Consider the following 72,089-nt stretch of genomic DNA (forward strand, 5'->3'; position numbering starts at 1 on the left):
GACGTCAAAAATGGTCTTTGGTCGAGCATTTTGGTTCAGACTCTAATATCTCAACAAATATTGTATGGATTGCCATGAAACATTCATGGTCACAGGATGAATTCTATGACTTTGGTGGTCCTCTGACTTCTCCTCTAAAACCACCATATGGCTTTTTTTTTTAGTCTTATGCATAGAATGTGTAAAATGATGAATATAGCAACCATGACTTCACCCACTGCTTTGTGAATTTCCATTTTGAAACCTTGGCATTTTGGCCATTTTTTTTTTTGGAGCAAGAAGTGACCATATTTGGATGAGAGTGTGAAGTTATGCCAGTTGCTAGCCTTGTTAGCATAGTGCATTTACATCCATTGGTCAACTAAAGCCAACACTAATTTTCACTAGCAAAATAAAAGTTTAAAACGAAAATATTTACCATAAATTAAAATAAAGGGTCTTTCAGCACAGCCAAATGTGGCTCAAGACCTTTTAGGCAACCAAAATGGTACAATTAACTTTCATGAAATGGAAGCACACCGAAATGACGAGAGCTATGGCTATGCATATACTCTGTGAAACTGGGGTCAGCCAACATTGTCACCATAGTGGCAACTTGCCAACGAATGGACAGCACCTGTCACTCAAAGCAGCCACACCCTTAATTATGCATAATTCAAGCATTTAATTTTTTTTCTTCTTTTTTTTACAGGTGAATTATATAAAACTTTACCCCCTGTATGGTTCACACGAACAAGGAAATAGCTGAAAAGCCAAGCTGTAAACAAGTTTAGTTCTGCATAAAATTTGGGCATTTTGGAGCCAGCCCCAAGTGGCCATTCAAGGAACTGCAGTTATTGGCACTTTGGTGTTAGTCCTGGAAGTTACCCCTTCGTCTTATGTCAGACGTTTCACTAATATCTGTGTGGTGCCACCAGTAGGTCAAAGTTTTCAAGTATACAGTGAAATATCTTGACATCTCAATGGATTGGCACAAAATTTTGTCATTGCTATCGCTGAATCACATGAAATATCGTAATGGTGTTCCCCTGACTGTTCCTCTAGTTCCAACAGGAGGTTGACTTTAGTGATTATCCAGTTGTTTTGGTTTATTGGCAAATATGTAAAATTCTACTAAAATGGCACTCCCAGGGTCCCTGGTGGAGGGGGCACCCCACATCCTACTGCTGTGTCCTTGAAGCAGTGATCGTGGCGTTGATTCCAACATCAAAAAAGGCAGAAAGCCAAGAAAAAATAATGATAAAAAAAATCATAATAATTAAAAAAAAAAAAAAACGAAACAAGAAATGCCATTACTATCAGGTGGTAATCATGTCTGTTGCTTTTAATCAAAGGTTAGCATACAAAAATGTTTGGCTAAGATGGTGAATAAGAACATTATTCCTGTAAAGAATCAACTGTTAGCATTGCCTCTGTGAGCATGTTAACATGATGACATCTGCACTTACCTAAGAGCATCACTGTGACCTCACAGAGACGCTACCACGACTGTAGACTTCTAAACTTGTTTATAAAATTTAATATATCCTTTAAAACTTGACTGTCATGTCATTTTCTGTATCTTTCCCTTCATACAGTGTTATTTTGAACTCCACAGCTAGAACCTAGAGACCCTAACAAGTGCACTCTGCACACAGACAAGCTGTAACTCCCCTAGGCTCAGCCGCCATCAGTGTGTCTAAAATATGCTGCGCTGCATAAAAAAAAAGTCGGGAAAAGAAACAAAACAAAAACCAAATCTTACAGTGAAATAAAAAGCTATCGCACTCAGTACTTTTGCTGTGCCTGAGGATACAAATAACTTCAAAGATCTGTCAGAGAAAAAGCAAAGAAAAAAAAAGAAGCACATTTTCCCCTAAAAGTACTACCCTACCTCCTTTTCTGCAGCTTTTATTTCCAGGGATGGGGGCAGAGCTGAATGCGGGACAGCAATCATATTTGGTGATTTCTCCACGGTCATGATTATAGAAATGATCAAAGTTAGTCTGGACAGCTTCCAGCACCACCACGATAACAACTTGACTGTAAAAGACAAAAAAAGAAAAAAGGCAAAAGTTTACCTGGGGCTATCTCCTGCTGTACTATCAATACAAAGGCATTTGGCTCTGCATTTCCCAGGCTGTGCTGGCCTTCCAGCATCCGCAATAATTAGGATGTCGTATGCATATTATAACACAAATCCATCAAAGACCCGTGTGCATTTGCATTATGTGCTGTGCATTGTGTTTTTAAATTATGGGCCAGAGAGTGAATTATAGGCCCCGTGAAATGAGTGATAAATGTACAAGGAGTCCATTTGCAAGAACCCCATACTTTCCCATAATCACAACTTTATTGAATCCACTGTGAGCCATCAACACAGTTGTTTGCGGAGCCTTAAAAGCATATAAATATGCAAACACAGCATATCCAGAAAAAAAGCCTTTACATGCCATTAAATATTTAGATGCTCTGCATAGAATAGTTACAGGCAATATAAACAATGGACACACACGCGCATACATGCACACTCTGCAATGAATATTTGTTCAACTAATGTCATTTTTAAATCCCTTTCCATGCATTAAATAAAAGTCTTTTGTACTGTATATAAGCTCCGTATCCACATGCCTGCCTTCTTTCTCTGCATCTATGCCTGTTCTCATGTGCAGGAGTTGACATCATCATCACCATTATTAAAGCAGCGAGGTTACACGGGCCTCTGAAAGATGCAAACTTCAAACCAGCTTCAAATCAAAAGAAAACTACACTGTTGTCATCATTATCGCAATGTGACAATGTACAGCATTAGCTCTCCATAATGATCTTCTCCTTTTAATATCAGATCTGATTGCTGGTGATTGTCTCATCCTGAAAAGATATCCCATGCTTCAGAATTATTATTAATGCTATGTTACACAGTTGTGTCTTAAGAGAATTTAATATTTTTTGCCTGATTGCAATGACAGCAGATTAAACATTATCATGTAATAAAACAGATTTGAGCTTAAGGTGTTCTCAACGTTAAAGTTCCTCTCCTGGCTGTCATTAGACCACTTACAGCTAAACTGACTTCATCAAAACTACATATTTTGAAGGTTTCTTTCCATTTAAAAATAACTCCTTCATGGCTTAAAATGACTTCTATGTAACTTTACACCTTTTGGTCATTTACTATGCAGAAATGTATGAATAAGCCCCACCCATTTCTCCACCCACCCCTCAGTGGCTCACTTGCATCTGAGAATACCTGCTCACCTTTGACTTATCCTCTACAACATTTTAAACCATAGACTGTAAGAGAATGAATGTAGCTAGACTGATGTCACCCATTGGATTATGGTATACCATTTTGAAGTTTGGAGTTTGGCATTGTGACTGTCGCCATCTTGGATTTTTGGAGTCCATATTTTCGCAAGAGGGTGGAATATGTAGGAGTAAAGGCTGCATCTGACTCATAGACTGTAGTGAACCCTCAGAGACAGTGTTAATTAGTGGCCCTGCCTCTAAAATAGGCCTAATGGATGAGTTATATAAAATCCACCCTCCACACAGTTATGAATGAGAAAATTATCTATAGAGCCCAAAATCATAATTAGTACCAGGCTGTAAACATGTTTATTTCTGCTATAAAGTTGGGCATTTTAACATGGGGGTCTAAGGGGACTGACTCGCTCTTTGAGCCAGCCTCAAGTGGACATTAGAGGAATTGCAGTGTTTGTCACTTCACATTGGCTTATTTTTTAAGCCCAGCGTGTTGCTGTTTGTTAGAAATGTAATTAAAATGAGCCTTTGACTTGACTAGATTATGGAATAGCTGATAATGTTTTGCTCAAAATACCTAATGCTGGCCGATCTGTACCGGAAGAGAAATTTCGTTTCCTGAGCGAGTGAAGGAATGGTCTACCTTACCCTGCCTTACTCTGCCTCTGATTGGCTTGCCCTGGCATTTTTACCCCACCCTAACCAGTCCCACTCCGAGTACTTGTCAATCAGAGGCAGAGTAGGGTGGGTCATCTTGTCAATATCCTAGGATTCTCAAATTAATGTACTGCAAACCCAATTTGTTTTATTGTGCATGTGCAAAAGAATTGAACTTAAATGGTTAGGCTCAAGACAGCCAATTGGGGATGGGATAGGACAGGTCAGGGTTCTGGTATGGATTGGGTAGTGACAAAACCAATACATGGCTACATCTGGCTTCTACCCATACGTTTATGGGTTTTGTTTCTTAAATATGTGACATATAAAACTCTGGTTGTCTGAATCTTTTTTGAGTCAGTCATTGGCACACTCAAAGTCCGGGGTGGAAATGCTTGGCCATAGCAGTGACTGCTTATTTGACTCATGCTATGTCTTAGCATATAAAATACCATATGGACATGTTGAAAAGGTTAAAAGCTTTCATTGGAGAGGCTCTTTAAGACAGATGTATCCTGGTCTACTCAGTGCTTGGCAACAAAAACAGACAAGTGAAGAAAAATATTTTCAGCTCTGTAGGGAATGAATCTTTTGGAAAGCTCTTTAATGAATTAATTGGCAATTAGCTTGTAAGGAGCCATGGTTGGGAGAAAGCAGAGACGAGATAGTGTTAATGAGCAACGATTACTTATTTAAAGATGGCTCTAAAATGCCCTTACAACTTGTTTTTGTACCAAAATGATGCACTTAAATACTGCACAACATTAGGCCTCTGCACATATTTTATATTAAATCTGTTTCATTGTGAGCTAAGTACTATGGGAAAACAAACATATGTATTTTCTTTTTGCGTAGTATTTTGGCTGTATTACTCCCATCACTGAAATGTGTTTTTTAACGTGCGTCTCCCCTCCTCCTTTGATTGACCTACTTTTCAGGATGCTAATAAGTCAGCAGGGAGACATTTGGTGTAGCCCTGTCGGATTTGTTCACCGTGGGCCTACATCACGCTCCTGTCAGCCTCTTTATTTTTGATGAAGTCTCTTTTTTTCTTAGGCTGGATCGGGGAGATGAGGTTGTGTCACATCGTAGCTGCTATCTAGTCTTTGTTTTCGGAAGACCAGAAATCCAGAAAAAGAAATATTATTACGGATGTATCTTATTAAAAGGAGTGCAACGACTGCCAGCTAATGTATACTACGTAATACACTGACTATACATAAGTATCTAATACAGCCCCACGTCAAAAATCCCAAACTATCCCTTTTATCATTTCCAATTGGGTAGGTTTTTTATCATTGAAAATAGATTGCACCAGGGAAGCCATACACCTAAGTGACTTCCATGCATCTAAAAATAGCCCCCACCTATCACACACTGTGCTTATGTGGTGAGGCTTCGTAGGCAAGTGAGAATGAACAAGTCAAACTTTGAGATGTGTGGTCATCTTATTGTACAGCCAGCCATTGTGAAGGTAGCTTGCACTAATCTGAGTCAGGTCTGAAACCTGCTCTGAGGTCTGCTCTCTAACCGGCACCAGGCCAAGAGTAGGATAATGAACTCCAGCTGCCAGGCCACATTTCACATTACAGCAAAATGATACACTCTTACACAGTAAAACCTCCAATTTCAGATGTCAAATACCTTGCTCCTCCTGAATTGACAGTGTGATAATGTATTAATGTATTCGAAAGTGAAGTAATGCATGCTCATTCTCAAGACTTTAAATATGGCACTGTTAGAGGAGATTATGTTCTGCATCTTTGATGAGCTGATTTGCAAAGCATGACTGAATTATTATGGAAGTAGATGCAATGTGTAACACAAATTCTGTGTGAAAACCACATGGCAAGTACAGGCGGCATATAATCAGAACGTGCTTCACACAGTGGCAGGTGGTACATTGTCAGCTGTGAATGTGTGAACAAAAGCACAATTATAACTTTCCCACATCACCTGCTTCAAATTAGCTCGGCTGATCCTGAGACGCAGCCTCAGCACTGGACACGAAGAGAAAACAGCAGCTTTGAAAGCCTTTCTGTCACACACAAAGGAAATCATTTAAAGCCAGGCATTTCTTCTTTTTCTGTGCTGCAGTTGGTGATAAATGCTATGGCAAAAAACCTGTGAAGTGAAGAAAGAATCCCCAGGAATGTGCATTTGTTTTATAGGCTGAATATTTAGATATTTTAGGAAATATGCTGATTTGCTTTATTGCCGAGAGCTGGATGAGAATATTGATACCTCTTTCACATTTCTACAATACAAGCCAACATTTATACGTGGGGTCCATGTGGGTAGTAAATGGGCTAAAAAATGGCCCCTATATGGGATTGGCCACAGGTTTCATAAGGGCCCCATGGCAATTGCCCAAATGGGTGGTTTTACCCAATTGGGCCCCACATAGGTTATGCTAGGGATACCTGGGTACCAAGTGGGTATGGGCCCAGAAGGGTCGACTGGGGTCCTTTTGGTTAACCCACCCATGTGGGCAATTGGCATAGGGCAATTATGGAACTCATGGCCAATCCCAGTCCCATACAGGGCCCATTTTCATTTTCATTTACTACCCACGAGTCCCATGTACAGATGATAGCTAGGTGTTAAGCTACACCTAACAGCTGATTAGCTCAGGAAGGCAAAAACAAGGCAAAATAACCAGCCTTGCTTTTTCCAAAGGTAACAAAACTCATCTATAGACACCTGTAAAGCTCAGTAATTACAGAAGAGTTTCTCAGAGGGTTATGCAGACTGTTTCCAGTCTTTATGCTAAGGCATACTAACATTTTCCCGGAGCGCATTTATGTTCCCAAGGTCCTTTATTCCCCAGTTCAATTTCTTCAAAATTTCAAAATATGTATTTCCCTAAAGTAGCTTTGGTTCCTCTCTACAACTCAATAATTAGATATATCAGACAAAAAGGCATACATATATTAACATGTAAGATTAAAATTGACAAGTAAGATTGCATGTGAAGGTTTCGGACAACCTTTTCCAAACAATAAAGGTCAAGTGTGTAAGATATAGGGACATCTATTGGCAGAAATGGAATATAATATTAATACATAAACGTCGTATGCCCAGCTTTAGGGAAAACATGGAGCCCTGGGAATATAGGAATACCATATTGTGGTTATAGTTTAATATTTAGTGTGCAAAGATGAGAGAAGTATCAGTCTTATTTCCCAAAATATCAGCCTATTCTTTTAAGATGTGTGTAACACGCTTAACCTAATATCTCACCATTTAGAGTTTGGATTCACAGCACACACTTTTTTAAAATTCTTCTTCAGCTTCTCCATAGTGATGATACAACTCAAACCTTAATCATACCTCACAGGTCAGCACTTGACTCTGCTTCGTGATTAGGCTTTGTTGACGCAATAATGAGAGCCCTCTGCATTTAGGGTGACCCATAGTGGGTCAATGATTAGTAGAGTGGGTGAGTTCACAACTTTTGACCCTGTCATTCTGGAAAATAATGTATTTCCTCGTCTTGTAAGGAATTGATGGGTTGCCCTCTTCTGTCACCATGGTGATTGAGTCACCTCACATCCCATGGTGGTTCACGCACTAAGAGTTGTTTTCTTCATACTCTGCAAGGAGCCGTGAGCAATCAGAACGAATGACCTGGAGTGTTGGCTTTTCCTCTCCTAGAAAATCGGAGTAAGAACCAAGCTGGGAGTCAGAGATTCTTGTAATGTCAAAATGGAGCTGTGAGCCATTTGACAAAGCTGATGTCCTTTTCTGGAGGTGTTTTAGACTTGAATAATCTAAAGGTTTAGACTGAACATGAGCAAATTTTAGAGGTGAAGGTGGTGCATTAAAAGGCAATGGGGTCTTCTTTTTTTAAAGATATTTTTTGGGGCTTTTGTTGCCTTTATTGGATATGACAGATGTAGCGTGAAAGGGAGAAAGAGAGAGGAAATGACATGCAGCAAAAGGCTGGAGCCAGTCTCAAACCCGTGGCCGCTGTGGCGAGGACACAGCCTCTGTACGTGGGGCGCCCCAGGCAATGGGTTCTTGTAGATGGAAATTCATACTTAGCAGCATGGATTAAAGCTGCAATGACTATATATAATGTAAATGGGGTCACTCATGGTGATGAACCCACAGAGAATTATCATCTAACTTCAAAGTTATTAGCTCAGTAGAGCAGCTAATTGACTTCTTTTCAAGCTTCAAACAACAGACAAAGTTAGCAAAAAGCTGCAGAACATATTTCCCTCTGATGCTGGTGGAGACCAAAACAGAAGTAAAAAGAGTGAATATAAGAGTGATTTTTTTCACAGATGGCCAAAAACAATTCATGAATGCTAATTTTGCTGCATATTTGTTGATTTTCTTTCTTTCTCTCTCTTTTTTTTTTGGCTAATACATCAGCCATATCAACTTTACACTGTGATAATACGTTTTAGGTGATCCACTGAACAACTTGAAAATACAACTGAGGTCATGTGGCTCCACGTCACAGATGTAAAAAGACAAGAGTGAGTTACAAAACAAGTATGAAATCAGTTAGTATGTTATCACATAAGCACATAATTGGTGCACAGTTGGCTTGCTAGGGACAGCTAACATGTGCAGTTGGTACATTGAGTACTTGAGACGAACAAAACAAAACATAAAAGCTTTAATTTGCTCTGCATTTTTGGACTGACTTTACCCGCTGACACCTTCTCGTGACTTTATCTAACATTTTAATCACAGATTGAAGTTCAAGCACTCAATCATTAAACAATTAAATATCACATGTAAAAGATGATATACATGTCAAAACATCCAATTATCAGGTCTTTTCAATGGTATCAAACAGCATTCCCAGTGTAAGTGTGAACATATTGTGGAAATACAGCCCTGCTGATTTTTATTGACTTGGAGTCTAATGGAAAATAGATTGGCCCGGTGTTAACCAAGAGCCTCCTCTGATTTCCAAATGTTTAAATAAACATGAAGCATATGCCACAGTTGCACAAAGTTTGGCAAGACACACAGTGCCAAAAGCAATAGAAACATTTTATTGTTTCTACTCCCACATTAAAATTTCTGAACACGTTAGAGGCAATGCAAAAGAAGGTCCAACTTTTCAGAAGTATTGAAAAGGACATATGGGAAATAGAGTTGGCGGCAGGCTATTATATCTCACTGAACGAATCACCATCTCTGTCGTTGAGCCAAACATGAATCTCAAGCATCTCTACATGTCAGCATTAAATTTTAAACACACACTTCTGTGAGGATTTTACTGGTAAACACTGCACATCAAGGAGCAATGGGGATGCTTGAATCCCTGCAGTAACAGTTATGGCAGCATCCCACTATTACACTCTTTTAGAGAAAGCATTGTTGTTGTTGTAATATCTGCATTCTGTAGTAGTCAGCGCACTCTTAGAAATAAGGGTTCCAAAAGGGGTTCTTCCTCAAGGCCTGAGGAGGTTCTACCCAGAACCGTGTGCCTCCGAGGAACCACTTTTTAAAGACAGGGTTCTTCAAGGGTTCTTTATAAAACTAAGAATTCCATTTAAAAAATCATCCAAATTCCCCTTTTTGGGAAGAAGAGTTTTTTCATGATTGTTGAAAGTATGGGTGTTTAAAGATACTCATCTCAAAATGCAAATGTTGACCCATTTTTTTTTAAATGCCAGTGTATCTTGAATTCCAAGATAGATCCATCGTTGATATCTTTGCCATTATTTCGTGCCATAAAATACCAAACAGCCTTTTTTTATATGGATATGTGGTTCTGGAATTTCAGCCCATTCCGAACTCTTCAAATAGCTCTGCTTTGTCAGTGCTTTTTTGCATAAGTGCCTGATGCAAAAAGGTGCTTTTTGTGTGTGCATGGAACACTGCTGGATGGCATTAGGTGAGAAGGCGGCTGGCCAGACACTGGAACAGTGATGTTATATGTTGCAAATGGCTGGATGGCACCTGTCGCATCCACCCGGTATGCCTACGGCATCACTCGACATTATGGCCCGACAGACATGCGCTTAAAACACACCAGGACGGTGTCAGGTTGAAACACTGCAGGTGGTCATAGGTGGAACCTCCATAAAAGGTTCTACCAGGAACTATAAAGGATTTTCCTATGGGGCCCTATATCAAGAGCTCTATATGGTTCCAGTTAGTGCCTTCATTTCTAACAGTGCAGCAAAATCCCTGTTGGGATCTTCAAAAGCTGGTCATCCTGTAGTCACTTAAACCAGAGTGCATCGTTGTAGTGACAGTTAAGGGACAATAAAATGATCCAAAACTAAACCTCAGTCATGATGCATGTACTCTAAAGCTCCACAAACAGAACAGGTTCCCTCAGCTATCAAGACATCAAATCTGCTCTTAGTGGGTCTTGATAGAACAATATCAGCACAAGCTGATGCAACTCACCAGAGAATTATGAAACTACGCTTCGCTTCATCAGCTCAATGAAAATTTCATCAGCGGGAGTCTTTTCCAGGCCAGGATGGGACACGTCTGAACAGCACCGGTGCAGCTCTCTGGTTGCACATTGTGATGTGGAAGCAGATTACACAACCCTCAGCAACGCAGAACACTCAAATTACATAAAAGACAGTTGTATTAGAGCTACTGGCAGGCGACTGACTGCATGTAAGGGTCAGTATCACAAATAATCCGTCTGCAAACGATCCAAAAAAAGGAACAGCGTAAAATACCAGTGAAATGAATATGAAAGTCATTAAATCCCTTTTCAATAAATGATAGCTTGCACAGCAGATTTAATGTTAGATTCTCCCCTGAAAAGTTAACAGCATTAAGGATATGATTTTGAAATATTGCCTGTATCTATCAAAATATCATTGAGTCAGCATGAAAAGTTCATTTTGAGCTTGAGACCTTGTGACTCAAGGTGTTTTGCCTGCTGTGGGCTGTAGGTTATCAGTGCAGCTCGGAGAACAGGCTCCTGATAAATTATCAAATATATCTGCACGCTGCAAAGTACAGCCTGGAACTATTCCATCTCTTACACCCCAGCAGTCCTCAAAGTAGGGTCAGACACCCCTGGGGTCCTTGATTTCCCATTTCCCAACATTTTTTTAATTTTTTATCTAGCACAGCATTATATTTTATTAAGAAGGGCAGAATTTTAGTTTCCACTACCCAAACTGTTACCCCATCACTTGAAAGAACTCTTTTGTGCTCAATTAAAGCTAAAGCAGATTTCTTTTTTTTTTTTACAATTCTCATGTCAGCTTCACTGGTGCTGACTCGGCTGCGACTTCTTCATTGGCCCCATTTCTGAGCAATGAGATCTACATGCAGCTGCCATCTTTTTGTCGTACAAACACCATACATTTTTAAGCAATCAAATACGATATCTGTCTTTCCCCCTCTCTCTAAAGGTGGACCGGGCTGTTGAAATATAAATGCGCCCTTCGCTTGCCCTCTCTTTGGCTCTCATTTTAAGCATCCGGCCACAACAGTGAGGATTCTAAGACAGTCTCCTGCAGAAAGTCAAGAGCGTAGTCAATGGGGATGTTAGACACACACTCACTTCCATTATGAATGGGGATTTTGGATTCGCATGTCGCTCCCAGGCATATCTGACCCTTTCTTTGTAAAAGAGCTTTGTCTTTTTGAGACATTATGTCCCACCTGTGAGGTGATGAGTCTGTTTTTAGGCTTGAGAGACTCCAGCAGATGTTAACAGAGAGAGAGAGTGACTAAGTTTGCTGGTATGGCAATGAGTACTGGTTTAACTTTAAACAGACTCCTGTAGACCAAGGTAGAGTTAAAATTTTCCTCTTTGTTGGTTGAGGGAAAAAATCAATAATTTCTGAGACAAGCATACCATGTGGATATCTATAACGGGCAAAAATACCACCCACTGCCTTATAATGTACTGTAGCACACACTTTTAGAGTAGAACACACATTCCTATACAACACACATTAACCCTTTGAATATTGGTTTATTTCTTTGGAAAACATGGGTAAAAAACAGTAATGACCAACTGAGCCCACGAATTGCAAGAATTGAATAAAAGATGACAATATAATAACCCAAATTTTTTAAAAAAAGATAGGAGAATTATGGAAAATAATACCCCAAGATAGGAAAAAATGTCCACACAGCTACAAATGTATATTTATAATTTTTATATATGTTTTGTTGTTACAAAAAAGTATAATGAAAAAAATATTCAGACATATATAATAATAGTATATATTTTTAAAAATAATAATACTTATTTTTCTTTCCTTTTCTTACATCATTTTCTTTGTTGTTTTGTTTTTTGTATGTTTAACTGTGTATGTTTAACTATGTGTATGTTTAACTAAGTTTTTTGCAAATTTCTGGGTCATGTCTTGTTAATTTACCCATTACCTTCTCCTCATGTTTGTGAAAGACATAAAACCTATTTGCTCAGGTTTCAAAGGGTTGGCGGCAAACTTGAATAGAGTGGAGCAATCTGGTGGTAATGAATGCTTTGAGAGGTCACTGTAAATCAATATAAAATGTTATTCTCAGTGGTCATCTTTTACCTATGATGAGACATTTGTCGAGGGCTCACTGGATGATAAATCATAAACTACAGCTGTGAGAGTCACCAGGTGACCAAGCTGAAGAGAAAGCGTTTATAGCTGTTACAATGGCCACACTTGAAGACGTGGTGAAAAGCCTGCTGTCACACAGAGGGACACAACCTGATAATCTTTCAGTATGGGGACAGCGGCGCACACTTTCAGACAATCTTTCCTGGAAGCCATTTCTACTGATTATACAGATGAAAAGTGACAGGAATGGGTGTATAAGAATGGAAAAAAAGGAGAGACAAAAGGTCAAATCCAGCTTCACCTCAGAGGAGCGGAAAGGTGTGCACGAGGAGGTTGTGATTTCAGATGCTTTTCAACCATCTGAAAAGCATCTTGGTTGGAGAGCTCCAGGAATGCTCAGTCCCACTTTTGCCATCCAACCTGGCCACCGATGTAGTTTGATATTCATATTTGGTTGAATGTAGGTTGTGACATTGGTTTTAAGTCGTGTTGTTAAGTAACCAAAGTCCAGCATCTTCCAAACATTGCATGCAAACATTGAATACTGAATACCAGCATTTAGTCATGAGGTATGAAAACCAAGAGGAGAGAGAGGGGATGAGATGCAGTAAAGGGCCACAGATTGGTATCAAACTTGCAGTTGCCGCAACAAGGACACAGGCCTCTGTACATTGGGCACCCACTCTACCAGATGTGCAACTAGGCATGCCCAAGTGCCCCCAAGTTTATGCAGGAGTTCATGTTTGTTTCCATCTGAATGTGATGGGTTTTTTTTTTACAGCTTACCATGCACCTCCTTCCCTGAATCCTAACCATCCATGCCAGCATGTGCATTTGTTGGTGTACCGGCATTGGTTGCCATGTGTTTTTGTTGCCCAAACATAACCACGTGCAGTGTCGCCCCACCATGACATCATGGTAGCGACATCCCAGAACTTAAAGAGCTCATGCAAAAGGATGGAGCGTGATATGTAGACATGGAAGTTCACTGCAAAACGGCATTATGAGACAACTTGGGATGAGAGCACGTTGAACTAAATGTTGGTGTTTGACAAGTTTGGAATGAGAACAGGAATTTTGGGGAGCTGGTCATATAAATCACTTTGGAAGTAAATGGAAATAGACCTATTCTGGTGTTTAGGTTTGATAAAAACTGGGGCCTGTTTCATGGGTTATTAACCCTGATGACATCATCAGTTTGTTGTCCTTTTTAGTAAATTGAACTTTGCGTGTAAAATGCCGCTTTAATTTCCCATGGCATCAGAGTTTGCCGTATATTTCTACAAGAACAAATCATGGACTGAAATATAGTGATGATGGTCTGATGACCTTGGTGTGCTCTTTTTGCTGATAGAGCAGTGTGTCTGGAGTTGAAGTGGCTCTGCAGATTACCAGATGTCTGGTTATTTTATGGTGTTAATATACAGTCATATAGCACATTACATATGTTTAATTTTTATTTTTTTACGTCATATGAAAATGTTTGGCATATGTGTACTATAGTGTATATAATAATATTGCCCATCCAACAGATTTTGCATGAGAGTGAATTATTAAATCACCTGGTTACATATATAGCTCACTTTCTGCACATGCATAGTAACTCCAGTATGAGTGACAGTGTAGGTAGCATTTCCCGCTGAAAGTAGATGATTAGATCGGGATTATTGTGTTAAAGTGTGAGCTGCAGCTCTGTAAAACTGGGGATTGCAGAGTATCAGTGAGGAGAGCACCTTGCCCTGATCATCTGACGGCAGACGGCTCCTCCCCGCTCCCTCCTGTCTGCTACGCAAAGCAGCGGGCTTGGGCACAACTCTCCCCGCGTTTCCACACACAGGCTCGTCTGCCTGAGCCGGAGCCGGAGTCGAGTTATCCGCTCTGCATAAACAAGCTTCCCTCCTGGTGTCTGCTTTCAAATGAATCAGTGATGAGAGTGACGGAGTGGAGAGACGGACGCTTTTCTTCTATGTGGCCCGGCAGTGCGCAAAAGTGCGCTCCGCGGCTCAGCAGCAGCAGCAGCAGCAGCAGCAGCATCCTCCGCTCCTGAGATCAACCCAAACCCGAGAGGCGCGCTGAGATCCTCCCCAAAACCCCCTGTGCGAGGTAACCAGATTTTCTTTCTACTTTGTCTGTGTGAAATGCACCTCTCCTGAGCCACACGCATGCTTTCATGCAACACTTGAACCTCCTGCGTCTGACAAAAAGGATGTTTTAATGCTTCTGAATTCACGGGCGATTAATTTATCAATTATTAAGCTAGAATAAATCCAGGATCGCCTTGCAGCGAGTGGAATCTCTGACATTTCGAAACATGATCATTCATCCATGTGCAATGAGTTGCCTTTTCCCCGCAGATCACATTTAAATCCTCTGTAATAGAGTATTGATCAAACTAATTAAAATGCTACATCCAATAAATTAGCTTTATAAGCTCCCCAGAGAACAATATGCACGAGATCCTGGGGGTTATGCCATATAACATCACATTAACACTTTTATTGCATTAAAAGTTTTGGCTGCAAATGCATGAAGTTAGTGTGTTTAAATTAGATTAAATGGCAAATGGCAAACAGGCATTCATAGAAGTGCTTAAGACCGGTGGATTAAAACAGAACTGTATCTTGATATGAAAAGAAGCTTAAGTCAGATGGCAGACAAATGCATCTGATGGTAATTTGCACTTCTTTGGTGAAATGGAACAATGCACATCTCCTGTTTCTGCTATCAGACCTGTCTGGTGAAATTCCAGCAGCCCCGTTCTCGCGTCACAGGATGCAAATTGCCACAGGCTGTGCAATTCACCTTTAATTATGAGCATGTGGGTGTTGGCTTATGTGAGCTGGTGCTCCTGGCTGCAGCATCTCTCAAAGGCATAAAGCGGTGTTCGCAAACACTTAAACCCTGGGAGAGACAGGAGGTCACACCCCCTCCAAATATATGAAAAATGAAAACATGTAAAGTTTAGAAAGTTCACACTACAAATACAGAGAAATAATAAGTGTTTTGGAATGAGTAGGGTTGCCAATCAGTAGTTGCCAAGTAGGGTTTCACTTACAAGGAATTTGCTTTGGGTTTAGGTGCAAACATTAAACATACATGTTTATTGTATTTATTTATTTATTGTATTAAGATGAATAAAAAATAATACGTACTGCAACACTCAAGAGGTTGAATATAGAATAGAACAATTTACAATTAAAAAATATAGTAGAGATACTCTAAAAAGTATGATAATGTGTTATATGTGTACAATGTATTGTTTCATAATTTTAAAAAAGTGTATAGTTTTGTGCAGAGATTTGCAAACATGTTCGACAGGGAGTGTGCAAAAGTTCAAATTAGAGTAAGTTTAAGTTTAAATTTAAGTAAAAGGTGTGCATTTAAGTAAAAGGTGTGCATTAATGTAATGCATATAAGTGGTACTTTTACAAAACCCTCTTAAATACAAACTGGTCAGGTGTGTGTGTGCATTAGGGTACAAATAGGATATTGATGGGCGTGAGTTTTCTCTGCCTCAAAACCTCCAAACTCTGGCTGCACTTACCCCACACTCATGTCTGAAGATAAAAATTCCACCCCTGGGTGTTTGACTGGAATAAGTTCTCTGATGAAATTCAAATGAAACACACTGTTTCTCAGAAGCAGCTGCATCCCCAGGTTTGAAAGTGGGCTTTAATTGGTGGGTATTTAAAAAAAGTGCCATTCTTTTTAAATCTTTAGGCAGCCCACAGCAGCCATGCTCTTGAAAGTGAGGTTGGGGATGTTAGTGTTCACACAATTACTTTTTGGGTGTAGACTGCTCATTACACTGAGAGGTGTTGTATAGTGTACATTAAAGAATAAGTAGCCATTTTTAATCAGAACACAGCAGAATTTAGGCAGTTCTGTTAATATACTGGAGCTGGTATCCGATTTATTTTCATTTTGGATACACACAATATCAGGCATCTCGAAAAATAAAGATCTCTGTTAAACGTATGAATTGAATGTAAGAAAAAATCTTGCTCCAAGACCCTTTGGAACCTGGGCAAATACATGGAAAGAAGGCAATGAGCAACTAATGAATAAATGACCTAGAAATTAGCAAAGCATTTGTAAAAAAAAAAAAGAATTAAAAAACCATGGAAATTACCTGAAAATTAGCAACAAAAAAACCCAAACCAAAACAAACAAAAAACAATGAAATGATCTAGAAAATAATGCTTACAAATCATAATAACTCTATCAAAATAAATTAAAAAATTTAATTGTAATCATGTTAAATATAGTTCTGTGGGAATTTTCCCCTAGCTTTTAAAACATTTTTAAATATGCTTATATTTTTTGCAATTTGTAGAGCATTTCTTTGCCAAGTTGCTCGTTTCATTTTTTCCTTTTTTTCTTGTGTTTTTGAGAGAAGTCAAACCAATTTGCTTTAGGTTCACAGGTTAAAAAATTGTGAAGAGTGTCTGGATGCAGCACAAGAAAAGTGATGTTGATCCAGCTTTAAAGGGGTTAAATATAAATTAAAAGTAGTTAAAAAAAATAAATAAAAAAAATAAGAGGCGGATCCTGCTGTGAGAAATTAAACTGGTCAGACTTGTGGGATTAACACTGACAACAAAGGGCAAAAGGTCAATATGAAAGAGGGGTCGCCCTCATTATTTTCATACCCGACTAATCAACATGAATAGTGCGGCTGTTTCTCTGCAGCTAAACTGGGACAGATATTGTATTTGCGTTCGCTTGTCCTGGAACCGAAAGTGTGAGTAATAGTGAAGTTGGAGAAAAGGCAGCGAGCTGGATATTTAGAGGGATTTTCCCGAAAGTGTTTATGAGTCTGGTAGTAAAGATGATGGCGGTACAGGGAGGTGTTATGATTTCTAAATCCCCAAAGAAAACTCAAGGTGTCTCGGTGATTTATGACTGGACAAATACACAGGGTTAGTGGATGTTGTTGCGTAGTGTCAGGAGAGTTTTAATGCGGGAAGGATAGAATGAGGAAAAAGAGGTGGTGGGGGAGGGGTTAAAGTGTTTCTTGTGCACAATTTCCTGTTATTATGTTATGTTTGATGGAGTTTATTCTGTTGGCTCCACTTGAGCACAGAGGGAGGATGGAGGAGATGAACAGCGAAATAGAAGTGCATTTTCTTTTCTGAGAAAATAACAAGAATGGACTTGATATTTGATGAGGGCATGTTTGGAGGATGATTATAAGGGTGGCTGAATTTAGTTTAATTTAGTTTTTCTCCTCTCTCCCTTAAAGGTTTTTTGCTGTAAAAAGTGTTTGATGCATCTCAAGGCCTCAATTTATGTATTAAAGTCAAGCTGTAATTATAATTCTTTTTTGCCAGGAAATTAAATCCTTTTTGTTTCTTTTTTAAACATTTATGTTTATTTGTAGGGATGCCCTTATCGATCGACCACCGAACACTGTTGGACAATATTTGGTGAAAATTTTAAAATGCGCAATTGCGAACATTAATGCTCTCTAGTTGCCAGCTGTGTGTGTGTGTGTGTGCATGTGTGTGGGGTTGTGGGCTTTTTGACATGTTTTCACTGGACGAGAGAGAGCGATGGAGCGGAGGAGAGTTTAAGTTTAGCAGTAAAGATATTCAAGTGAATGTAAAGTATAGTTTACAGTTTGTATGCTAATAAATGCTGCAGCTTTGAGACCCTTGAGATCAGCAGAAGTTTCCTGTATCTTGGTGTTAGTTAGTGAATACTGATCATGGATTGTTTAAATAATGGACGTCGCTACAGTGATGTCAAGCATTGGTTTGCAGACTGCCATTTTGAAACCTCTAGTTTGGCATTTCAGCCGTCACTATTTATGTTTTTTGGAGCCAGAAGTGACCGTACTTAGAAAAGGGTTTGGAACTGTGGAGGAGTCGGGGGTTAATCGGACTCAGTTGTCATGAATGATGAAAAAAGCCATAGAGATCAAAACTTTTTTTCCCAAGCTGCTAACATTTGGCATTTAACATCAAGGTTTGGAGCCAGCCTCAAGTGGCCATTTGATGAACAGCAGAATTTGGCACTTCTGCATTGGTTCATTTTCAGCCTCAGAGGTTGCTGCTTTGTACCGACTCTGGCCCTGGAGTAACCAAAGTGTCCGCTCCTTGCTTTTCAGGAACCCAAACAGGAAAAGCTAACACTAGATCCTCTGTTTTACTACTCCTCATAGCACATTCATAGCATCTTCCTGCTTCCCTGCACGCCATGCACTGACGGCCTGTGCATGGTGCAAAAGGAGGGAGAGATTCCCACGGCAAATATTACATTGCGTATTTGAATAGATGCTGTTGTTGCTTTCCTCCCTAGGAGCTCTTTGTACTGCGCTGATGATTGATTGGACTATGTTAATTGCCGTAGACGGCAGATGCTATTGTGGATGTGCTATCAGGCAGTTCCTTCTGCCCTTGCCCACATACAAAGACAACAGCCAATCAAAAAAGATGATCAGCTAACCAGTTATTTAGAGATACTACAGCGACTTCAGATTCTGCGCGAGCAAAACATGGTTTTCCTTCTCTTGCGAGCAGTGATATTCTGGCTGCAAGTTTGGTTATGTGCATTCGGATCTCATTTGCGCATGTGTGAGCACATTGATGATAATATGCCAAGACTACATTTTTGTGATTATTCACACTGTGGAGTCACACAGCATTTATGATATGCTGCCATCTAATGACATTCCTAATACACAACAAAGCAGTCAAACTGACTACCAGCTGCTTTAATAATACCAAAGAAAATACGATTGCTATTGGCCATGTATCGGTGGATATGACACTCAGACAATCAGCAATCAGTATTGGTGACAAAACAGGATCGCTGCGTCTCTACTTATTTTCAAGTTTCAACTCACCATGATTCTTTGTGTTAAGATTTCCATCTCAACACAAAGATTCTAGGAAAACTGCAGATTCTGAGCGAAGCAGGTCGCCTTGCCTTTCAATACCTACTAAGGTCTAACTAAAACAAAATTCATATTAATCTCTCCTGGTTGTCAGAACATTAATCTACTGAAAACTCTTTGTTATTTATATGTTTAGCTTACATTCAGTTCTGGGATACATACCTACTCTGCCAGAGATACCAACAGAGCTCACAGCACAGTTCCTAAATCTAGAACACAATCAAAGCAACACACAGTATAGTATTGAGTTATGGTTATATTGAACTCAATTTGAGCTTTCAAAACTGTTAAAGCACACAATAAAGCAAGCTTTAATAAATAAGTAAAGCAACACTTAATCGCCCTACACTTGCAACCACATTTTGCATATTTTTGTATAATTTGTATTTTTTATTTTTTCTATACAGAAATTATTTTTCAAGATTTTAATTTGTATATTTACTCAGTGTGTGTGAATTTAGTGTATATGTTTAATTATAAGTTTATTTGAGTAGAAATATGCAAAGTAATGTGTTGGAGAGAAAAATATTTCTGTACTTGTCTGAATTTCATTTAATTTGCTTGCTTTGTCCTTAAGTGTCTTATCTGTTGTCTCGTGATGATCCTAGACTTCTAGAAGCCCATCGCCTGTCATGATCCTGGGTTTTTCAATATTGTGTTGTCTTTTGGACTTTGTTTTAGGTTTTCTGTTTGTTTTTTTTTTTTGCTTGTTTTGTGTATTGATCATGGTCAGTCTGTTTCCTGGCTTATTTTGAAGGTTATCTCCTCACACTTAATGGCTTGTGTTACTTCCTGCCTTTGTCTGTTTCCCGCCTGTTTTCTGTCACACCTTTCTTACATCAGCCTCATTAGTCCCTCCCAGCCAATCAGCTTCCTGCTTGTCCCTCTGCCTCATAATCTTATTCTCCTCACCTGAGCTTCTCTTTCCTTTCTCTCCACCACTTCGTCTGCTCGTCAGTCCGGTTTGTATTTAAGTCCTGGTTTTCAGTTCACTCTTTGTTGGATTCTTGACTTGATTGTGTGATGTTAAGTTACTGTTTCCTTGAGAAAAAGTGATCTGTTAAGTTCTTGTTGCTGCTGTCTCCTGCATGTGGGGTAAGAACAACAATAACAACCAACACCAACAACAAACAATGACTGCTCGACTTGAAGCAATCTCAGTAGACTGAGGGCCCTCTGACTGATGATGTGAATCTCCAACTTTCAAGGGGCAGCCCTAACAGTTCTTATAACAGCACAATACATTTTGAGTCGGAGGCAGTAATTACCTCCCGAACTAAGGAGAGACTCAGCAGACAGACATTCCTCTATTATCTGCTTAGGAGTAACGGAAATTGTCATTACAATAAGAATAGCTGGTCCACCTTAACAGTCTACCTTAAGTGATCCTTGTCACATTCCAGTGGGAGGCTAACTTTGCTATGATAACCAATGATACTGTACGTGTGCTTGTTAAAAAATGTGGGGAAAATTTGCTTGTATCGACCTGGCACACCACAAAATCGACATATCAAGAGCATCTCATGGTAACGCTGGTTCTACGTCAGCCCACCCAGAACTCTGGAGCTTAGGGACTGTTCTTTATTTATCAGAAGAAGTTGGTGGCTAGGATGTGACTTATAAAATGTTTTTCTTAATGTTGACCCCCTCCGAAGCACTGCCCTCCCTCCATCACGTGAGTCCCTTACCATATGTTTTTTATAACACAAATACAACCGTTTAAAGCTGTATGTCCCTCCCCTAAGGCAAAAATAAATAAATATATACATAAAAAATAATCCCTTTCCAGCGCTTAAAAAATAATTTGACATGCCTTTGCACCCCCTTCCCAACACATACAAATAATGAACTAATGTTATATATATATAATAATGTTACTCAGATGCTTTTTCCACAATTATGTCCGAAAAAGATTTTATCCTCTTAAAAAAAAAAAAAAGTTAAAATGTGCACAACAGCTGCAGTATCATGAATTTATTTTTCTGATGTAAAAAGTGACGACTATTAACTTTTTACAAACTAAACATTCTCTTATTAGAACCAATAGGTCAGTTAAAAAAACGTTTCTGGAAAATAAAGCAAAAAGAATAAAACAGCAATTAAAGGAAGTCAGAGGTCTATTCAGAAAATAATACACTGATGAAATTATAAATATGCAAGGCTAATCTAAATTTATGGATAAATTGTTCAGCCAAAATAAACTAAGCAGGTCTGCTGATAATGGGACAGTGCAGGAGTGGCTTCCTTGTGTTACCATAGCGACTGGGTTCAGAAGGACCAGGTATCTTCATAGAGAAGAGTTAATGATAGATCTGTTCGTCTCAGAGCGGTGGGACGTGATCATCACACTCGTGGCCTGAGCAGAATATGTGTACAACTTCAAAACTGAGCCGTTTGACCTCACCGATTCTCACTTCTGCTTTCACCTTGATTTCAGATATTTACACCACTATGATTAGGTTCCCCGAGCACAATCACTCATCCAGCATTATGATGGTAATGTCATACAGAGGCTGATTTTTGTGTGTGTGCCTGTAGAGTTGGCTGGATCTCCTGTCTGCCTCCCCCGTGGACTGATTACTGATCAGACTAGCATTTCATATCAGCCTTGTGGGGGGAAATTGGAGGATTAGCAACAACTTCATGCTTATTCCCCTACGTATCTTCCAGGCTTCCAAATCCGGTGGAAGCCATTGTTATTTTAAGTAGCTTGGCAATTGAGCATGGAAGCAAGCTCTAATTCTCCCAAGTCTTGCGAGATGCGGAGCGGCAGAAACCTCGCGTTTTGAAGCTACCTCCCCTGCTATTCATGCTTTTTCATGATGTGAAAGTGAGCAACTGAGAGAGGGGCCGTGAAGCTGGCTGCCAGGACCTCTTCACTCCCATCCTTGCTTCATACATAATAGATAAGTCACTGTAACTTACAGTACAGGGGCATAACTAGGCTAATGCCCAGATTTGCATATTTGTGCCGAATTCCATAATTCATGAGTGTGCAGCAGGCAGCGATCCATGGTGCAAAGAGCCACCTCGGTCCATATGCTGTGTGCCATATCTCGGGGGCTGATGCACACCTTGTGCACCAACAGCAGCGTATTAAAAAGCAGCATCGGAGCTGTCAATGCCAGGCGTTCAGGAACTGCGTCTTCATCATCAAAAGAGTCTGAACTCTGGGAATGCCTTATTAAAGGCAGACAGAATCACACAACAGGCTCTTTCCTGTTTAATTTACTGCCATTCTGAAATAATCTGAGTATGGGGGGAAGAGGGGGTGGCCACACCTTCTAGTGCTGTGGTTCCCGACTGGTGGGTCGCAGTTTGTGAAAAATGCACACTATTTTGAAGTACAGTGCATTTTCAGCACAGAGCTTTTATCTTGAAATGCATTTTCCTGCAGTCGAGTGAGAGAGCGTTATTTATTTATTTATTTTGTCTTGTTTTTTTTCAAGAACAGTAACTATTTTATGTCCCTGTTCTTGGTATTGTTTGGCCGGTTGACATGCTGTGCCTTATACTGGTCTTGAAGCAATGATAAGCACTTTTTTGGTCTGTTTTAAACTTGAAAATCCAACAATAATATCTGTTTTTACAGTTTCTGGCTGTGATAAATGGTGTCATTTTGTTGATCTTTATTTTGGCAGGCCTGGGGTTTGCAAGACATGTTTTCTTTATATATTGCCAAAAAATGTTTGGAGAAAAAGAAAATCGCCCCAAAACTAAAAAAAAAAAAACAAAACAAATATTTTTTTTTTAAAAATCACCAAATATTAAATAACACAAAAAAAGAGAAAAACACCCACAAATTTAAAAGAAAAAATTGCTTGGTTTTAACTAATTCCACTTTATTCTTGCAATATGTTTTATTTTATTGGGTTTTAAGCCCAAGTGTTATTTACGTTTTGTCTATTAAAATCAAATTATATGGTGATTTCTCATATGTGTGGACCTTGAACTTATGACTAAGGAGAAATCTGGACTCAGTGGCTGGACCGATAGGGAACCAGTGTTCCAATGAACTATTTCATGGGTCACCTTTTCATCAAGAGGGCTCAAAAGCCTGACGCAACTATCATCGCCAAGTGTTATGAAATAGATTCATCATCAGTTATTTATTCATTACCTTTGTTCTCTGGCTGCCTCACATGAGTAGGCACATGTCAGCCACATCCCTCATTACTGGTGATAGTGTCATACATCCTTATGTTATTTTAGATCGCACCCATGTCTTGTCATATTTGTCAGATTAATGGTATCTGTCGCTTGGGAGAGATCACGACCCCGTCATGTGGTGTGGGATTTGTTTTGATTCGGATGCTTCTGCTCCGCCATATGTATCAATTTATTTTGTGTGGGTGTGTGCACTTTTTTCTTTTTTTTTTTTTTGAGGCTGAGGAAGGGATATTGATATCTGGTTTTTGAAATATGTTCCGTAATCTGTCTGGTGGCCTGAGAGCAAAATATTTAAGTAACATTTTAATGAAATGATTTCAGTGGATCAAGGCCTTTTCCCATTAGCGTGGAGATTTGAAGATAATCAGGGATGAAGAGGGATGGCTTTATGAATATTTTGCATATTGAAACAAGTCGGACCAACTGCTGGATCCTCATTAAAAAATGATCAAGTGTTTGTCAGTCATTTGGAAAAGACCTACAGGTAATGCTAATTCAGCTTTACTTTCCGAGGCAGCTGTTTCTCTCTTTTGTCCGTTTTCCCTTTTTCTTTACACATCACTGGAAGCAATTAAAGGCGCAGATGAATACTCATGAGGACAAAATGTCAAGCATTGGTCGCTCGTCCTGGCTCGCGCTCTCGCCATCACCAGAAGCAACATTTGACATTTTTTCTAAAGGCGAAGATGTGGGTTTGTCTAAATTTGAAATCTGATCTTTAGAGCAATTGATTTAGGTGTATTATGACAAGGCCACACACCTGACAAAGGCAGCGCAGACAATGTGTGCTTTGATTTTGAGTTAAGCATACGGGAGATGAAAATGACGACCTCGCAGCATCCTTCAGATCAAATCTGTTACTTGTTAAGCTTTTAGCAAAAATTGTGAAATAGATTACCAACATGTGTTATTACAAATAGATGTACAGTTGAAAGTATTTAACAAAGTCTCACACACGGAGAAGTGCTAGGCACAGAGTAGTCTCCAGAGAAAGCTATCTGACCGGTGTTAATGATGTCTCAGTCATGCTTACTGTCGAAGGGTTTAGCAGCCGTCTCCCGAGGCTGTGCACGGAGCTGTCCATGGTGCTGAATGAGACTGTTCATCTCGGTTTCTGGGAGGGAGAGTGCCCAGACGAGCGTCTCTTTTTCCCATCACACAGGGGAATACCGCTTATCTAAAACTTAAAATTGAACTTTGAAATATGCCATTCCTCTGTCTTAGATTTCCTTCTTTCTTGCCTTGAAGTTACAGAGCCGGCACAAAGAACTGCTACTGAATTATATATGTGTTAAAAGTCTGATCTTAAAATAGTCAACACAAAAACAGCACCCAAAAGCAAGGATTTATGCCATATAATTATGTGTATTTATGAAATACATCATAATATACTGCGACTGTAGCATCGTTAGGGACCACATTTCCTATAAATGCTGTTGCCTCCTGTTACAAAGAGGATATTGCTGCTTCTCACCCCTTCCCCACACTCAGGTGTCACCTTACTGAAGAGAATAAAACATGAATCTTTCCTCCCTCTGCCATTTCCAGGAACTCTGTGACCCCTTTTCCTGTTTTAGTATCTATTTTACTTTTCATGAAGTGATTCAGCAGATATTCAGAGTTACACAAAGAGTGAGCAGAAATGCAGTACAGTGTAATGCAGCTTTGACTAAAACCCTGCCATAAATACTGTCAGTATTAAAAAAATAAATTAATCAGCAGCTATTTTCATTTTTTTTTTTCAAGCAAAATTGCAAAACAAACATTGGTTCCATTTCCTGAATTGTGGGGATTTCTTCTTGTCATATACAATGGTAAACTGAATATTTTAGAGTTTTGGACTTTGGGTTCAAAACAAGCAATTTAAAGGCCTCATGCTGGGCTTTCGCAAATTGGGACAGAAATTCTTCACTTTTTAGTTGTGGCCCCAGAGTATTATACAATGCAAAACTAATTTCTTGTTTTCTCTTCATACCATATACCAGCTGTGACAGTGTGGCTGGTATTGTTTCCACCTCGTAGGTTTTGGGGGGTGTGCGTGTTATCATGGCAAAATGTGGTCATGGTTACGCCTATTGTAGCGGGAATTACCACAGAAGCTGTTTTGAGTATTTTGTCAGGTGTTTATATGTTTACAGCCATGAATTTCAGATCAAAATGAAGGCCAGGTTTGTAGATGGGTGTGGTCTGAGCAAGGGGGTAGGATGAAAGGAAGGAGTCACCCCCCACCCCACTTTACGCCCCTGGCCAACATTTGTTTGTCGAGGCTGGTGTAATTCCCATCACAAGATTATCTCTTGTTGTGTATTAGGGATGGACAATATTTCAATATGTTATCAATACCACGATATGGGAGGAGATGTTGTCTTAGGTTTTGGATTTAAGTGTCGTCTTTTCCTAGTTTTAAATGCTGCATTACAGTAAAGTGATGTAATTACCTGACCTCATCAGACTTTTGTAGCTGTTCTATCATTTGCCTTTACCCACTTTGTCATTATATCCAATCCACGATGATTATTTATAAAAAAAAAATTCATTTTCTAAATATATTGTGAAAGCACCTATTGTAGACCCTACAATATAGCCACAATATTGATGTTGAGGTATTTGATTAAAATAAAGAAAAAATCCTGATAGGTGTATTTGATTTTCTACATATTGCCTGACTCTTGTAGACTACAAGTTAAAACTCAACACTGTGTCAGAGGGCTGGTAATTGAGTACTGAGTACTTGAGTGATTATTTTCAATGTTGCAAGTAACTGATGCTGTACTGGAATACAATATAGTGAAAAGCGTTTTGTCCACATTGTGTGAAGAGCACAAAATTAAAACAACAACTAATAGTATACAATGGAGTGTAACAGGAGTACTTATTCAGATAACAGTAATTCGGGTCATTTTAGTTGTATGTGATTTTAGTGATTTTTTTGGTTTCCAGCCTTTCAAATGTAATGATTTGTATTTGTCTTTGTCATAATAGTAAATCTATCAGGTTTTGGTGTGAAGTGCATTGCAGAGGCCTGTTTTCTAGAATATGACCCTATCATTTGACCCTAATTCCAATATCACAGAGTTTTAATGACTGATTAATGATAATTTTTTTGGGCTTGTTTTTATTTGTGTGCCGTCTTTGTTATGGATTGGATAGTCTGCTCTGTATTAGTTACTGAAGTGTTTGTGACAGTGTGCAGTGTAATTATCTGGGGATATAAAGATAGAATCAGCATGGATGTGGTAATGAAACCATAATTTGAAACTCACTCAGATATCGCAGACATTCTGATTAGCTCCCTTTTGATTCATTCATGCTCTTTTTTTCAAATTGTTTATTTCTTTTTCATTTTGGTTGATAGCATATTTGTTTACTCACTCTAATCTTGTAATTACATCATTTGTTTTTGCCACGCATCTACAGTACATGTGTAGCAGATGTTCAGCATGTTTAGCATTGGGTGTGTATTGTTTGACCAGTTAATAATTACGAGCAGCGATAAATTGGGAGTAAGAGGATAATGATGAATACTTTCATGTTTGCTTTTAGTTTTGTTTTGTTTTTTTTTTATCATTGAGGCAAACAAGCCAAAAAAGCTACATTATCTAGTAATTGAGATTTAAGCCAATGGCAGTAAATAATACAGAGTCTGAAATGATTTGGGAATCATTTGTATTTAAAAAGCTAAAAGCCTTTTCTCTCTGTTGTTACCCATATGTTGAAGTAAAAGAGGATTATTCAATTTTAATGCATTTTATTCAAAGCTGTGCTCCAAGTATCACTGCAAATTAACCCACTTACTAGTATTCCTGTCAGTGTCAGGTAAATATTTGATGCTCCTAAAACATATGTTCAATTTATGTGTGTATGCATATTCCTACTACTGGGGCTTTCTCTACATATTTGCTTATATCTGAGTATCACAGGGAGCAGTTTTTACACTCTATCTTTATATTTGATGAGATCTTTTTGTTCATTCAAAGAGGGAGTGTTTTTAAAAAATGTCCCAGTTAAAAAGATAACTCACAGAAAGCTCGGCAAACTAAGAATCGGACAGATTTTTGCCCTCACCTTCAGAATGAGTTTTCATCACACGGTTTCCTCTTTACATCATATCCCCTTAATAAACTGCAATAGGATTACAAGGCAGATCAAGTGGGCTGTGATCTGCTCCAGAGGTCTGGAGCACAGTGGGGATTAGGTATGGCATTTGATGTCAGCTCCCAAGGTTTCAAAGAATAATACACCGTCCTCATTTCATCACTATATGTAAAAGTACAGAGAAGGTGGTTTTGACCACTGTATCCACGATAGCCTTAAGAGAGAGAGCTCAGATTTCCCGGGTTAAAGCTTTAAGAGGGAATTGACAGGTGAGAGAAAAACGTTGTATATAAAAGCTCACATGGAATATATTGAGAGCTGAAACCATTAGTTGATTAATGGATGAGATAACTGACAGATAATTAACATTTTTAATCGTTAATTAGTGGTTGTAAGCAAAAATACCAAAAGTTCACTGCTTCCAGCTACTCAGATGTGAATGTTTCTTGCTTCCTTAGTCTTCTGTGACAATAAATGTAATATTATTGGGCTTTAGACAGTTACAATGGGTATTTCTCACCATTCTCCGGCATTTTATATGATAAATAGTAAATAAATAATCATCAGCCAGCATTTGGGTCAGGTGAGACATGTTCTTCCCTGCCCCCCTTGAACTACCATATTATAATTTCAAGTATAATATGGTGCACTATATAGGCAAGACATGTGCATATAGTCTGCTCGACCAGTGCCTGTTCCCATTACCGAGCTTCAGAGTTCATCAGATTATTTAAGTTGGGGTGCTGTGTATGTGTCAAATGCATGTAATCATTGTTGTTATTCAATCTTTGCTCTCTAAACTACTGGTGTTCTGTGAGGTGTGTTAGATTATTTTCCACAAATGGGTGAAGTCACTAGAGACTACTGTGAATTGTACTCAGCTCAGAGAAGTTTGTGCAGCCATATCTTTGCACTGGTGATATCCAGAGCAACAGATGCAGTTGCATCGGCCTGTGATTTAATGCAAGGAGCACTCCACATGGGAAAACTCATTGCCCTGCAAATTAAACCATTACCTCCCCAGTTGGAGTTAAATACGGAGAAATGACTCATTTAATGTCTGATTACTCCCTAATACAGCTATCAAAACAATGGCAACCACTCATTCCCACAAGTAAATTCTGCCTCTTTGCAAGATAGGGGCAGCAATTGGTCGTCAGGGTCACAGTAAAGTTTTATTAAAAGATGCGCGCTAAGAACGCAAAAAAAGTCATCTGTTGCGATTTATTATGAGATGGCTCTCTAGTCTGAGGATTCGTCTTCATTATCCAGCCAAGCACCAGGCAGATAACACTGCCTCATTTGCTTCCGGAGCCTCAATTTTCCCTGAGCGATAATGCGGCTTCTCTTTTGTGTGGCTGTGGTAAAGACAAGCAAGCCATTTTCAATATGCACGCAGGATTACAAAGGTTAATCATCAATTTAAAGCTAATCTTTGTTAAATACCAATAGAAGCATGCTGTGTGCTCGAGACAGATATAATCAGGCAAACCCCAAAACAATCCTCTATCTGAATGAAGTGAAAGATGGTTAATCTAGGCTTTACAGCAGGGGTTGATTAGCGAGGAAAGGAGGATGGCATCACACATCTCGACTAATGCGCCACTGTGTGCTAAATTTAGTCGTTGAATGTTTTGGGCTAACCTCAAAAACTGTACCGCTTCTCACTGTGCTTTTAAGCAGAATAAGGTTGGGAGTTCCCCAACAACGCATTTTCTCGCCAAGTTAAAGTGCCTTCAGTCCAAACGTGCTTCAACTTTGAGGAGTCTGCTGGAGAAAACTCACATGCATCTATCCTTGTCACATTGGTGCGGTGGAGTTGAGATAATTATGGAGTTTTAAAATTATGCAATCAAGGATGAGCTCCCTCTTCCCAGTCTGGGAAAATGAGTAATTAATTTAAGCCTTTTTTTCTCAGTTAATATGCAGGCGAGTGGGAACACAGGATGGTCTGGTCTGGTCTGGTGAAACATGTCTGCCAAGTTGGCTGATTAAAATTTGAGCTGGTTCTCTTCCATCCCACCTCATTCGTACTGTATTTCTCAAAAGTGGCACTTTTTGATACCAGAACAAAATGAGTGAAAGCTGAAGGCAATGTGTTAATTTTTAACAGTGGGGCTGGGCCCGTTTCATTTCACTGAACCCCTGGTTTCATTCTAGCCCAGATAAACTTGGATTTCTGCAACATCTCGATATTTGGTCATTGACAGTTTTGTTTGCTTTTAAATTGTCTTTCAGAATTTGCCTTCAGTAAGGTAGATTTAAATTTTGTCATTGATCCTTATCGTCAAATTCAGACGAAAAATACAATTTTGAAGCTTGTTAAAGGCATGATAAAAAAAAACTTGAAGCAAATGCTTGTCAACCGCACTGTGGTCCTAGTCAGCACCAGTTTCCTTCCTCCTCTCCCTGAAATTATAAATGAACAGCAGTGTAAGAGATTGTGGTTTTTTTTGTCTGATTTCAAAAACACAAGTCTTACCTTTTAGAATATTAAAGCTTCTTAAAATCCACCAAGTCCCCACTGAACTAGTTCTAAGCAGCTTAGCATTGTGAATCAAAATATAACGTTAAATGTTTCAACTTCTGTTAATATGGACATGCTACTTATTGTTGGATTGGGTTAGATTCTCCAAATTTCAGTCCATAAATTCAATTTACAGACCATAAGCACCAAAAAGTAATTTAGATTTACCCACATGGCAAACAGAGACAGAAAGAAATTGGTGACTCCCTACCTTTGAAGTGATCTTAAAGTCCGTTGATTATTTACATTTGTTTAGTCTGTAAAGATCCACAGATTAAAAGAATCAATTTCATAAAAAATGATCGAAGTTGTGAATATTCATCATCTTCGTCATCTGAAGTCCATTGCTAGGTGTTTGCTAACTGTGTACGTCAAAAGCAGTTCTACGGACATGAACAATACTTTCATGTCTTTCTGCACCCTGTTGTTGGGTATGCTTGTTTTTGTTACCTCACTGGCTACAAAATAAAAGCGTCTCCAGCTTTTCTGTCCATTTTTCACTCAGGGACAGCCTCTTGAGTAGAGCATGTGCTCCCAATTTAGAAGGCTAATAGGTTCTTTGCAGCAATTGTACTACAAACTTTGAAGGCCTTATTCTCAAGAACATGGCTCAGTGACAGTCATTATGTAATATGACATGTTCTGGCTAATATTTGGAGAGCAAAAGCAATATTGATATTATTAGAAAGCTGAGAATCTCCTTTTTTCAACAGTGTCTGGTTGCAGACAGTTATGGAGAAGGACAGAAGGTTAACAAGGGAGATGCATTTTGGTCATTTTTTGCTCAAACAAAAAGGTCCCATTGGCTTTAAAAGGTACAATAAATAAAAGTAAAGTTTCTATTCTTCTTGACAAACTTCTTGACTCTTAAAAATAATCTCAGGACAAAGCATTGCATTTCCTATTAACCTAAGCCATTTAAGTCTCTTGGGCAGGAACTTACAATAATGGGAAATAGAATCAGCTCACCTTAATGGCCGAGGCAGTAATTCCATTGACAAGGTAGGCTCTTTTAATAAAGATAAGCCCCCGAGAAAATCAATAACCTGAACTAATTTCGAAAGGACTCGGATTCGTCGAGACAAACACAGCATTTACACCTAACCAAACAAGCCCCACAAAGCCATCTTTAAAAGACCATTTTCATTGATATTGCTGCAAGAACAAACCAAGTCTGTTTCTTGGAGGTTTTTTTTCCATCTTTGCTACAAGACACAGTAACAAAGCAGGCCAACAAGCAATCCTGCAGATGCGCTTTTGGTGATTCATTTTATTCCCCCATTAGGCCTCTGATGCTGGGTCCACAAACTTCTCTAATTAAGAATTCGTCTTCAGCAAATTCACCCATAAAATGGCCCTCGCTGCAGAACGTGGGGTGATAAAAGGAGTTATTGGGCCTGCGACCTCCTTTGCCTCTTATCTCCCATAAACACTTCAGTTGGTTTTACAGGGCCATGGAGGCGGCAGAACGAGCAATAAGCCAAAGGGGAATAGTGGGGGACTGATGACTTATTCATGAAGAACGGCGCAACATGAGGGCACAGATGAAATTGACAGTGAGAAGTCCTCATACTATTAGTTGTTATGTAGTTCTGATAAGACTTGTCTTGCACTTGAAGTTGATTAATCTTCAAGCTGGGTTTCATTTCAACACGCAATATAGTGATGCTTTTAAGGATAAAATACACAGTGCTTGTGCTCTCATGTGGGAGATATGAAATAATACTGCATACTCATTAGCCTTAGCTCTAACATTAGCTTTTGGGCTCACACCAGCAGAGACGAAGCCCTGCTCTGCTATGAAAGTCACCCTGCTGAAGTGACATGATGTTTTATTCCGTCTATCTTCTTAACCTGATTCTGTCACATCCCCACAGCCGCACATGCACGGATATTGTCATTAAGTCGCAGACAGGTCTTTCCAGCTATTTAAATGAGTCTGAATTCTTCGCATGCTTCTCACCTTAGAGACTCTGTTTTTCTTTTCACATGCATTAAATTCACTTGAACCCTTTGAAACCTTTTCTCATTCTGCTTTCAGATGCCTTTTACAAGTATTTAAACCTTTGAACCTTGTGCAAATTGGTGTGATTTCTTTCAAAAACATGGGGGGAAAGGCAAGGAGCATTTTGGATTAAAAAAGTTAGAAAATTAATTTTAAAAAGCTGCGGAAAAAATGTTTGGGCAGCAAAAAAAAGTTATGAAAGAAATTAAAAGAAATTATGTATTTTGGAGCACAAGTTTCTTGTGTTTTAGCTGAATTGTACTAATTTCTTGAAAATTTTGTGCTAAGCGCTTTCTTCTTTTTGAAAGAAATCAAGACAAGTTAACCAGGCTGCAAGGCTGCTTTTTTTTTTTTTTTTTTTCACCCAAACCTCATCTCTGCTTTGCTCTAGCGATTTAAACTGATGGCAAATCCCACCTTGCTTTGCAGGCTGAACACAAGGAGTGTACGCTAGGATTGCATTCAAACCGCTGCTGGTGTTATGTTTACCAGAAAGAACAAGAGGACAAGGTATAAAGTAACACACAATGCCAACTTGTGGTTAGCTTTCCTTGAAAATGTGTAAACAGAGCCTCACTGGTTGTGGAAAGACAGCTTAAAGGCAGATGTAAAGCCCAGCTGGTATAAGTATTTTCATTTCCGTTTAGGCAACATGGAAATTTCGAAGTGAGGTGAGGTGGACTTGCTTGCTGGTGCTACATAGGCAATAGCTTGAATAAGGCAAATGCTGTAAACAATGTAATGATAGGGCATATGACAGCTGCATGGAGCCCTGGTGGTGTGCATCCTCCCCCATCTCTGCCCTGTCAGACCTCTGACACACTCCTTGCCAGAGAGGCACAGACTAGGCACGAGGAAATAGAGCTGGAGATTGTTATTATAGATAAACACTTCCCTTACGATCTAGTTTGCCCTGAGAGTAGGAAATTACAAGGATGTTGCTCAAAGTTGGGCACGGATTTTATTTGCCTCGGAGGTGCCAGTGTGCACAGTCACAAACTGGGCTCAGCCTGTCAGCAAATGATGCTGAGCACCGTCAATGGTCATTTTGAGAATACGTGTAGAGCTGAAACACATTGTCGCTTACTTGATTAGTCTGCCGACAGAAAATTAATTGGAAACTCTTTTGATAACTGATTGATCATCTTCAGTTTTTTTTTTTTTTGTTTTTTTTTAAATGAACCTACAGTGGGTAACTTTTAAGAAAAAATAACTTTTGCCTTATTTTCTGAAACTGTCACTATATCCGGACAGTAGTGCATGAGATTTGAGACTCCCCCTGGCCCTGATTGGACGATTTCATTCAGGCGTACTGGATTCTTGCAGATCCCATATGGAGCACTAAATGGAGCTGGAGGAACTTGACTTTATCAAAGATTAATTCTTTCACTGCTGTAAGGATATAGTGACGATTTCAGCAAATATGACACAAAGTTACTAGTTAAGTGGCAAATATCTGCTGAGTCATATTATTTCAAACTGCATGTCTTTGGGTTTTTGAATGGTTTTTGGACAAAACTAAACATTTGAGCATTTCAGGGCTCTCAGAATTTTGATAAAAATGAATATATTGTGTTTTACAGTTACAGTTGCTGTCTTTTAAATGATAGTTTCATAATGACAATAGTCAGGTGCCCATTACAATTAAAACAGCTTCTGCTTGCTGTAAGAATTCTTCATGTTCATGTTGGACATTCAGAGATTCTTTCCCATTGTGCTTCCACTGTTAGAGACAAAGGTGACTTTCTTTATTACAATGTTTAGTGTAAATGTCTTCTTTGTGTTTCACTTGACAACATTTCCCTCTTGAGTAGCAATGGAGGGATGGAAAAAAAGACATTTTATACTAAAAAGTCAGTAACTTTGTCTGAGTGCTAAAGCCCCATATTTAGGTCTTGACATTGGTACCTGTCAAATGCGGGTTGAATTCGGCTGTGGCACTGTGTCACTATAATCCTGCAACTACCATGAGCACATGCATACACTATTCATTTTATTGGTCCAATTTTGTTAGGCTTACTGCCTTGCGCACCAGTGACGGACAACCTGAACAACAACAATTTATTTGCCAAAGCATTACAATATAAAACACTTCCACTTATGACACACACTACTCGGACATGCGTGAAACTGTTATGACTTATGTATTTAAAATCATATTTAGAGAAAGTGTATGTGTAGATGAGATTTAGATTATACTGCACGAGTTGTGTGAGAGTTTGTAGATGGGATGTTTTGATATAGTTTTGCTGTTGTTAAACCCAGGCCCCTATTGTTTCAATTTATGAAGAACATTTGTCCTTTTTGGATTCTTTGTTTGCTGTGAATGCATGCAAGAAAAACATTTTCTTCCTGAATTCAACATAAGGGAAGAAATTGATATAAAAAAAGGTAATTTTGTCGGTAACGTCTTCTTTTAATGGCCAGTATAAAGAGGAGGAAAAAGCAAGCAAAGCCTGTTCCAACATTCATAACAATTCATATTGTTATTGAAAAATTCATAACCTGCCCTTCATGAGATGTGGAATGACTTTGCAAGTTTCAAACTTCTGCACTGATAAATGACCGAAGCCACTTCAAGCTAAGCGGTCGGATCCCTTTGATCGTGTTACAATCAATGACCAGCATGTGAGGCGACAACTTGAATTACTTATGCAGATGAGGCAGCTCGATACTGTGAAAGTTACAGTTCAAGGTCGTTTGCTGTGGCTAAATGACATCCTTGCGTGAATATGTGTGTGCTGTCCGTGTCAGTCCCACACTCATTTCTGATCTGCACATCTCACAGTTACGCTTGGATGATTTGTCATTTGCACGTACTGCACAAACAAATGACGCTAATACTGGCTGTGCACTAATGTGATAGTCAAGTCATGTACTCTGGGGGTCAGTTGATGCTGTTTTCCAACTAGAGCTCACTTTTTTGATTGTTAGTAAGTTTTGTTCCAGCTTCTCCTCTGCTTGCTGTGTCTCTGGCCACATGGTGTGCTCCCTCTCGTGTGTTCACTGTATGTGTGCTGGTGATATCCCGCTGCAGCAGCAGGGAGCACCATAACCACTACTGACAAATCTAACTGTATAATGCTTGGACCTCTGATGCGAGCAAACACAGGACGCCCCTGTGGGAACCAACTTTAAGTTGAATGCATTATTATCAGCTTGCTAACTGCAGCCTGGTGTTGAATCACTTAGGCGCTTGGCAGCCAACAGCACATCACAGAAGGTCCAAATACTAAACCTCCGAGTTCCGCAGTGCTGAATACATATTTGTGATGGCAGGAGAAACACTGGCTGTGATCTGTGGCGCACGCCTATCAATAGGATGCCAGAGCAAGAGAGGCTTTCCAAGTTATGTAGAACGGCACACACCAGCTGTAGTTTAGGGAAATAAACACAAGATATCTTCCTTGACCTCCTAGAAGGAAAATACCAAGCCCCTAGTGTACATGCACCTTAGTTAATATGTATTGCATGTTTTGCCCTGGAGTACAGCTTGCACAGTGCATAACTTAACGCTTGGCTAAGGTGGGATTTCACTCAATGTATTACTTAATGCTGTTTACAAGCTGTATGATTGATGTCGTTTTATAAACAACACTACAAGATCATGAAAAAAATTACACATTTTTCTTCACTTTACTCATCAGAGCTGTGATGCCTCTGTCAGCACGCAGCAGGCCCAACCATAGTTTTTCTCATTAAACTATTCATCAGATAGGCCTCATCAAAGATTAAGAGTACCCTCACAGTTCATTACAAGATTCCCTGCTTTTTATTTGATGAAGTAATTCATCCATAATGTATGTGTATATTGCAGTTTTGCAGGATGCCTGCGAGACTGGAGCATTGGCTTTGCAAAGGCTTAGACCCAAAAAGAGAGAGTAAAGTTGCTGCTTTTGTTTTGATTGAATCTGCATTTTTGGAGTGCTCCCTCTGCGATGAACTGCAGAGCAATTACTTTACATGGAGAAGATCAGACTCATTGTGAGGGAAGCTTTGATGGGGAGAGCTTGATAAGAATTACAGTAGCATTAAAGTGACGGAGCAGAATTAGCTTTATCTTAGTGCTGGTGATGAGGAGGCTTTTGCAGTGGGGAGATCTTGACGCCGCGAAAAGCATAGGCGCTTTATCAGAAGTGGCAGCCCTGAATGAGGATCATCAGCCCACTCTCTGATTGAATTCCTTCTCATAGTCTGTTGTTGTTTCTGACCGACCATGGAACACTTCCCTGAGTGAGTCAGCGTCCCTGGGATTGGTTGCCTCCACTCATCCAAGGGTGATGAGCAAGTCAGCCTATTTTATCTGCGAAAATGCCTCCTGGGAATCCAGACAATGTCAGTTGATGCTTGAAATAAATCTCAGAGCACTGACAAATGTCAAAGCTAAACTGGAGGAAGCCTGGGTCAGGGTATGCAGCGGGGTAATAGAGATTGCTAAAGCGATCTGGTGTCAGTTGAATAATGGCATAACTGGAGGGCCAATGCCATGGCAAAATGACACTTTGTGGGTGGATACAGAATCATTTAAACTCTGTAATTTCTGCCCAATTGATGAAAACCAAGAACATTTCCATTGTTGATACAGAGCTTCATGTTGTTTTTGCCAATATAGCATAAACATATATTTGCTCATGAGGCACAGGCCTTCATCAAGTTGGGTGGCTCATGTTCTACTCATGCACAGATGGCCGTGGGCAGAAGGCTTGGTAATTGGAAGGGACTGTGCTGCACACTGAACCGCTCTGCAAGAATAAAAAAAAAAAAAAACTGAAAAGAGCATTATACTGTGAAACTTTAACTCAACATATAGAAGATCACAGTTAAAACACTGTAATTAGTGCCTGGGGTAACATGTGTCTGGGTGTACTAGCAAATGACAGATCACCTCCCCTTGAAGTCCGTAATGAATGCCTCTGCTGGCATGTGGGTGTGGATTAGGTCATTGTCTTACTCATGTGCTCCCGAAATAGCCGTCTATTGCTTACCATCACAGCTGCAGTGTAAGTTCTACTCAAAACAAGGAAATGTTGTGTGAAATGCCAGCCCAATATAATCCGCAGGTCGTTAAATACCGGCGCTTTGACAGATCCCTCGGCATATGGTAAGGTTGCTAAAGGCATCCTTGGGCACCTTGAGATATACTGGGCTTTCTAACTCTCTAACTCACTCTAATGAAAACCTATCCACAACACTGTCTGAAACTCAGAGCAGCTGATGTACAATAAAAAGCAAGAAAGTCCAACTCTGTTGGGAGAAAGGGTAAGTAGATGAGTCAAACAAACATGGACTTTCATCTACTAGACTATTGTTTGTGTCCTGTGTAAACACAAAGGTCACTGCTGTTTTAATGCCGCATCACTCATACTTAGTTCGGCTTTGAGGCATTGTAGTATATGTGTGTCATTGAGAATACCCCTTTTCCAACAAAATAAGTGCATATACACAGGCTTTTGAAACGCGGACGAACCTGTTAAATATGTCTTTCTCTCTGACAGTAGACCAGAGCTGTGTACACGGCTCTGCAGCAGACAAGTATTCCTTTGTGTGTGTGTGTGTGTTTGTGTTGTTTGTTTGTTTTTTTGATGTGTCCCATTGGATGTCACAGACTACTGTAGAGTCATCTTACCTGCCAAATATAACCTTTCCCATTACATAAAAAAGCTAGATGTAAGTGGGTGTGAGTGTTTTTGTTTTTTTGTGCAGTGGTAAAGGTGCTATACAGACAGTGAAGGGTGTGAGGAAGTGTCAGTATTTGACAACCTGTGATGAGAACTTGTTGCATATGTGAAATACAGCTGTGGTGTCACATAGAAGCATGTCCTAATTATGGCATAGATCTTTTCTCAATATTCTCAGAGTCAAGGTTGCAAGCCAAGTGTATGATGCCACCATTTGTCCAGTTTATATAAAGTCCTATCAGACAATGAAAAGTTAGTAGACTGAGCCATTTACATCTAAAGGTGGGATGCACATTGGGGATACATGTATGAAAGGGTGAACAGATTATGGATGAGGATCAATGATGGAGTGGGTGTGTCGCAGTGAGGAACTCCAGGAGTGAGACTGTGGGTGGCGGCATGTCTTGATGAGACTCCACAGCTTTATGGCCCCCCTCCCTGTGGTTCTTGTAATGGGAGAGAGGGATGAGAGGAGGCAGCTGTGACAACAAAGATAAACGAGAGAGAAAGGGGTTAAACACACATATAGAGGGAGACACATGAAAGTGGATTAGAGCGCAGTGTGGTCTTTGTTCCTAAACCAAAGAAAGACAGAAACCTCAAAAATGAACCAAAGATTACTTTTATAATCATTTTACAACAAGGGGTAAGAACAAGAGGGGCATAAGTGACATTTGACTAACTTTACTGGACAGCCACAACAAAAAAATGACCATACTTGACCACAAGTACCCTTTTAGCAGTAGAAAGAACTCGTCAAGAACTTTCCTTTGATAAATATTAATCATTTTTGATGAAAACTTCACTTAACCCTCTCTGGCTTTCACCCCCCCCAAAATAGTTGATGGTCTGCTAACACTGATGTTGTGAATAGAATACTTTTAGGATACTTTTCCACCAGGTGGCCCCAGAGGAGAAAAAGTTCCAGTGGCGTTGCAGTACACTCAGTCGCCAGTTTATTAGGTACATCAAGCTAAAAAATAATGCGGTCCTTCCTTAGTAAAGGTTGCCATTTTTCAGGATGTACTTTGTGGTTGAATACTAACATACGTAGTCTTGTGAGTTTTCTTGGTTTATGCTAACCATTGCAGTATCAACAGATCTCTGAGCCTTAATCCAGAAAAAGGTGACGATGGTTTTGGGAGCTTCCACTCTTTTACCATTGGAAGTCATGGGTTAAATGCCTTGCTAACCAAGTCAAGGTCATCTCTGTTGCAATTTTCTAGGGAGACATTTTTATCTGACTAGACTGGAGATTGAAAGGAGCAGCTCTCTGTTCTCAAAGCTACCACAGGCTCCAATTTATATACACACCAGTAAGTGGCTGTGATATACCAGTAATGTAAATAGATGGGGATTAGAGCTCATTATTTCTTCACATCATGGTCAATCTAGAATTGTGGGTGGATTTAAATGCTCAGCAGTGCTCAAGGTGTCCCTATGAAATCTCCTGCATGCTGATTTCTGTGGTGTTTTGGACATGTTTGGGTGTTCTGCTTTATTTCTGGATTTACACCTCAAATGCCCCAGAAAGTAAACATGTCAATAGAGTGTATGGTGGTATGAGACATATCATCTTATCTAAGGTAAAGGTTATGAAAGGAAGAAAAGATCATTTCTGTCCTCTGTTGAGTGGCTAAAGTCTTGTAACAGAAATTAATAAATGGAGCCAGGAATCCCACTGTGAACCAAAATGCATCCATAATTTAAAATCCATCCTGTACGTGGGAGTAGTTTCAGAGTTACAGTTGGATGTGTGTGGGTGGATAATATATTGTACTGGTTTTTTGAGGGCCTGTTGGAGAGAATGGCTGAGGAAAAGAAAAAGGAGCAAAGGCGAAAGTGCAGAAGAAAATAGAATAAAGGTGAGTGTGTTTCTGTGTCCCGAGTGATAGTTTTTTTGGAGGAGAGGTCGCTGTATCTTACAAGAGATCATCTAAACAATGCTGTGAGCTGGTGAAACAGAGATACGAGAGATGGAAAAAGAAAAAAACAGCAGATAAGGAGGTCTGGCTCTGCACTTAATTCTATTTCAGAATACAAATTCTGCTGAAAACAACAAAATGTCCAAGTTATATTGTTGCTGATTTTGTGTATTTGCGTATAATATGAATAGTAACAATGATTAATACTTTTAACTTCCCCACTTGAAATCAAACAATTTAGTAGTACAAAAGCTAGCCTTTGTAATCAAGCTTTATTGCAGTAATAATGATTTTGTACTAACATCTCTAATGAGCGCCCATTAGAAAAACAAAGCTGCCCTGTGCAATACCTGCTGCCCGCCACGGTTAATGGCAGGGGGCCCTGCTGAATATGAATGAGGGTTTGTTCTGTAGATGTATAGAGGCGGCTGTTTGGGTTAATTAGTGGGAACCTGGTTTTCTGTGGCATGAGAACCTGTGGAGCCCTCCTTTTAGCCTGGCGGGATATAATGAATAGTGCAGATCTGTCGGCTGTGCTGTCAGCTCAGGCGGTGGGCAGCACTTTTACTCTGGTGAAAGACACGTTTTAAAGCCCGGATAATGGCCGGCAAGTGCAGCTCTCATGCGGGGAGGCTCTGCATCACAGGTTCAAGTGGGAATAGGTTTGATTTCGTTATATAAGCGATCAGCCTCTGTCTGTACTGAGTTCAGTTATTATAACCTCTTACTCATCATTGGACATCGAGGAGCATTTGCCAGCATGCAAGGCAGGGAGACATCATGAGTATATCACTGGCCAATCACAATCAAGTTTATGCACATAAAAACTTGTTCAGTTAAAGTGCTGTCAAACTGGAATTCGCTACCCATCAATTTAACTGACAAGGAGGGCAAGACCCCTTTGCTTCTTGTTTCAAATTGATCCCCTCTCATTCCAGAACTGATTTAAAATGCAAAATGCTAAAACTTGCCAATGTGTAGTGATTTTTAAAGATAGGGCGGAAGTTAGCTGTAATTCAAGAAATATTTATTGTTGATATTATTGAACAGTTTTTCTTCCAGTTGCAATACCTAACTGCTCTGTATTTACTGATAACAGATTATCTGAATTATCTGCTCTCTTGACCTAGACTCTAAAGTCTGTATACATCACTGAGACTGAAAACATATTTATGTTATTTATGTTTTCAGGTTATCCATCTGTCCACCTGTTCGTTCATTTGTACCATTCTCTTGAACGTGATAGGCCAAGAACTTTGAAGGGAATTTCTTCAAATTTGGCACAAATGTTCACTTGGACTTGACAATCGACTGATTAGATTTTGGTGGTCACTGGTCAGAGTCACTGTTACCTCATGTCTTTTGTAATTTCTCATGTCTGAATAACACCTTTAGGGAATATCCTCAGGTTTGGCACAAACGTCACTTGGACCCAACGATGAACTAGTTAGAATTTGGTGGTGAAAGGTCACTGTGACGTTACAAAACATATTTTTGGCCTTAATTCAAGAATTAAAATGCTAATTGTGACAACATTTCATCGCAATGTTTAATCGGACAGAATGGTGAAGTGATGACATTTTATATCCAAAAGGTGAGAGATCAATTTACTGCGACATCATAATGCTCTGCAAAAACACTTTTCAGGCAGTTATTCAACATCATAACTCAAGAACAGAAGGGGAGACATTTGGTCGGATTCTGAATTGGTCACACTGATCTTGGGTACCGTGTTATAGATGTGTGTGAGGTATCCACATTTTAGAATTTGTAGCTTCTTTGCAGCAACACTTGTCTTGTCTGGATAGATATGGACATAAACTGTAACTACAACTTGACTGGTTGGCAGAGTCATACAGCAACGTGGTGGTAATTCTAGTTTAGCCCACTATCTACTAATCTCTTTCCTAGAGGAAAGAGATTGTTTTGACTGATTTTTTTTTTTGATGAGACTGACAAAGATCCTGATCTGCTTAATAAAGCCAGTATTTGCACCAATATGGATCCAGCATATAAGGTAATAACAAAATTATTTGAAAAGTACTGGACAAAATGGTGAAAACTCCTTAATTTGCTTACAACTCTGTTCCAGTCTCACCCACATTTCACAACAGCTTAATGTCACCCTGCCAACTCTGGTTTGGCTGCACCGTCATGCTCACACCTGTAAGGGATTAAGATGGTTCACCTCCAGAGTCCCTGAAGGAAATGCACAGAAGCAAAACATGCAAACTGCATACGCAAAAAAAGTGACCAGAGCCAAGATTTGAATCCAGACTGTCTTGCTGTGAAGCAGCAGTGCTTGCACTGAGCCCCCACACACAGATGCCATATCCTACTCTCAGACACAGTGAGGCCATCGTTCTTCCCTCTGCCAACCTGGCCTGTGTAACCTTCCTCTGGCCCCACAGTGTTCAGTGGAAATAGTCCTGGTTAAGTGGTCTGCCAGATAGCGTGGCTGCCATGTGCCGAATGAAAAGCCGGAAAGATATGCATCAAGTGCTGAATAAAGCAATAAGGCCCAGTGGAATGTGAAACAATGGCTCCTTCCAGGTGGTGGTGTGCTGTGAGAGGAGTGGGGGGAATTGGATGAGACAGAAAGCTCGTCTGGCTGCCTGGCTGTTAGCATTGGACTTGGCAGCTCTCTGCCAGGGAAACGCTGACAGGCAGGCGCGCCTGTCACTGCACATAAGTGCTTCCTTGCACAACCTCGGGCCCTGTAGGGCAGGTCAGCTCTCCTGCGCTCATCTCACAGGCCCCGTCCCACACTCAAGCCAGGGATCGTAGTGTGAAGCGGGGGCATGTGTCATCGCCTTTATATGGTTGAATGACTCTGAAAGGTGAAATAAAGGCCACCGGTGACATTGTGGAAATGTGCGAGTCACATTGCTAGTTATACTTCTTATGTACTCTGCTTAATTAGAGGGTCTTCTGTGATTAAATTGTACTAGAGGTAGAATATTTCTGCAAGTAGAGACATAATTAATAATAACAGTTGGCCGGTTAAACAACTCAAGTGCACAGATTTCAGCAAAGTTATTTCTATACATGCCTCACAAATCAATTATCCTCCTCAAATATAATTTACTGACAGTTTCTAAACAAAGATGTGAAAATGTCTCATTACTTTCGTATCAATATGTAATGAGTTTCTCCCACAAACTGGTTAGTTTTATCTTTAAATAAATTGTATTTGATCTATTATGTGCCTAGAAGGGATATGTGTTTGGTTGCGTGTGTCTGTGTGTGTGTGCATGTGTGTATCTGTCTGTCTACAATTAATCTTCCAAACTACTGGACCAGTCAGCCTAATATCTTGTATGCACATTTAAGACTGTGTGCTCAAGAATCTCTGATTCACAGTTGTTTAAAATTTATGTTTTATTGACTGTTTTATACTGTCATTGACTCGTCACTCCTCTAAACCAGCCGGTAGGGACCACAAGTTTTTTGTAAATCTGGTTGGATAAATACAACAAAGCCTTACCCTCTATTGCAGGCTACATTTTGGCCTTTGTTGTGGCTCCAAAACTGACATCCAATGAAAAGTTTGATCTTATTAGAATCGGAGCATCTGCCAAATAATTCTGTACTCCAAACGTTATGACCAGCTAAAGTGAGGCACCCTATGAGATTATTGAATCCCAATTTTTTTTAAAATTTTTACCACCATCTTGGTTGTAAGGGTGCAGGAAGGGACATTTCTACTTGGCAAGCCCTCCGCAGTCCTGCTGCAACGTGATTTTGTTCCATCCACCGCACAGCGTCATACAACACCACGGCTAGCAGAGTGTATTGGCAACTCAAATTTTATTGATCTAGTCATTTTAAGTTGATATTTGTGCTTTTTCCATAAATAACTAAGCATTGTGAAATTGTTTCTGTTTTTGTCTATTTGAATTGTGTTCATAGATGTTACTTCCTACGATATTGTACTGTAGGCTACTGACCATTAAAAGTCCAGTTATGAATGACATGAATCAAAGATTTATGACTGTTTTAGTTATTAGAAATACATTAATCCTCATAATTATATTGAACCAATATTTCGCATACAGTGCCTGTTTGCTGCAGAACTCCATCTTTTCTGTGCAACGCACTATGGCTCAAAAATAGGTGACTTGTGTAATTTCATTCATTTCTGAGAAGCTTTTGAAACACGCTGTGCCGTGTCTGCTGGAGTTACAAGAATTGTCTAGAATGGCCATGATCAGCTCAGGGATGCATGGCTGCCTGGCGGCGTTGATCTGCACTCTACTGAGTGCACTTTTGTGGTGATTTTCCTACATTTATTGGAATTAAGATGTTATTTTTCACCTGTTACCTTGGTATTTTATTATATAAATTTGCAGAGGATTACGTAAAATGGAAATGTCAAAAGATGATATTTCATCAGCCTCTCTTTATACAAAGGAAACAGAACAGACTTTCTAGACTTTTTTCGAATAGTTACCAGGAAAATTGGACAGCAAAAAACTGCAAAGAGAAAAGTTTTGAAAAAGTGCAGCCTCCCTGCCACTTTGAAAGCCATGGAGTATCGCATTTCTTTAATAATTTAGCATTTTAAACCCCAATAGATGTAATTACAGTAAATGCCATTGACAGAAAGTGACGCAGGAATTCAGCATCTTTGTAGAGAAGATCACCTCCTGCATGCTGAAATGCCATCACAGTGTTTGAAGTGACTTCTATAGAAGAAGACCTGCTTTGAAAATGTATTCAAAATGATCTGTAACCCATTTTTAGCCTACAATATAAGTAATGAGTAATATGTGCTGAACACACAATCTGTCTGCTGTACGTATCCAGAATAGTATTCTGCTCTGTGTGTGTGTGTGTGTGTGAGTGTGTGCGTGCATGCATGCATGCATGCATGCGTGTGTGTGGCAGTGTGTTCCCAGCCAGGGAATATCTTCGTTTGTTTAGATTACCTTACTGTGACCTTTGCTGTTGAAGCTGGATGTTTGCATAGCCCGACCCTTGTTGCTTTGACTAGCACAGTGTAAGCAACAGCTCTCTCAGCTTGTTTTCCTCATGAAGGTATCTGAAGACTTTTTTTTTTTTTTTTTAAATAATTCCATGACATTTAAAAAAGAAAATGTGCTGTGCTATTTCGGCTCATGGCTGCTTGCTACAGAGCAGGGGAACATTTTTACATGTTGTTTTTTGGTTAATAAAAGCAAAAGCATTTGACAAGAGCACATTGAAGGCAAAAAAAAAAACCCAAAACAAAACAAGGAAGGTATTAAAATATTTAACACTCTCCTTGTAATAAAAGAGAAACAGATAAAAAAGACAAGACAGCAAATTTTAATTTTCCCATGGTTGCGACAGGCTCTTCAGCAACACTGTAAGTCTGATTTAATGCTCTAAATCCCTCTCCTTGTGTTTGCTGAATTTCATTGCCTTAGTATTGATCTTTCTTGACATGTATTGGAAATCAAAGTCACCTAGAAGTGGGAACTCTGATTTTCCGCAATAAATTTGTCTTTATAAGTCTCCAAATGCTTTGATTTTGACGCTGCGGAGGGGTATCGATTCAAGTGTGGATTTTGACCCGGTAAAGGAAGACAGAGCGCTTCGGCCTCGTCATCTGGCCCTCAGCCACACTTGCATATCTCAGACACATTTTCTAACGAGCTGTCTGGCTAAATGTTTTTCAGCCGGAGAAATTACGGTATCAATTGAAAGTGACTTTATAGAGTTAGAGGAGAAAGCAGATGGGGAGAGGGAAGATAAAAAGAGACTCAAAGAAAGATGAATTGAGATTATCCTTTTGAGATGATACACTTATAACAGACATGGATTGTATTTATGGCTGGATTGCTTTTCAGGGGAATGAGGAAAGTGCCATTTCTGTGTAATACAGACATTCATTCTGCTTTGTATGCCTGAAATCTGAAAGCCTTTTCTTCTTCTTTTTGTCTTTGTTCTTCCCTACAGATGTGCTGTGGACTGCCGATGATTTCTCCTCATCCTCCGGTTCAAATTCAATGGCAGACAAAGACTGCACTTCTCACTGCTCTTGTTATCACTGAGCTCAGAAAGACAGATCTGGTCCACAGCTAAACCATTGTCTGATTTCGTTGCTTCTGTCTCTTTGCCAATCATCATACCAGCACCATGGCTTGCTTTCTGGCATCTGCCTTTCTTCTGGTTCTCCAGACATATGCTGCCCCACCTGAGTTTGCCCAGCCGGAATTTGGCATAACCCTGGACCCCATGGACCTTGATCCTGGACTAGTCAATGTCTCAGGAGTTGTCCCTTCATCTCCACCCCCAGGCACCAGTAAAAGAGCCCCACACAGTATCATTATTGGGGTTCGCAAAGGGGGAACAAGAGCACTGTTGGAGATGCTGGACATACACCCAGAGGTTGCTGCTGCCGCCACCGAGGTGCACTTCTTTGACTGGGATGAGAACTATGCTAAGGGCTTTGAGTGGTACCGTGAGTTGATGCCATACTCATACCCACACCAGATCACAGTGGAGAAAACTCCAGGTTACTTTACATCAGCCCTTGCACCAGAACGCATCTGCGCCATGAACTCATCCATAAAGCTGCTGCTGATCTTACGAGACCCATGCGAGCGGGTCATCTCCGACTACACCCAGGTGTACTTCAACCGGCTGGAGAACCACAAGCCGGTGCAAGCCATTGAGAACCTGCTAGTTCGCAACGGAGCCCTGAATGTCCGCTACAAGGCCATTCAGAGGAGCCTGTACGATGTCCACATGCGCAACTGGCTGCGCCATTTCCCCCTGGAACAGATACACATTGTCGATGGGGATGCTTTGATCCGTGATCCCTTGCCAGAGCTTCAGAAGGTGGAGCGCTTCCTCAACTTGCCCCCAAGGATAGTATCCTCCAACTTCTACTTCAACCAGACCAAGGGGTTTTACTGTATCAGAAGTGACGGTCGAGAGCGATGTCTGCATGAGTCTAAGGGACGTCCTCACCCAGCAGTCAACAGCACTGTCCTCCAGCAGCTCCGCTCCTACCTACGGGAACACAACCGAACCTTCTTCAGGCTGGTGAAGCGCACCTTCGCCTGGCAATAAAGAACCCAGATCAAAAACCAGACTCAAAGGAGCCACTACTTTGTGATGAGGACAAAAAGGGGGCATAAAGCACTTTACAGAACTGACATTTAAACACCCCTTTGAATAGCCTCTTGATAACTACTGTTGTGATCTCTGGTTTCAGCAGAGCAGTTCTATATTTACATGATAAGGCAAAAAAACAGAAACTGTAACTAGAGGCGTAAGATTAAATGGAAGAATCTCCAAGCTTAATAAGTCATTCTCTCTGTGCTGGAAGCGTTTAAGTGATCAAATTGCGGCGAAAACAAGTTTATGAAACTGATGAACTTTTTTTCCTCTCTCTTGTTTGATATTCCTGTTCTTGATAATAAATCGTTCTGCTTTCAAATGTAACTGAAAAGTGGCCTGTTTCTGTTCCTCTCCATTTTCATTCAGGCCATCAAAAAGCCCTCTCACCTGTGTTATTTAGGGATAATACGAAGATAGGCAGAGGCATAAGAATAAGCCTTTGATTTGCTGTGGTAGAAGGTAGACATTAATGCAAGGAAATGGGTACCCTGGAGCAGCGCTTTAGTAGTACAGGAATCACTAATGGCTTTGGACATTGAAGGTAGCCTGCGCCTGCAGCTAAATCAGTCAAATCTCCATAGTCAGCACACTCAAATCCAGTGAGCTGCTGTTGTATTTTGCTGCTGCTCTCTTCAACAATTTGCTCAGGTGTTAAATGCACTCATTAAATCATATCCTGTGAAATATTTACAAATGATACGGTATCTGGAATGCTTTCTCTCACCAAACATATTATCTCTTTCCTGAATCATGCAGTTTTCCCAGAAACATTGTGTCATCCCATACACAACAGATAGTCATGGGTCATGTTTCTTTCATTGATTAGGCTTTAAACAGCAGCCAAAGCTACAGCTCCACTGGGATCTGATATTCATGTGATCTCCCCGCTCTGTCTGCTGGAATAAGCACTATAACTCTCCTGAGGCGTGTAGTCGTTGATGCTACATCGGATCTATATCCAGAGCGGAACATGGGGGGGGAGCATATAGCTGTGGGCTGTATAGAAATATGCTGAATATTTATATGAATAGTACACTGGTGACCTGGGGTTTAGAATTATAATAAGACTGGAAAATTGTGTGATTTTCATGTGTGTACACAAGTTCTATGTGATGGCAAAGGCAGTGCTAAATCCCCTATAACTCATCTTGCTCAGGGACGTTTCTCCCTTCTGCTCACCAGGGGGCACCTGGACTCCAGAGTAAGTCATGAGGGAACAGCATGAGGGGAATGTGTCTAGACGTGCTCTTTCTAGGATCCCCTCTGTCGGTGCACACAGAGGTGAAGGACCCGTGACAGTTACCTCCTGACCCTGGCCGACGCCTGTCTGCTCCAGTGTGCATCACCCGGCCGCTCATCTGGAAGAGAACGACGTGGCACAAGCAGCCTCGCTTCACAGCTGCAACACACACACACACACATATACACATGCCTTACCGATCATTCCCAAGGTGTTACATTGGCGCAGCACAGTGTTTCCATTAAGCAGGTGGGCAGCAAGGACAAAAGGGCATGTTTTGCTTACAATATGAGACTACACACTGAACAAATTCCCATTTAAAGCCTTTATTTATTTGAGGTAGCGAGTATGTTTGCTGTTGTGCAGAAACACTGGGAGCTACACAGTGCATCTGTAGCTGTCTAATGTTGGACTCAGAGGAACTACAGTCAGCATAGGTTGTTTAAGGCTAAGGATTTTTTTTTTTATCAGCAAATCCCCTAAAGCTCATATCACTGCAACAAATGCAACAATATGACTGCTTTATGGAGTTGAGTAGGCATAAGCTTTCATACAGGATTCAAGCTGTGACTACAGCAGCATTTTTGTAGGATAATCCAATGTTGGTTTGTTCATGGGATTTGTTGATGAGAATAAAATGCTAAAAATAATACTGTCATAGCAAATGTATCCTTGTGTTATTCTTAAAGCGGAAAGACCACAATAGGGGTCCATGAACAAGCGTCTAGAGCAGGGATACTCTGACCAGGGGCCACATTTTGCAAAAATGACAAGAGGCCAGGGGCCAGTTTTGAAAATTTGAGGACATTTGGGGACCCCCCACTGGCACTTGTTGATAAACAAGCTCTATTTTGGTGCCTTTTCTATGTACCCTGGCACCTTATTTACATTCAAGGCACAGAAAAGAAAAAATTCACAGAGTGAATCACTTTACTTAAATTACGCCAGTGGCTCTGTGAGGCTGCACCATAGTTGCTCACTTACTTAAGCCTTTGTATTCCTTTTGGAACACAGGCCATTAATGAATAGTTTCCACCTGTGTCTATAGATAGGAAATAGAAGATTATGACGCACCCTCTCCAAAAGTCTTTGTCTCCTAGGTTATAGGGCTTCTTTCTTTTCATCAGTGTTACTATAATCGTTTTAAACACCAGAAGCTGCACCGTAGATGTAAAATAATACCTAGATAATGAATTTCAAGATGATGCCTGTTTAATTCTATGGCACATAACTCAAAAAAATTTTCTAGCTTCCAGGTTAATTTCTGTGGTACGCTGCCCACTGAATATTTGCAGTAGCTTTTTCCCAGCTTCATCGAATGTCACATTGATTAATATCCAACAGTCAAGAAATTTCACTTAATACCACAAATGTCAACCTCATGATGGTAAAAGGGGAAAAGTCAGGGGATTGCAAAGGAAAATAGGATGCATCTTCTGGGAACTATGAATATCAAAATGCACGAATGGTCATGGCAAATCATCCAGCAATTATTGAGATATTTCAGTCTAGAGGTGGTGGTAGCTCAATCTGTGGGGACTTGGCTTGGTAACTGAGGGTGGATGGTCGCTGCATGGACTAAGTATGGAGTGTGGACTGGTAGCTGGAGAGGTCCCAGTTCACCCCTTGGACACAGTTGAGGTGCCCTTGAAAAAGGCACAAAACCCCTAATTGCTTTGGGGTTACCTAACCATCACTCTAACATCTTTGTCATAGACTGAATGGCTGTCTTAGACTGAATGTTTAGGGGTCCTGCGTGTGTGTGTGTGTGTGTGTGTGTGTGTGTGTGTGTGTGTATGCATTTCAGAAACGTGTGTGTGCAGGTAATAATAAGGAGTGGAAATTTGTTCTTTTTGTAAAACAAAGTGATGGACAGACCCAAAACAAGCTGAGATGTAAACTTTTTGTCAACTACACTGAACTGAAGCCAGCATTATCTTTATCATGTTGTTTTAAGTACCTTGCTTAGAAGCATGTCGACAGGGGATTCAATCCAGCAACCATCTGGTCGCGCAGTCTGCTACTTAAATCTGAGGCCGAAAAACAGCTGAATTACAGCTCTTATTAAAAGCGGAAATGTGTTGCGTGGCTCAGTTTGCTCAAAGGCATACAGCAATTTGAGAGCTTACTTCTGCTGCACAGAAAAGGTACATGTTGCTTTGGTACTGACACACTATATCGCGTGGGCAAGTCATTTAAAAACCCTTGACACTAACAAGTTGTTTTAACTAATGGCCACTATTGAGTGAGTCACTTATCACTGCATGTCTTTGATAACTGCCAACCTCGGGCGCAATTAAAGGTTTGAGGGGTGGTCTGGAGCAATCTGCTGTAGATGTTTTGGCTGGTCTTGTCATCCTAGAAGCCTCTAATGATCTGTCTGGGATTGTGATTGATGAAGCACTTAGCATCGAATCAAAGCACGAGGAACGCTCGCTGCTTGCTAAGCTGTTTGCAAACTAACAGCCACTGTATTTGCGTGATACAAGTCTATTACGGCGGTGTCCTTGATGCGAATTAATGACCTCCGTGTCAACATTAGAAGGGGAGCCTAATGCACATTAAGAGTCAACTGACATGGCTCAGCAGGTGTACATAAGCTATAAACAGCATGGGTCAGTGAATAGGGTTACAGCTCAATAAGATGGAGTTGGTTTCTTTATTTATTTATTTTTAATGCTGCAGCCTCTGCAATGCCTCTACAAGTAATTAATTACACACTCAATGGTTAACTGTTTTAATCATGATTGAATCCTTTTATAGGATTTCAAAGATAACCTTACTGCCAGATGAATGAGTATCTTTGTGTTTATTTCTCTATTAAATACGTAGCTATTCCACACAGCTGTGCACACAGGTGCGACCATCTGGATGATGCCTCTGAGCTCCCATCACTATGAAGCTATTTCTAAAACATCAAGGTGCCGCCTTTGCAGGATAAAAAAAAAAAGACACTTTCATTCAATCCTTGCAGCCAAGACATCACCCAGCAGCAACGGGGTGTTTTTAGCTCCATATTGCTGGCTTAAATGCAAGAAGCCTGTGGGGAGTGATGCATACAATATAGCCAACAATGCCATACACAAATCCAATGCACTGAAGCCTTTTTACATCTTCCTTGATCAGAAAAAGAACAATGAACATAAATCGAATGAGATCAGGGACCCGTTTCCCAAAATACACGTTGGATTATCACAAACACAAAAGGCTCCGAAACATAAGAATCATTCAGATAAATGGGTTTTTTTTCACACATATTTTACAGGCTCCTGTTTTTTTCCCCCTTTGTGATTACTTATTCATTTGTTTGTTGATTTATTTTTCATTGCCTCGGGTGCAGAGGGCATGTGTTTGATGTGCTCTCGTGGCAGTCTTTACAAAAGGGGAAGGAAGGCTGCTGCCGCATTCAGGTCAAAGGGAGGAGAAAGAGACGTGTCTGCTTATTCGCGGCTGCATTTTAAAAGCCTCTGATTAATCCTTTGAGGCAATGAAAAGAGAGGGATATAAAAAACCTAAGGTGAGATCAGCATTATGAATGCGGAGCTCATTGTGAAAACTGTCTGTGTAGGCATGTGTGAGTGGAGTCAACAATGGAGCACAACTTCCACATGCTAGTTGACCTCTTGCTGTTCTGCAGGAGACAGAATGTCAATAGAGAGTCACTGGGGGGGTACATTGTTTCAGAGCCCCTATTGCACTGTAAAATTCTCTATCAAGTAATTTTTTTTAGATATATGCTTCATTTTGCGAGAAATAAGCAAGCTCTGTTTAAGGTTTGAAACCTAGATCACTTTTTTGTGTTCAGACGCCTTTCACAGGTATTTAAACCTTTGAACACTGACCACAACAGATTGATTTTTTTCTTTCAGGTAATTGTGATTGCCACCTGAAATCCAGTTGACCACCACTCAGCACAATATATTTGGCTCCTGCCTCTACATCGTCTTTTTGCCTCTTTTCTGTGCCACTGAATAGTGGCACTGAATAGCGCACTGGGTCAAAAATGCACACGGAACATGTTTAATCAGCGTTAATTTGTTACTAATTAATCAAAATTATTATATATTAGTTTTGACAGCCCTACTTTAAACTTAAGAGTTTATGATCAAATACAACTCAAAGCATACTGGAGATCCTGGAGCAGATATGTGCCTTGTATATAGATAAACATTACACCAAATAAGATAAAATTGCTAATTACCTCAAGGCAAGTGACATTTACTTGAATTAAGTCAAACAGTCTTGCATAGTCAGCACTAGATAATCCAATATGTATTCAAAACAAGCTGGATTAGATGAAAGAAACATAATGGCATTACATAAAACGTGTTTATATTTTTCTTTACTTTTCTCTGAATCAGCATTTTAAATGCTGGTTTGAGCAATGTGGAAAATATCTGGTCAAAGGTCATAGGCACTAGCCTGTGAACATGAAAATGTAAATTACGACTCCAAACATCCTATCTCCAAGATTAAAATTCTGTTACATGTGGTGTTGATGGCAGGTTGGAACAGAGGAGTACAGCATTCAGAGAACTGAAAACACCCCTTATATAAATCAAATTCGTGATTCTGGGTCAATTATGGATGGTTGAGCAACTACAACAGTGTGTTTTGTTTTCAACTGAAACAACAAAGTGATATGACTTTGCTGCTGCTCTGATTTGCGCCTCTGGCTTGGTTCTTCTCCATGGCAACAGCGGTCAGTGGCTGTTACGTGTGAAAGGCGGGTGTGCCCTTTTTCCTGCCTGTTTCCCTGTGTTCCCACTCAAGACAATTTATATAGACCTAGCTATAATTTTTTAGCTTTACACATCATGACAGATAAGATGGAATCAGGACGCGATTGTGGATGTCTGCGTTATTGTTTTGAGAAGTTTACGTTTTCACTTATCCAGAATGAAACACAACCTTAACGATTTCAAACTTGAACAAGATTGGCAGTGTTTTCAAAGGTCTCAGTTTTAAGGGTTTCAAAACAGCAGAGCAGTGAAGAAACATCACATCCTCATACAGTGGTTCACATGACATCTAGTGACACCACACAAATCATGTTATGCACTAAACGTAAAGTTACACAGTTAAGGTTTAGGCAAGAAAAATTACTTTGGTTTGGTTTAGAAAAAGAAACAAGGTTGGGTGTCTTTAGGTTTAGGCAATTTAAGTTTTGTAGGTTAGGTTCTGGGATTTAGGAAAAGAAATATGTTGATGACATACTTTGGAATAACTTAAGTTCACTTGGTTCAACATGGTTTCGAAAACTGGTCTCCTGGGGGAAAAAAGTCCAGTGTTTTGTGACCCATCCACGAACCCAACCTCCTGCTTTGCATGGACTACTTCCTTCTTTTCTCCTGTCAATAGTCACGTAATCCAGTCTTCACAATAACATGGGATATACACAAATTAGGTTGTATTTGAATTATGGTGCAATAATTTCCATAGGTATGAACAGTGCTTGAGAGCAGCCTGGCGGATGCTATAGGTTTTAATGTAGCAATAGTTAAGGAATTTAAAATGGAAACCTATTAGTGAAGACGTAGCCAAAGTGTCACTCTGCAGCCAGCATCCGTTTCTCCATATGTTTGAGTGCTGATACAGCATCTAGACATTGTGCCTGTTTCTTCAGTCACTTCTGTCCCCCGGCCTCTTTTATCCCTCAATCCTACCCAGCAGCTCTTGTCTATTCAAATCAAGGGCTGGCGGAACAGTGCCAGAAGGCATTTCACTCTGGAATATGAAATCTACTCTCCTTTGGGTGTACAGTAGAGCCCTGAGTCCCCGCTCTGATCCCTCCACAGCCAAACAACAACAACAGTCAAAGTGCGCAGCCATGGCAGAAAGCATCATTTCACTGCTGGCTTCTAGCAGCCTGGGCCCCCTGGAGCCAAGTGTCACACAATTGCTATTTCCAGCTAGTGCAGAAAGGGGCAAGAGGGACCAGACAAAAGTGAGAAGGTCTCTCTGAGCTCCCTTGAAGTCTGTCAGTCTTCTTGCCTCGCTTTTTCCGTCAGCTGGGATCCCAGTGAGCGTTGGATGCTTAGCGCCTCTTTCGTTCATTCATCTTTCTTTTCTGTACTTTTTTCCTGGTTCGCTTGGCTGCGGCACTTCAGGGGGGAAGGTGACATTTTGACTCCGCTAATTTTTCAATGCCGTCCCTCATCACTGTCTGGATTTCATTGTTTCAAGCTCTCCGTGAGCCCGCTCAAACGATGGATGAGGTCCTTATTTTTAGAACATTAATTTATGTTATACAAATTAAGTATGCCTCACAAGTGACTCGGGCACCTTCCTATTGCTAATTCATTTCAAAGCAGCCCCTGTGTGTTGCTCCATTTGCAGGCGAGTACAGAGATGTGAAGATAAAGTGTGTTCAAAGAGATAGTACAGACTTCAGAGGAAACGATAACATCAGCTCAGTCCCCCTGAAGTCCTCTGTAAAGTGAACAACTTACCCCTTAGGGTGCTTGCTAATCCACCAGCCTTGTTGCAGCTGAAGCAGGTAAATAAGCCAAATGGAAGGGCAGGAAGGAAAGAAAAAAAGGAAATAAACAACTCTCAGCCTCACTTTAAAAATTATTCCCCAAAATATGTTTTGAACACTTGCATCTGTTTTCAACTTATTAAAAATATGATTCTTGTGTGTTATCAGCTGAGCAGGGTGTTTCTACAGCACGTTGAGAAGGTCAGCTAATATCACATTGACCTGTCAAATACTTGGAGTGTTCCACTGCTTATCAGAATGCAGTGTGAGAAATACTATACTGGAAATACCCATAGTGTTGTATGAAAGCAGAGGAGGTAAATTTATTCACTAAAATGACACTTAGTGTCATAAAAGCTCGCAATTATTTGAATTTAGTACATTACTGCTTAATGAAACCTGCATGAGTCAAGATATTTACCCCTGTCTTATCAGACTATGCCAAAAAGTGAAGCTGCATTGCGGAAGAGACTCCCATCATCACCTCTCTGTGGGAGGTGCACATTTATGGTATTTGCCAAAATGAAATTCTGGTGTCAGGTGTGGTGACAAGTGTGAAATCTCTCTCTGCCTGCTGGAAAGGAAGTATTAAAACTTCACAGTGAAATACAGAAAGCTGGATTCAGCGATGTTGGACCGTCTGCCTCCCTTCTACCTCCCGGTCCCTTTGGTATCATTTGGTCTCATAAAGTGTCTCAGAGCAGCCAGGATGTGTTGTGTGCAGTTTACTGCAGGATTTTGGGGGTACTGAAGTTCAAACAGTTTTCATACTTTTATCTGTTGATGCCTCTTGGAGCTGCTCATGTGTAAAGTTGCAGCCATATAATGTGTTGTAGGTACTGCAAATTGTGGAGTATTTATGATTTTGTAGTTTGAAGCAAATAATGTAACTTTTAAAATATTAAAAAGGTCACTCCTAAATAGGAGAATGTGAATTCATCAAAAATGAAACACTGTTAATAGTAAATAAAAGTTCACACAGGAGTTTTGCTTCCACAGCCTCTTAAATGGTGGCTTAAGTTACAGATGGTTAATATGACAAAAACGTTTATCATATTTGCTTAAACTGTAACTTTATTCTCTAAGAAAAATGAGACGGATCAACATGTTCTCATACCAAGTTGTCACATATTGCCACTTTGTTGGTGGACTTCTGCATCTACATACCATGGACCTCATATCTTGAGATATTTACATGTGAAATGTTCATTTTTATTTTAGTATTGCGATGCAATGAGAGGGGAGTACATTCTCTCGCATTGGTTGCAGCAAGGACTACATCCAGTAAAAGACTACAAAACCCTAAGTAAGCAAGCAGGGCAGTCAGGACAGTGATTGCTGCTCAGCTGAAACAGAAAAGCTGACTGACCTCTGAGGGAGTTAAAAGGGAGGAAAAGTGCATGTGGGAGACAGACAATGATTGATGCGGACAGAGAGGAAAAGAGCTTTAGTTGTAATAACAAGAAGACAGTGATTTCGGATTTTATTCAAATACCTGCTTTTGTTTTGTTTACCTCCTGCAAGAATTAAGTTGACCTTTTAAAGAAGACTGAATACACTTAATTTAAGTTGGAAAGCGAGGTTTGACTGTCTTAGTTTCCTGCACCCACACCTCCAAAGCTTTGAGAAAAAGACATCAGTATAGGTAGTGTGTTCATATGATGTAATAATAGAGCAGTCTTTATATTTACTGCTCTAACCACCCAGTGTTTGGTAGATTACCATTGCAAATAATGATCTGTTTAGAGTTCTCGCTTGGACTTTATTTCAATGGCTTGAAATAATTTGGCTCAAATCTACCCAAGAGGGTATTTTCATCTCAGTCAGAATACATTATGTAGTTCGACCTCCCCCTAACCGAGGGTCGGCATTATCATGCATATAACATGTTGTTCATTTATGCTCCTCTGCACATAGCTCATTGATTCTGAAATTGGGAGCATTTCACATACAGATACACACACACACACACACACACACACACACACACACACACACACACAATCTTAATGAGTTTCCAACCTCAGCCAATAGCAGAAGTGCATTTGTGTGTGAGCGGTGGCCAGTAATGAAGGGGTGTAGCTGGTCAGCTTGAACACAGCCTTGTTAAAAAGTCAATTAAAGAGAAACAAAGAAGAGGGGAAAAGAACTGTTTCTCCTCGCAGCTGTTTTCGCTTGCAAGGCAGCGAGCAGCCTTAGCGAATGAGTGCAAGGATTATTTATAGGCAAAGCCTGGCTCTCTGAAGGGAAAGAAGTCTGGGTCCAAGATTATGACTTTCTTTTCTGTGGAATTCAACATCAAACCCAGCTGTCGCAATTTACAATTTCACACTTACTCTGCAATCTTCTCCAGTCCTCATGAGGAAAGAGTTTATAAGTGTTCCAAAATTACTAAACTGTGTCAGGTTTTTCAACTGTATAATCTAAAACAAACACTTTATGCCTACCATACACTAGAAGACTTTGAAAAGACTTTGAAAAGACTTACATTTAACACCCTGTCACATCTAAAGACAATTTGAGTTTGTAGTCACACAGCGTATGATTTTGCAAAGACTGGGGATCTTGTTGAGGCACTATTAAACAACAACTAGATTCTTCCTGAGATCATTTGCTATCCTGTTCCAGGTAGAAAATATTATGCCAAACTCCCTTTAAGAAACATGACAAATTAACATTTTTTTATATGCCTGCAAAAACTCTGGAAACATAAGATAAAAGGCGTGATATCTTTAATAAATTCTTGTCAATTCGGCATCAATATAATCTATAAATATAAACTGTAATTGTGCATAATCTTCACATTTTGAATGTTGCCCCCTCAACCTAATTTGCCTCAGAGGGCTTCACAGTGTATGGCATCCCTCTGCCCTTAGAGCCTCACATCACCTAAGGAAAAATTCCCCAAAAAGAACCCCTGTAACAGGGGTAACACTTATGACAAAAAGGAAAGAGAAAGAGAGAGGGAGAGAGGGGGAGAGATGCACACCAATAATGGAAACAAACGCATGTCATATTACAATAATGCTAAGCGTAAAATTACTAAATGCACTCTATGATAATACTGTGGGTGTTGATAAGAGTACCATATGTATATTGATAGTGGAAGCAGGCTCATAATAATGGCAGTAGAAGGTTGCGTCAAGCACGATCACAGCATCGGCTCAACCAGGACCCACAACACAGGTGATCAGATTCATGCCGAATTAAACACAGACTCTTGTTCACCTCGCAACTCCACCAGTTTCTCTTCCTTTTCCAGAGTACAAGAGAACTGAGATTTATTCACGTTATTGTACCTCCCTAGAGTCCCCTCCATGTTTACTGTCAACCCGGTGCACTGCTTCCTGTTTGGTTTTGAAGAGAGTGCACCTTTTGGTTTGTTGACAGTGTTCCCATCATTGAACTTCACTATTTGCATTTGCTAAAGCTACTAACCTCCTTAAATATTTAAGTATTTCACAGTTAAAAAGATGGTCTTTTATAAAATGGGCTGTCTGTGCAGTATAAAGACGCAAATTGTTTTGATATCGGTGCTACAATGGCCAGAGAAAAAGGACCCTAGCATTTGCTTTTGCTCAAGAGGAAGAAAACCTCTAAATACCACAATGCACTGCACCTTACTAGACCAATAAACACTCCAGCTGCTGGATGAAGAAATGGGAACTTAGCTGTTTTGACATAGGTGGCTAGCTGGTAACAAATTATCTTTAATTACAGTTCAATAATAAGCTAAACCATGCTTCTGAAAACATTTCGGGCCAGAAATAGGCAACACAGTAACAGTATCTTGGTTAATTTAGAGAGAGAGACACTGTTCTCTCTTGATCTGCTTAGTGTCTGTCATGGTTGGCATATAAAAATGCAGGACTACAATTTGTAGTTAAAGCAACAGCGCTGGAGCCAGTGAAAATCTCATTATCAGGTGCATTTGAGCTTTTACACATAGATTTGAATTTATACATAATACCCACATTGTTATGATAAAAAACTGGTTGAAAATCAGTTAATAACCCTTTAAATATGTTTGATTTATTCAGAATGTCAAGATGAGAAAAAGACTGATTTAAGATAGCTTTGATTGAATTTATGACCTCCTTACATCAAACGATCAATATCACAGGAGCGTGCCAAAACTCTAATGATTTTATTCAAACATTGCAAATTTGTCTGCAACAGTGAAATCGCATAAAAAAGTTGTTAGGTGTGAGGCCGGCATTTGCTGTTGAGGCTGTGTGTGCTGCACTTTAAATTCAATCATCCAGTGGCATCCACAGACATTTTCATGGACAAGGACCTATTAGAAAGGGCAATCTAGACAGAGTGAACAAACGGGCTATAAATCTGTCAAATGTCTTCCTCAGTCTGAAGGTATTATGATGTGTAAGGAGAGAAAATGTTCTTTTTTCTCCATGTGCCATCTTCCAAACATATATCTCTAACAACACAGCAATAATTCTCAATTATTTGCCAATAAATTGCCATCTACCCCCCCAAAAACAATATTTGATCTATGCAAAAATTTCATGCCCTGTGTGACTGAAACAATAGTGAATTCATCCTAACTTCTGCCACTTCTTTAATTCTCAGTCCTCTCAGGCTTCACCATTGACACATTGAATGAAATAGAGGAGCAGCTGACAGTCGGGCTCAGCTGTAATTACTGGCCTGTGGATGTGTACAGGGACGCTGCTTCTCTTTATGGGCATAGAGGCCACTGGCAAGACACTTTTGTTTATCACACCACTGCTCAGTATCCCGTTCTCTGTGAGACTCTAAGTTATTCTGCTTTGATGTTTCGATTAGATGGGACAGTCGGAGGCTTGTGACCCAATTGTAATTTTGCAGACCATAAACAATTTCCAGACAAGGATGCAGTCAAACTTTTAGCACCAAGTTTATTTGTTGATCTGAAATTCATATGACAAGGTAGTCTCAGGACACCTTCTTTGCAGACCCACAGAATTTTAAACAGGATTTTTTTAAGATGTCATCACCCTTGCCCCTAGCTACTGAGGTTGTTTGGATAGAACCCAAACATAACAGGACAAGTAAGTGAAAAGCCACATTTCTGTCTTGTCATCTTTAGCTTTCGAAGGATACATAAATGTGGCTTTTCGCTGCATTGTTATGTAGCACTTGTAATGTGTGTGTAAGACAAGGGCGTAACTTTGAGTTAAAATTTGGTGGGGGGGGGGGGTGTTTTGTCTTTTTTGTTTACATTTTTTTTACTGTGTGCGTGCCTCTGGGTGTGTGTGTGTGTGTGCAAGCGTGAGTGTGTGTGTACGTGTGTGTTTAGGCTATAACGTGTGGATCACTGTGTGTGTTTGTGTGCAGAGAAACACTGGGCTGGTTTCGGTTCGGTCCGGCGGGTTTTTAGCAGAAACACGGCCACTTTGGACTCTGATCTTTCCTCCCGTGACTCTCTTTTCAGCATGTAGTATAGGCTACAATCACACACACACGTACACACACACCCAGGCGCGTTATGCAGGTGTAACATCCAATTGGGTCCACACCCCGCACTCCGAACCCGGACAAATTATGAAGAACACGCCGCCGTCGGCTCGCCTCAAACACACTAGATTGTGAGATTTCCAGACCACTATATGAGTGTTGCCAACTTTCTGGTAAAATCAGACGACTGTCCAAACTCTCTGGAGACTTTTTTATTTAAACTTTCTTGTCAAAGTGACCGACGAAGTTGAGCGAGCCGCCCCGCAGCAGCAGCAGCAGCAGCAGGCTGTGTTAAATAACAGCTAAGAGACACAGCACAGCAGAGAGGAGGACTAACTTTCATTCATTCAACATTTGACCACGAGTCAAATGTTGAATGAATGAAAGTGGTGGCACTGAAGCTCTAGCAATATCGTACCTCCTGTTGGGAAGACATTTTCATTCTTTTGAGAAAATCTACCACATTGTCGTGTTTATAATACCTAATATTCATTTTAAATAATTATGATATGATATTGGGGGGGTTGTGGTGGCTGGTTTAAATTATTGCAACCAACCCATCCCCCCCATAAATTACGCCTATGGTGTAAGACATTCTGTGGTGTTACTGCAGAAAGCATCAATAAAGGATATAACACCTTTGACATTTGTTGTGTGCCCTTTTCTTTTGTTCAGGTTGTTCATGCAACCCTGTCGCTTAATACGACCAAAGCTGTTTTCTTACATAAACTTACAACAGTTTCCAGAAAATAAGGTTCAGACACCGACTGTAGTTTCAGCCTGTTCTTATTCCAAACTCATCAAATAGTGCCGCTCTGTCAGTGCTTTTGGCGTAAGTGCACAATGCCAAAAGGCACCTTTTGTGTGCAGATGGAACATTCCGCACAACGTCAGTTAAGAACATGGCTGGACAGAGCCAGTCGCAGTGTTATTATACGCCAGCAGATGGCTGGACGGCACCTTTCATGTGCATGTGAAACACATCAGAACGGCGTCAGATTGTAATGCTGCCAGTAATGGCATAATATAAGAAGCACCATGGCACCATGGGAGATGGATGAGTCCTACAAACCTGGACTATGATGCTGGAGTCTGGTGTTCGCTTCCCATGACTTTATCCCCTAAACCTAACCATCTGTAATGCTGTTGCATGTTCTGTTGCTGCCCAAACACAACCACACACCACATCATCCCACCATGTGCATTTGTTGTCATCATGCTAGCGGCTTCCCGGAGCATAAACAACAGATGCAGAAGGATACCTTACTCACAATATGTAGACGCAAAAGTTCACTGACAAAGATGCAACATGCGATGAGTCAGGATTAGCTGTTAGTTTCCCTTTTACAAATGTAGCACATAACAGATGATTGTCCTCGTCAAAAGTGTTCTCACCTACTTCAAATAAAATTGTCTATTTCAGCTTCGGCCCTCAGTCTACTGACAGAAGTACCCAAATCTTATAATCTCTTCAGTTAGACATTTATGTTATTGTTATTGTGTAAATGACACCTTTTTCAAGGTGGATGATAGAAACATGAGCACACCTACTAGCTCTTTATTCTCCAGACAGTTCTGCTCTATTCACTCATGGGCTCAACCGACATTAAGAGGACTTTGTATTTTGAGGTTGGCATGGTAAAGTATGTTTAATGTCTGATCCAACTAATTCAGACATTTGGATTCTCACATACAGCCCACACATGCATTTGCAATGCATGTATGATAGGGACTTCGGAGGCTGTACTTAGGCACAGTCTTTGCTTTAAGATAAATGCTAATGTCAGCATGTTGGCATGCCCACCATTACAATGCTAACATGCAGATGTTTAGCATGGATAGTGTTTAGCAAGATCGCCATCTAAGCTCACTGTGTTAGCATGCTACATATCTTCTAATTAACACTAAATACAAAGCACAGCTTCGGCATTCGTCATTAGTTTAGTCAATATAGTATTGGGTCAAAGATTCTGACCTGATAACGTCACGATATGAAAAGTCAGAGGGTCACCAAAGTCTTAACAAATCATTCTGTGGTGGTCATGAATGCTGGTACCAAAAGGTATGGCAGTGCTTTTAAAGGCTTTGAAGACATTGCACTGAAGAAGCAAAAAGACAATCTGACATGCTTCAGTTTCAGGTCATATTTTGGTTAATTCTTCATTTTGTCCCTTTCTCATATCATTTCAGGTCACCACTTCCTGTCAAGTTTCCCTCCTGTGTGATTACCTGCCCTGCCCCTAATGTGTTTCACCTGCGTCTGATTGCCACACCTGTGTCTTGTTATCTTCCCCTCCCCTAGTGTAAATAAGCTGGGTGTTCCTTTCCTCCTCTGTCACTTTGTCTTTGTCTTGTGTAGCGAGTGTTCTAGCAGTGTTTTCTCATGTGAGCTTTCTTGTGCCTAGTTTGCATTGGTCTTTTTCTTCACTCTGCCTTTGCCTTGCCTTTTTCTTATTTGTTTGCCTCACTGACTGATCATTCATGCACTGGACCTTTTTTTGTGATTAAAGACCTTGATCACCACTTAACTGATCTGCCTGAAAGTTATGCATGTGGGTCTATTCCCTGTGAGCCTGAAACAGTCTCACTGTGGCATTGAAGGAAAATTCAGATTCACCAATGCCATCAGAATTCATCATATGGTTACAGTCTGTACAGAATTCCATGGCAATACATTCAATATTTTTTTAAACATTTCAGTCTGGACCAAAGTAGTAAACAAGCCAAACAATGTTCCAAGAGCAACAAACTGGCTATAAACTTTCTGGTGAACATTATAAGATTCATATCCATTTTAGAGAGTAACTGAGCAGCAGGCTGAGAAGCAGAGATACTCATTCCCTCTCTTGGTGAAAGCTTCAATCCTGTTGCAACCGTAACCTCACCCAGCAGAGATGTCACAAGCCTTTTCACACCGAGCTTGTGCTAAGAAGTCCCTTCTTTATGCCACTTTCACCTTTTTACACAGAACCATCCAGTGTGTGATTTTCAATAGCATGCCGGCATTGCCACAGAAGCAATAAAAGTGTGGGGGAGTGACATGTAACACAACCGCATTAGTCTCTAGAGCTTTCTAAACAATTAAAATGGCTTCACATGGCAATGATAATCATTTACCATCATCACCAAAAGTGACTTCCAGACCTCATTTTTTCCCAAATTTAAAGACATTTTCAGCCAATGTTATATTTCTTTGAGTTAGTTGCTAACTTCTTTAAATCCCCCATGGTGGGTCGCACATAAAACTCGTCGTCAAAACGTCATACCCCTCCCACTCATGGTCCCGTCCTCCCAGCTGTCTCTTTTATGCAAAAGGTCATTAGGTACTGTTACTACCCATACCACCAGCTTAAACGCGAGACAACTCTGCGCCCCAACCTCCCTATACCGCAATCATACCTTTTATACAGAAAGGCAAGCCAGCAATATTTCTGCCTTGAACAAGCAGTGTAAAAAGTGTTACAGTATACTGACACACCCTTGAGCACACTTCAACATCACTGCAGCAAGATGAAATGTTAAGCCACTGGAAGTCAGCAAAACCAAGTTTTTCAGCTGCTGTGAAGTTGCTTTTAGATGTTTTTTTCATCCCTTACTGCACATACTTCATAAACCATCTGGCAGAGGTCTCACAATTCTGGTCCACTGAATTATCTGGATAATTTTGCTGTGTACAAAGAGCTGTTAAGCATAATAACTGCAACTAGATGACCTGGTTACTTTTTGAGACTGGACGCTGGAGGTCAGAAGTCTTTGATGGCATCTGTTTTCCCACTCAGGTGTTTGTGCAAGTACTTGGCAAGTTATAAAAACAACACTGACTTTCATAAAGGTGTGTGTGTGTGAGAGAGAGAGAGAGTTTATAAACCTCATGTTATTGCATTCGCAAAAAAAAAATTAGAGAGAATTTATAATTTGGCCTACTTGACTGTTCCCACCAAAGGCCACCTTAGTCGACAATATTTCAGAACTTTTTGTGCCTTTTTCAATTAGTGGAGGTTGTGAAGTGGATATTCAAAATTTGAATATTAAAAAGGCTTTTTGGCATGAGGAGGCGTACTGCTCAATCTATTAATGAATAAGAGATAATTAATGCACTATAATTACAAACTCAGATTTTGGCCCACAATTTGAATTAATTGAATAGATTAAGAATTAACCCTAACCTTGGTGGGAGAAGACATGAAAAGAAAGTTAATGAAGAGAGATGGGGGAAAAAGTGAGAAACAGATTTAGTATCAGTGCTAAAGATGAGAATAGGCACATTTTAATTGAAATACAGATAATGACATGGAGAGCTACTTCAATAGGAAGAGTAAGGCACTGTTTCTTCTAGTGTAAGCTGTTTACTCTCAGCTGGGACCTCTGGAGATGTTTCAACTCATCCTTCTGTGAAGAGGTTGGATGAAATTGCAAAAGAACCTTCACTTTTGCCGGTTAGTTATTATAATAAAATCTTCTCCAGTGCTGTTACGCTATTTATAAATCATACAAATTCATCCACAATGTCTTCACAGAGAGAAGCATCCCAGAGGGTCAGGGTTATGCAACATATTGCATGTCCTTCCTGAATCTGGCTGAAATCAATGAGGTCTATGAGGCACTTACAAAACTCCTTATCATCTTTTATGCTTCTTTTTGCCATTGTATTTGCATATCCTGAATGCAAATTTGTGTCTCTTATTTATCTTCTTATAGCCAATATGCATGCCAAGTTGCTATCCTGAAGACTCCATTTACACCGTGCATTAAAATGCATTTTGGATGACTGGTTATTTGGATAGTACTTGACCACATGAGAGTACAGGTGCAAATGCACATGAAAAATGTAATAATATAATAGAATTAAAGGACGGATTGAGAACTAGTGTATCTGGTTAAAGTACAGCCAAACAAATTCCCATAGCTTTAATAAAGCTCCAACAAATGCATGTTTGATGATTGCAGTTTGTACTAACCACAAATGCATGCTTACACTTCACCACTTGATGATTTTAATGCGTGGAAGGAGGAAATGTGGGTTAGCATTAACAGTTGATTAATATAGCTCTGATTACAGTGTTAATGTGGATGATAGTGAGGCTGAGATTTGAGATAAAATCATGCTGGATTACATGCATACATCGTTTTTCTGTGAATCCCTCATACTTAAGCAGTCAATTTGAATCCAGTGGAAGAATGGCGGACTCTGCCACTACCAATAAAAACTGCTACATAGGGATTTAATTACTAAATATAAATACACTGAATGGCTATTGCAGAAAGTGCTAATCATAGATAGTATTTAAAATGGGATTTTATTGCAAAGTGGAGTAAAACTCTAATTAATGCAGTTTTCATTTTAATTTACTCCTCTCTTTTGTCCCTGAGGCCTGGAACATATTTTTGGTAAAGACAGAAATATTGCATTGCAAGATTTTCTTTTCTTTTTCTAAAATTAACCAATTTATACTGTTGTCAAATATACAGTGAATGGGTGTTAGACATACCGTTATAGAAATAAGTTTCTCCATGCCATTGATGGGCATGCTCTTGATTATATATATCCATGGGTAACATTTGTCCATACAACAGCAGGGGATCATGTAAATGCCGCAAGCAAACGATGTAGCCACTGGCTCTCTTTTATACTGGTGTTGTACCGTGAAACAGACAGCTATTAAATATGAAGTTGACAAAAATAAGACTTTAAGAGCTCAGGATAGAGTTTATTAATGTAGTGAGGAGATGGATTATTGTAAAATTTTACTAGAACTATTAGTCAGTTCTCAATTTATGGAAATGCATTAATATGGCTACCTGGTGTTTAATGTTCAGTGTACGTGTTGCACTGATTGCATTGTTCAATTTTATATAACATCTTGGAACAATATTGGAAATAAGTACTCTCTTTGACATGTTATCCCTTGGACTTGTGTGTTTTGGGGGGGATCATAAATCAAATGAATCCAATTTTTTTCTTTTGATAACTAAAATATTCAAATTTTCATCCGCTTCTTTCTTTCACGCCTAAGGTCAAAAACACATTTTTCAACAGGAATAATAAATTGTGTTGCCCAGGGGATTTTCTCCATGTTGAAGCCCTCACAGTGCTGATTCAAACCAATAAATATCCCCACATCCTCCTCCCCATTTACACCTGTCCTCATCATCTTGATATTTCACACAGACTGGACAGCTATTAGCTGAAAAGTGGGTCCTTAAGTTTAGGTTGCACCTCTCCAGACCGCAATCTAACACCTCCTCTGTAGGGAAGAGCTGATAAATTTAGCACATCTGTCCTCTCCCAGATCCACTTTTACGTGCATGTGTATATATGTGTCTGTGCATGAGGCAGTTTTATGAGGGGGGGTTGTATGTGTGACAGCCCCAGCAACACCTGGCCGCCACAGCGGGAAGCCGTGTATCTAATAATGAGAGGAAGTATCATGGACACACAAGGTGCATCCAGCTGAGAGAGGCATACATAGACGACCACAGATTCCTTCCTCGAGCCGCTACCAACACACATCTCGTCTCCCCTTTCCTACCGTAAACCACATGGGGGGGAAGAGAGATAATCACATTTTCTGTCAAACTGAATAGGTGATGGCAGCTCTGGGAAAAAAAAAAGGAAAAGCGATGCAAATGTGCCTGTTTGTTTCTTTTTCTGCAAGCATCAGCTGTCATCGCAGCTCAGGTTTCACTGGAGCAGTAACTCTGTCCTCCCTGGAAGCCACCCATGAATCAAACCCAGGTAATTTGATTGACAGCTCATTACCCTCCCCTTAACACAGACAACAACCTTGGAAAATAGAGGTAAAGCTGGACGGATCAAGTTCAGTTTTGTGTTCGAGCAGGGCAGAGATGAGTGGGTACGGAGGTGGAATATATCTACATGGGCCAACTTTTAAGTTCTGTAGCTTTAATTTTCTTAAGATATGAGATAAGATTAATGAGTAGGCTCCCATGGCAGCTTCTATATCTTTGTTAATAAGACCATAAAAGTGAGCACTGCCAACTTTGTAGCTTCTAACAGCTACTCAGTTATTCAAGGGCAATGATTTTTTTTAACAAATCTTGATGATGTATCACTTGGTCTGACTTGAGCAATTACACTGACTGTTCTTGTGACTTCAGAAAAATGTATTCGAATTTGCAGTTCTTTTTCCTCCCAGTGCCATTCCCGAAAAGACAAAAAGCTACAGTAACACAGGAAGTCATGGCCGAGGCAGTTTGCTCTGTGCAGGGTCAGCGTGGCCTGTGTTTTCGTTAACCTTCATCAGATATTCGAGGTTGTTGTGGCACCACAGGATTGTCAAGGATGTAGCAGACACTTTCAGGCTGACAATATGTGTAGAATGTATTTTGGGAGCACACATTTGTTTGAGGAAAAACTCTAGCGAAGATGTTTTTTTTTGACAAGCTGTGATAATGTTGCCTGAGAAAGCTGCCACATGCATTCAAGGGTGCAAGCATGAGCTCTCAAATACCGACCGCACACACGCAAACATGCACCCTGCAACCTTCATCGCTTCTGTACAGCAGTATCAGAGGAGTCTGAGAACTCCCTGTTCCCTGGAGAAGGCCCAGCAGTCGCCCCAACCGCCCACCTTATCTACGCATTCCCACCACCGGTGGAAAGAAGGCCTTTCATACAACTCTTATCATCAGACTCGAAGGAAGAGAAGGAGGTGGGTGGATGAGGAGGGTGGAGGGTGGGAGGTGAGAGCCCCCGCCGCGCAAGGCCACAGACCTGCTTTCCCATGCCCACGTCTGATCATCAGTCCCGCCGGGGTGCAGCATAGAGAGATCTCACTTCACTCGGGTGAGACATTCATAGAAAGGAAGCGAGAGAGACGAAACAGGAGAAATGTCAAAAAGTAGAAACAGCTTGACGACCCTTACATCTCCCCTCTGTAACCCTAGCACAGCACGGGCACCGCATGAGGTTAGATATAGAAAGACAGAGCCAGAGCTCTACATTTACATTTCCATCAGCAGCTCTGATGTGCTACTATTTATGTCTGGGTTGGCTCATACCTTTAACATACACCTGAAGCTAGCACATTCACATGCAGGTAATTTACTTGTAGGAATACTATTTCTTTATGTGTTTGAATAAAGTGTGTGTCATAAGAGGATGTGAAACTGTGTTTGAACAAAAGTGGGGGCCGGAGGGGCCTGGATCCCTCATGAGACCTAAGTAACCCCCCAAAATAGAACTAATATTGAATTTGATGGTTTCACTGAGATTTAAAGGAACACAGTTCATATTTTCTTCCACAATTAGATTGAACTTTGACCTCTTATACCAGATTTCATCATATTTGTTAAAAGTTTTGTCAAGCAGTAGGAGACTGTACATGCCAGTCACTGTCAGATTAGGACAAAACTATCTCATTTGATTGTGAAATGTGCACTTAGTTTGCATTAAAAAAAATCTGTATGAAAATTTGGGATCCTTTATGACGTGATGAATTAGAAAATTAAAATATTTCCATTATTGATAGTTTCAGATTATGAAATAAAAACTGAATAAAAATTGAATAAAGTGCTAAACTTCAACCTCAATATGTACCACAGGCTGATATTTATGGAAGACAAAATCTGGCAGTTGTGATTGGTTGTTACGTGTCCCATGACATGAAGTGTGTGCTGCTGTATTCCAAAAGTTAAACTTTGTTTATCTCGGGGCACAGCCATTACACTCAAAAATAGGCATTTGGGAACACTTACACACAACAATTGGCATTACTCTCTCTTTTGGGCACGTCTTTATTGACAATAATGGATCTGTTGCCACAAAATATGCAGCATATGTCTGGGCCCTCTGTCAACATGTCAGACATACATTAAGTTCAAGCGACAACCTCCAGGGCTAAAAAAAGAAGTCAATATGGTGGTGCCAAAAACTGCAGCTCTTTAAATGGCCACTTGAGGCTGGCTTCAGGAGTGAGTTAATACCCATAGATCTCCATGTTAAGTTCTCAACTTTACAGCCTGGTACAAAAAAGGGGTTTTGGTCTCTATAGCTAATTGCAACATTTATGACAACTGTATGGGGGTAAAATTTTATACAACTCACCTGTTGACATTTTATTAAGGCTTATAGCTACACATAATTAAGGGCGGACCACTTTGAGTGACAGGTCGTCTGCTGATAGTTTCTTTGTGTTGTCAGTCAGATCCTCCCCTCGCTCCTCCACAGCTCCAATCTCACGTCCAAATATGGTTACATCTGGCTCCACAAAACCAAAATCGCGATGGCCACAATGCCGAACTTGAGGCTTCAAAACCACTCAAACCACAAATCCAAATCCACAAACCAGTGGGTGATATCACAAAAGACACATGCATTATTTTTACAGTCTATAGATAAATCAGAGAGGATCATCTAGTACTTGGATTCCATTTGACTGACAGCTCATGAGTCACAGGGTGCACACAGGGATTACCATTTAGGCAAATAAGGGGGCAACTGCCCTGGGGTCTCAGACTCTTGGGGGCCCTGAAGGCCTCAGGTTGTTCGTGTGGCAATTACTCTGTGCTAATTTGATTAATGAAAACCTTAGTGCAGCAAGCGAGTCAAAGGCCCAGAGACGCAACCCAGAGAGGCAGGGCTGAACGATATGTGAGCACTAAATATTTCATTAAACGCCGTTTGATCTTTAATTGCCAAATTAGTGCACCATTAGCCACGATCAAACCAAACAGAGCCATTCAGCAGCAGCACGCCACATTAAAGTGGTGTTGATGCATGGTTACTCCGCCAGTGTCAGTCAGCTCAGACAATAGCGTGCCTTCACTCTCTGTCAGCTCCCTGCCAGGCTCTGTAATGTCTACTTTACTCACTGCCAGGCTTATTTCAGCCCCTCCAGTAAAACAAGAGGAGCTGCACGTGTGCTGATATTGAGATTGCCATCATTCATTTACCCAACAAAACAAAAGTTAGGGGGTGAAATGACAGAACCTTTACTCAAATCTCTGTTAACACAAGTCGATCTTCTCACTGTATTAAGGACGCTAGTTCTTTAATTCATGTCTTTGTACAGCGGTTAATAGCTCTAGTCATTTATTTTTCATATCACATTTAAGGGTCTTACCTAATGTCTTTATTCACGATGACTTACAACGTGAGCGCGCAGGTAGGGGTTTTATTTTCTTAAACCTCTTTCACACTAGTAAAACGGAGGAGGGAGGCCATTCACACAAAGCCCATTACACCAAAATGTCTCACTGGAGTTTGACTCCATATTCATGATGGAGGTTTCATGGCTTAGACAAAAGGGCATTTTTTTGAAACTGACTTTTTTTTCAAACTTCCAACTTTTAAAAACAAGAGCAAGGTTGCATAACTGAATGACTGTGTGTCAAATGTTCCATGGCTGCTAAATGGGTAACACAAAATAAAACACTTCACAGTGTAAATGGATAGCTGCACATGACAAATAACACCTGTGAAGATGAACTGGAACTGTTGTGGGTGTTATTACATTGAATGCCAGTTAATGGCTTTTGTCAGCTACAAAAGAGCTTTGACAATCAGCACTTTGGTATGTGAGTTTACAAAGCAGCATGAGATAAAAACCATCTGTGTCCAAATTCTGAGTACATTGCAAAATAGTTTGACAAGGTGATTAGTCTTGGGAATGGTGACAACAACCTGCATTGACACAGAGATAAAGATCAATAGCTCAGATTTAAAGTAAAACAGAGGTGTGCTGTAAATTAGCCTTTGACACAATTCAGCTGACGTTTGTTGCAGTTTTTTGCATTTTTAATGTCTTTAGTTAAATGCCTGTTCGGACTACTGCTACACATGCTATTCCACTTTGCTTCAAACAAGTATCACCTGTTACAAAAAATACTATATGAATAAATTGAAGGTGTAATTTAAATTATTAGGCCCATGGAGAATCTGTGCTCACATCTGACAAAATCTCCACAGATTTGGAAAAAAGAAATCTTTAAAAAAATACTATCTAATAGGCTGACTTTACAAGCACACTTTACAAGATTTTGATTCTGGATCACAAATGAAAACTGAACAAAACAATCTGCATATTTTGTTTGGGTCCACTAAATAAAAGTGAGGAGAAGGAAATGTAAAAGTGCACAGACATATGTGTTTGCTTTCACTGCCAACAACGCAAAGTCAAGTATCAAATAATCATTAATAGCCCATTGCAAGGAAGCCACATTGTGGTAAAACACAAGCCTATTAAAGAATACTTAATTAGACCTATTAATAATGTTGATAGGATAGTTCAGATTTCAGGCTGCGCTACCTGGCACCAGACAGACTTTTTTCGTTTTACTGGACAAAAACATTTTTCTTTTTAGACAATAAAGGTTGCAGTCCATGTCTCAGAGGATTTTTTTCCTACCTACTAAATTGATACCATCAGGCTATATAATAGTGGCTTTATGAATTTATTGTGTAGGACACATGGCTATTGATTGACCTAGGTTCAATTTAGCTGGAAATGAATCCCTAAGTATTTTTGTCAATTTAGCCTAAACATTTGTGTGTCTTCTGTCACAATTGTCACAAACAAAAAAGATATTGTCACTTATGTCTTACTTAATCATTTCAACTGGTTAAAAAGCTACATACACATTCCACCTCACACAAATTAAAGACGTTACGCTGTTCAAGCACAATAATGAAGCGTGCTCCCTGTTCTCCTGGAGAGAGTTTTGTTTAGTATGAAGGAACAAGCATGCTCAGGGGGGTCTGGGCCCTCATCAGCATTGCTGAGCAGTGGGGTGAGAGAGAGGCAGAGGGAGAAGCGTACTGGGCCGACCCCACTGGGAGCGACCTGGGGACTTGCAGCCTTTTGAAGTGGTAATTTGTCTGAACCCGAGGGAGGGTCGCCAAATTGAAATGTCTTTTGACGACGACAGACAGCCACCGTTGTCGTCTGATTGAGCCACCTTCAGGGAGAGAGAATGAGAGGGAGACAGAGGGGAGGAGATTGAGACAGAGAGAGTAAGAGTAACATGACAGGGATAGAAAAAAGCCATTTTCACTGGATTTCTTTCTATTTCGTCTCACCTGAATTACCATAACTGTTAGAAGAGGGGCAACAAGCTCAA

General features: G+C 40.1%; 1 protein-coding gene across 4 annotated transcripts; it reads left to right on the forward strand.

Annotated features, from left to right (window-relative positions):
• The first annotated feature begins 14,209 nt into the window (after positions 1-14,209).
• hs3st1l1 (heparan sulfate (glucosamine) 3-O-sulfotransferase 1-like1) lies at positions 14,210-47,154 on the forward strand. 4 transcript variants are annotated; one of them, XM_042501557.2, is made up of 2 exons: positions 14,210-14,519; positions 45,661-47,154. In XM_042501557.2, exon 2 carries the CDS (start codon positions 45,841-45,843, stop codon positions 46,777-46,779), a length of 939 nt encoding a protein of 312 aa, XP_042357491.1. In that variant the 5' UTR covers positions 14,210-14,519; positions 45,661-45,840; the 3' UTR covers positions 46,780-47,154. The 4 variants fall into 4 exon arrangements, with proteins under 4 accessions (XP_042357491.1, XP_087942954.1, XP_042357492.1 ...); XM_088086828.1 differs by lacking the exon at positions 14,210-14,519 and adding an exon at positions 20,205-20,279; XM_042501558.2 differs by lacking the exon at positions 14,210-14,519 and adding an exon at positions 20,286-20,412.
• Positions 47,155-72,089: the final 24,935 nt, after the last annotated feature.

Source organism: Plectropomus leopardus, chromosome 13 (assembly GCF_026936395.1).
Source record: "Plectropomus leopardus strain MGB_pleo_1.0 chromosome 13, ASM2693639v1, whole genome shotgun sequence".
NCBI classification, from domain to species: domain Eukaryota; kingdom Metazoa; phylum Chordata; class Actinopteri; order Perciformes; family Serranidae; genus Plectropomus; species Plectropomus leopardus.

Coding starts and splice junctions, on each gene's coding strand:
- hs3st1l1 (XM_042501557.2), top strand. CDS start 45,841: ATGGCTTGCTTTCTGGCATCTGCCTTTCTTCTGGTTCTCCAGACATAT.